Below are 72,089 nucleotides of genomic sequence, written 5' to 3' on the forward strand. Positions count from 1 at the left end.
ATCAACCAATTCAGCAGCATCGCCATGGACAGCACCGGGTAACGTCACACGTAAGAAGGTACATCTTAAGCAGCTTCCTAAGGTATGGTTCGGGGAACACACTTAGGAACATAAACAACTTTGGTAAGATATATCTTTCGAGTGTTCTTAGCGCGCTAAGAGTGAGCGTTATCGGGGAACCGGGCCCTGATTCTTTTGACCTGTTGTGATGGTTCTGGCCCGAGCCTTTTTATGAGCAGGTCTAACTTGCCCAATTATTTTCTGGGCAGTCATCGAATGTCAGTAATCCAGTACTAACTAACTCTCATCGTATCAGATGTTTCGTTAGGTCAGTAGTCTCTAAAGGTCTCATTGGATAGTCTCTTCAAGAGGATTCATGAGACTTTGCATATATGCTGAGGAGCACTGTAGCCTCCACTGTCTCTTATGCTTACTTTTGGTGTTGAGACATCGACTGTGTTACATTGTGGGAGAGGAATAAACTCTTGGAGTGAACTGTGGACATGTAGAATCTGGAAACTGCTGTGATGCATGAGACGTAGATTGCATGTGAACCTGTTCCAACTTATCTTCCGTCAGAGAATGATTCTCCACATACTCACTGGTTCTTTGTGCTGAATCTTGAATCGCTAATACTGAGAAGTCCTGAAGTGGATCCTCCGGTTCGACCGCGGCTTCATCGGCCGATGCTGCAACCGCTGCCCTTTGTTTTTGTAGCACATGCAAATTAGCTTGCTTTTCAGCATCCTTATCTGGATCATCTTGCTTCCATGCAAAGTGCAATCTTTCACTTTTTGATCACAGAATTGTGCAGCATATGATGGTAAATACAGCTCTTGTTAATATTTCCCGATGCGTTGATGCCTTTTTACTTTGCTGTCCTTGCAACTGCATCACTTAGAAGAAACTAGACAGCTGGCTAACAAACACACATGAAGCAGTTTATCCTTTCCAGAATGTTTACTTGTGTGATCCTTTTTCTTTTGTAAAACTGAAATACAATAAACAAGAAATTAAATTACAACTTGTACATTAATTCGTTTGATATAAATATAAACGTGTGCACTACAATCTGCACGTGCGTATACAAGTGATAGAAAACTTCCTAGCATTTTCATATCAAACTTATTTTCAAGAGGTAATATTATGTTACCACATAACACTTTTAAAGATCGTTTACAAATAGTAAATAAACGTACAGTCATATCTTTCTCCAAGGCAAAGACTGTTTGTGCGTCAAATTGAAATTGATGCTGCACGTTGAACTGTTGCCGATATAATAAATCAACACTGCGTATGTAGGCTACAGAAAAATGACAAACTGCAATACTGAAAATGGCCACTAGGTGATAATATACCATGATTAGATAATGGACAGAACAAATTACCTTGAACAAAACTGAAAATCATTAAGAAGACATTTGTTTCAAATATAGTCAATTCTCATTTGCTACTTAAATCTAAAACATAATAAAAAAAAAAAAAAACATCAAATATTGGATCAAAGTAATCAACTCTTCCTCGTGATCTCGTCACGGATCAGACAAATCTCCACGTGCATCTTGAAGAGCGGATGTTTAGTAAAGTGCTGAGGCCAGTGTTTGTGCATTTATTGTTCAGAGGAAGTGAGAACGCCAGCGTACTGAAATGCTTTAAACGTTCTGACGGCTATAGAGCATTACAGCTAGAGCCACCAAACTCGGGTCAGACTGATTTACACAGTTATATTTAACACATCTGTAATATTGCTGTGGAAATAATCAAGGTTATTCATGGTCTGTTGTAGTTGTTTATGCTTTTACACTTTTAAATGTCCTTTTAATGTTGGATAGATGAAGGCAACAGCGCCCGAGATCCGCCCACAAAGTTACTTGCGTTTGTGCTTGATACTTGCGTTTCAGATCGTTAAAATAGGGCCCTAAGAGTGTGACTGTTAAACTTGTGCACTTTTCCACTGTTAATGCTCATATAAGAAGAGAAATGTCAATCATACAGCATCATAGAGAGCATGTTATTACACTATATGTGTTCATCAGTCAGAGAAACTCAACAATAACACAATTATGAAGAAGAAAACAACAGTAAAAATTATGCATCAAGCATATGATGATAACGGCCTGATTTACAGAAGTCGCCAAAAAAACAAAAAAAGAAATAAGAATGTTTTACTGACGTTCCCATTAACCCTCTGGGGACCAAAAACGCGCCCGCGCGTTTTGCTCGTTTTTTTTTTTAGCAATGTAAATTAAGTTCATAATGCTCTGTTAATTTTGATCTTTCATTTTCGTGTAATACATCAATCGATCCTGTTCAGTTTCTATTTTTTTTCTGTATACTCACAATAAAAATAAAGTGTTTTGCTTTTTGCCAAATAAAGAAAAATTAACATGATGCGATTTCTGCCTTCTTTCTGTCCGTGAACACCAATTTGAAATGAGTTCGAAAATGATCTGTAACTCCGCGAAAATTCAGTCAAACAGGCAAACAGACCCACGGGCATAAAGCTTGAGATCGCATCTTTTAAATGAAGTAATTTTTATAAAAAACAAATATTCCCAGCTTGTGAAATCTGTATTAAAAGAGAACGATTCCAGTTGAGCTCATTAGAGCTCATTCAAATGTAATGTGACCACTCCCCGGAGAGCGCGCGCTATTCAAACGCACATTCTGAGAACCATTTCAGTCCTGTGAAACGCCCACATCAACTGTAAACAAAGCGCGTCGCGAGTGAGGCATAATATAGCCTACATAACAAACAGTGAGCAATAGATCCCGCTGAGGAGTGAGGTAGGCTGTTATCTTTTCTCAAGTGTTAATGTGGAATAACGTTATGGAATAACGTTAGTGTAGGCCTATGTAAACCGCAAAAAGATGAATCGCATTTCTGTAGATGAATGAAGGGTACATATTTGTAAAGATATGTACCCTTTAGGTTCTCAGAATTTGCGTTTGAATACCGCGAATGAATGTTTGCCTGTTTGACCTAAATATGAATCGCCTGTCTGTGTGTGAAAGAATAAACCGCTTTAATTAACTAAAATGCTTGGCTATACTGAGATGAGTAAAAATCGACTGAAATATGTTGAAATAAAATGTCTGTATAAGCAACATATTAAACTGCAAATTAACATTTATATGCCCTAATATTTTATAAAAACAACGTTACAGTCAGGCGAAATATGAAAGACAACATTTTGTTGACTAGATTTGGGTACAGTTTTTACTGTAGAATATACTGCCACATCATATATATATATATATATATATATATATATATACTATTTTTGTCAAAAATAAAGTCATAAACTAAGATGTTAGATGTTCCAATGTTGGCTATATTCAAACTAATGAATACATATGATAAAATGTAGGCCTATAATCTTTTTTTTTTTTACAAAGAAAGAGTACACTTGAAATATTGCTGAAATTGTAATTATTGTTGTAATTGTAACCTTTTTAATAAAATAGCAAAACATATTTACAAGATAGATGTAAGCAAAATCTTAAATGGTCAATATAAGTCTTCTTCTAAGGGACCGTTCGGTATTTATGGAAAGGACCACCGGAGGAAAATAGGGGAGGGTCATGTCTTTTTATTCTTTGTTGAGGGGAGGGTCATCCAGCTTTTTTTAGTCTAGGGGGAGGGCCACCCAACTTTTGTATTCATGAAAACAGCAACATTTCAAAGTGGCTTGTTTGCTGCATATCTTTTACATGTAGCTCCATGTAGCTCTCGCGGTATCAGCCCCCCTTCGATATCAGATGGGTCTGACCCAACAAAAATCCAGTTTGGCGCTGTTTGACAGTGCGCGCGCACTTCAGTACGCGCTCAGAAAAACGTGCATCATGTCAGAACAGAACGCCAATTAAATGTTTACCCAAAGCTTTAAAGCACGAGCAAATAATGAACTTTTGTGATTGCGAATAAGTGCACAGTGTCCTGTGAGTGTAACTCTACCGCTGCATTAACATGTGATGTGAATGTACGTCGAGTTTTACAGTATTGGGACTGAGGCGCCAGAACTGCAGCTGATAGAATGTGCGCTGTAGCGCGATAATACCATATTTTGTTTCCACAATAATGTTAGAGAGTAAATATACTGGAATTGCCACCATAACAGTGGAATGTGATGTGTAAGATGTAGGGCTACCACATCTTAAAATTACTAATTAGTATTATTTGAAGTTAACATAATAAAATACGTAGACCTACACCATAAAACTAGTTGAGGATAAATTCGTTAAAATTGGGCAATTCCAGCGTTATGGACGTGACATTTGCAGTCAAAACTTGAAATATAAATTCTCAGAAAATGCATTTAATACCAATATATTGAAACGTCTGTTAATATATCCATACTTCCTTAATGAAGGAGTCAAGACATTAGAAAAATATCAGTCTACACATGCGTTTTATATTTAATATGAGGGAAATACACATGTGACGTGACACAAAAAAATCTTTAACTTTTAGGTAGCAAAATATTTTTTTGTAATTCTATGAATTACACTGCGCAAACCAAAAGATATAGCCTATACTTACCGGATGAAGAAGGGTCGGCCTCCTCAGAACATAAAATATTCGTTTTATTTTATTTATCGTGTTCGCATTTATGCGAAAAACATTTTTTTTATAAAAAAAAAAACAATGTTAAGGGCGTGACAGTTCTCCATTACGGACATGACTGCTCTGAAAGTGACTTTAAAAAAATCACAGAGACCTCAAACAAAAAGCACACAGCCTGTCTTTAAAGTGAATTTCGTTTTTTAGTAATTGTATCTTAATTTTAATCAATGTTTCATCAACCATAAATAATAAGTAAATATAGTAGAAAATAGATATTAATGACACGGAGGCGTAAGGTATATAGGCTACTTGCCTCACAGACCTGAGACATATATAGAAAGCTTGAAATGTCTACTTTTAAACATAACAATGCAAAACGAAAGAAAACAGACTGCTCTCTTATGTAATCCGTATGAAATGTGCATTTCTCTCTGTCGCGTTCTGCGAAGATCACAACGCATCGTCAACTTTATCTTTGCAGTCGACACAGAAAACACTTGTTTATTTATAAACAATTAAAATGTCTCCTTGCTATATTTAACATATTCATAATCATTACTTTTGCTGGTTCTTTGTGACAGCTTTTAGATGCTTTATTGGCAGCGCCACCCACATGTTGAATGCGTCACACGCATCAGCACCGAAAACATGATTTTTTTCTAATCTAAAATCAAAAATCGTGGTACGAACCGAATTTGGTCTATCGTTACAGCCCTAGTAAGATGAGAAAGCAAGAGTTTATGGTTGTAAAAAAACAACAATGGCTATCTGAACATCTTTGCCAAGCGCAAACCAGTACAGAAGTAGGCTAATCAATAAATTATCGTGGAGGGTCATGCCTTTTTTCACAATCATTTTGGAGGGTCATAGAAAAATGTATTGCTGGCGAAGGGAGGGTCATGTATTTTTTTACTACAGATCTCAAAACTCCTCCGGTGGCCCCTTAAATAAAAAACGAACAGTCCCTAAATATATCTTTTGTCCTTGCATTGTGGCTCAGTCAGTGTTACACCTGAATGAATGGCTCATTACGCATAATGGGTGGGACATTGTATTCTCAGGTGTAAACCACTCCTCGTTCACGCCCCCCTCGCATATTGGCTTTCCAAGCAAAACCTGTCTTATACAATTTAAATCAATGTATTGTTTTATGTGAACGATAAAGCAAGACTATTTTCACATCATTTTGAAGCCAGAACTCGAAGCGACAACATCCATTAGTCAAAAGTCTTGTTGGCACATATTTAGTATGAGTTTTGTGGTCTTATTTCAGCAACTTTCATTTTTATTTTTTTCAATAACCACGCATAAACATTATTCTCTTAAAAATACAAACATCTACATACATGTTACTTACATATTATGGTAGCCCTGTTTGTGCTATATAGAGTGAATTTACACCTTTGCCATTAACATGTTTATAAATAACTGAAAAAAGCACAAATGTCAGAGCATGTCAGAACACCTCCAGGGCCCAGAAAACCCCTCAGACACCAGAGGGTGAAAAGATGAAAATATTATTTCTGAATGTTTGTAGAACTTTTCTTATGTGAAGGTCAGCAAAACATTGAGAGATTATTTCATATTCTTTTTCTTCAATCATTATTGGAACGTTACTTATGAATGTTGAATATTCTGAAACAAGTAGCAAAATATTACAAACGTTAAACGTCCAGCTAAAACATTACAGAATAAAAGCTCCATTAATGAATTATAAATAATATTTAGTGCTGATGTTCTGAGGACATTATTAAACACCAGATAACTCTGAACAAATGTGTAATGTTACTGGAGGAGCGTTTGATCATAACTTTGAGAGAATCTTTCCAGAACGTTCCCTGTTAGTATAAAATACTGGTTAAAACTTTGATCATAAACTGACACTTGACTGCTGTTCCTCTGTGGGGTTTAATCGTGTAATACACAGGCGTAACTATCGGTAAGCAGGGTAAGCGGTTGCTTACGGGCCCGGACCAATCAGGGGCCCGCCCGCGTTACTGGAAGATATTGATTGACAGCCGGGTCCCCCTATTGCATTTTACTACTTTTAGTCTGATCGCATTTGTTTTTGTTCTTTTTTGCGAATTGATTTAAATAAATAATGACAACAACATATTTTACTGATAATTAAATAAATGTTTGAAACGAACAATGATGAATTTGGTGTAATTTGTTTCGAATTGGGATTGGGGAATCCCCGGGTGAACATGCCCATTGCGTGCAAAACAGTAAAAAACGTTGAACTTGAGACAGATATGCAGTCGTCAAATTTTAAACACAAAAGTGGCTTTCAAAAGCGCAAACGAAAAGAGGAATTTGATAAATTAATTAATAAATTACCAAAAATAGGAAGCTTCTTTAAAAAGATGACACAACCAAGAGAGTGAAGCGAGTAAAGCACCTGAAGCGACCGTTGGTAGTAGCAGCTCCGTGGTTAAATGCAGCTATAATGTAAGTGAGCATCTTTTTTTATGTATTTGGAACTAGGCCTATGTGTATATAGCAGTGACAGTAACAGTAACAATGTGTTATTATGGTGCGCCATCACCAGCAGCTTTTTTTTTTTTTTTTTGGTGCGCGTAGCATCATCACGTGTTGTAGTGGGGGGACCGCCTTGATAATCCTGCTTAAGGGCCCGGTGTTGGCTCGTTATGCCACTGGTGTAACAGATATTAATAATGACAGAAAATAATACAATATACATTCAGTTTAAGAGCAGAATTCACTGAAGAATTACTAATATAAAATCACTGCTATAGAGAAAACAAGAGTTTGTCTTCAGTGACAACATGAAGACTATAAACAGATCATAACTACAGTCTCACATAATCATCATAAATATATTAATACTGTGAGCTGATCAGTTAAAGTGTGAGATCAGTCAAACTTACTACCATATAATTCACTATATTCTCTTCTAATGTCGACCTCTTAAAATAAAATATTACATTACACACATGAGTTTATAATAAACAACTCATATGGTAAATGTTCCTCATTACCCATCAGTGCATGTTATTATAAAGAAGCACAATGTTTATCTTCATAATCTTTCATCATAAAGTAATAACTTGATAACCTGAAACAACTTTTCTTTTCTGTTTACTGTAATGCATAAAATACTCTAAACTCTTTATGTGGATATCAGTTTATCAGTTATTAGAGTATTAATAAACCCTCTGGTTAATACCTAGAATATCAAAATCAGCTGCTGGCGGTAGACCCTTCTCCTATTTAGAAATTTCCATTAACTTTGGAACAGTCTTCCTAACATTGTCCGGGAAGCAGACTGCGCTCATGCTCAGAAATGAGGATGCAATAATGCTAGTAAAATGGATTTATTGGAAGTTCACAGAAAAGTCAGATTTAAACAAACACACAAGACAGTGGCGCAGACAGAAACGAGAACAGGAAACAACACCGGGAAACTCCACAGCGATCTGACAACACAAGACAGCATTCACTAAACATGCAAAGAGCCGTAGATAGGGATCAGCTGATGAACAGCGGTAACGGCAGGACTCACACACACACACACACACACACACACACACACACACACACACACACACACACACGAGACAAGGAAGAGACAGTGAATTCATGAACCGTGACACAGACACACTCTGTCAGTTCAAAGCTAGACTCACACAGTACACACACACACACACACACACACACACACACACACACACACACACACATACACAAACGAGACAAGGAAGAGACAGTGAATTACGTCATTCTCCGTCTCTTCGAAACAGCTGAATCACCAGCGATAATAAACACTCAGCTTAAATTACAATCATTTCTTGTGGCATTACAGGATCTTGTAAACCCCAAAGTAAAGCCACAAGTAATTATAATAAAACAATGACATAAAAAAGAAAACAAAAGCTTGTGTTCGCGACGAACAGAGGAAGTTCTCCACCCCAGAGAGGATCTGTATTTATAGTGGTGATATTTACCAGTGCATGCTGGGAAGGTTTGTTAAAGGGAGGAAAGGTCTGACCCCGGTGTGCTTTTGTTTGGTGTGGAAGGCCCAATCGGAGAGAGAGAAAGACGTGATGTGGAGGTCTGATAACAGGACCACACAAACAGGAGACCGAACTGTACAACACACTGGGAAAGCAATGGTCTGTGACGCATTACAAATAAAACACACAACTGTGGCAGCAAGTGAAGCGTCGTGCTCAAACACACACTCCGAACAAGCGGAGGTCTGTCGCAATCACTGGACGGGGGGCAATTATTTGAGGGCTGGAACACATTAGGGAATATTAGGAGGCATTTTATCACTGAGGGTCTAATAGGGCCGGGTGGATGTGTGTCGTTGAGGACCACTGGAGTGATGGATGAAGTCTGAGCACAATCATTCCCAGCTGTTATACTTGTGATTTCATAATATTTGAAAAACTTGTGAAAAGATAAATCTCAGTTAGTCAAGCAGCGAACAGCGTATAGTGGAGCTCTCATCTACTGGCTAAAATGAGCATTTTTACTTTTAAAACTACATTTTCCAAAAGATGGGCAGAAATTTTACACTAAACCATGCCAAATTATCCATGTTATCCCCATATTAGGAATGTGAGTCTTTTATAAAGTGAATTTTACATAAAAAGCTGTTTTTGTATAAAAACCTATTTAAAAAAACAAACAAACATTTATTTTTTATATATATATATAAATTTAAAATATATCATAAATCCTCCAAAAACTGCACAAATGTGGAGTAAAAACATTAATAATCAGTAAAATTACATTTGTTTAAATAAAAACTATTATTTTGTTACAAAATTACATGTTGTGTCTCTGGAGACCCAAGATCATGAGTTTAGATATTTTTGATGAACTCCAAGAGCTTTCTGTTCCTCCATTGGTAGCCTACGCAACTAATACATTCAAGCCCCAGAAAGGCCACCTGCATCGCTTCATAAAATTGGTTAAACCACTGGAGTCACATGGATTACTTCAATGATGTCTTTCCTATCGTTCTGGGCCTTGAATGTGTTAGTTGAATTGCTCCCAATGGAAGGACAGAAAGCTCTCAGAATTTCATAAAAAATATCTTAATTTGAGTTCTGAAGATGAACAAAGGTCTTATAGGTGTGAAATGACATGAGGGTGAGTAATTAACAAAATAATTTTCATTTTTGGGTGAACTAACACTTTAAGTAAAATTGTCCAATGTGTTGAGGTTGTCTAAGCTGAAATCCGTTATAGAAGCACATTACATGCCAAACGAGATGTTGCAGGATTTGTAGTTCACCCAAAAAATGAAACAGTCAATGGGGCCCCATTGACTTCCATAGTATGAAAAAAATTGAAAATTGAAAAAAAAAGAATGGAAGTTAATGGGGCCCCATCAACTGTTTCATTTTCAATTCTCAAAATATCTTCTTTTTTGTTCAAGTAAAGAAAGAAACTCAAACAGATTTGGAACAACTTGAGGACGAGTAAATGACAGAATTTTAAGTTCTAGGTGAACTATCCCTTTAAGTCTAGAGGTCAAATTTGAGCTTGACATTGGGAGTATAAATTTAATAAATTTACGTCTGTCTTTTCTAATATTGATTCTTCATTATGTTCACCGGAACCGGCTACATCTCTGTGCAGATCTTGGGAACTTCTTGACTGGACGTGTCTTCAGTGAGAAGAGAATCTTCAGCAATGTTAAAATGGAGGGATCTGAAATTGCCGAGCAGTTCGGGTGGAGGATGGTGTTTTAAAAAAAAAAGTTAAATAAATGCAAGGGTATTGTGTGAAAAGTGAAAAAAAACAAGAAAAAAAAACAAGTCTAGCTTTGTTGTAGATGAGAAAATATATTTTATGTACTGTAACATTTTAGTGTAATTGCATTTTTAATTCTTTCAAATCTTTTTAAAGAAGTGATATTCTGTTAATTTTGCTAAGTCTTTATTGTATTGTGATGTATTTACACAAAGAAATACTTTACTGTAAGTTGGAACGAAAGTATTCAAACGTTCTGTATTTGATATGTATTTACAGAAATTATTAAATTGATGCCTTTTGGATTCAATTGTTGAATGTGCATGTTATTCAATAGAAAAATAGCCTTTAATTGTTCTCGTAGGAACAAATTTGACACATTTAAGGTACAAAGGGGCTTGTCACTGGGGTGGTACCTTAAAGGATAAATTTTGTACCAACAAGTTTTAAAAAACAAAAGGTACATTTTGGTTGCCCATGGTACAAATCATGTCCTTTAAGGTACAAACTGGAATGGAACAAATTTGTTCCTCTATATTAAGGTACAGTTTTGTACCAGTAAAAGGTACCGCCTCAGTGACAAGGGTTTGTACCGTCTTTGGTACAAAATTGTACCTTTTTATGTGAGAGTGCAGCATGTCTGATCTGATCTTGTTGTTTTCTCAGATATTGAAACCAGTTCTGCTGCGTCATATTTTTGTGCAATGGTGCGTAATTCTAAACACATTTTACCATATTTTAATTATTCTCAGGTTAGGTAAAGTAAGTCAAATCTGTCCTGAATAATAAGCATTTGAATTTGCATATATTTAGATCACAGAAGACTTCTCCGTGCTCAGTTCAGCTCAATCTTTTGTTATACAGAGACTTTTGGCAGAAGAGCTTCTTAATTTTAATTATATATTTTTTTTTGTTAAATACAGGTTAACTAGTTTACATAAAAGGTACTAATATATAAAATACAAATAAAAGTAAATCAAAACCAAATAATTTACATGCTTTTATCTTCCTGAGACGCAATGCCAAGGCATCTCACACCGAAGAGGCGAATCAGTGTCTGATGGACATAATCTCTCCAGCTCTTTTAAAGTCCATCAACTTTCTGACATCTTCTTCTGGACCTTTTCTTCATCGCTGTATCTTCTGTTTCTCGTCCGCAACACGTCGACGGTAATGATTGATTTCTTCTTCTTTCTTTGGCAAAGCTCATTCTAGTACATTTTCAATTCATCTCTACTCTGCCATTTGCTTAATAAATGCTTACAACATTCAGTGTGCTGTTTTTCTTTATAAACCATTTTCTCAATAAATGATTTTACAACAACAACTTCTGGTGTCTTGCTTTATAAAAACTCTTCCATTATATAAGGTTATTATAGTTGACTCCAATACATAATTGCTTCATACACAAAAAGGCATATTTATAATAGAGAAATGTGTGTTCTGACACCGTTCATGCCGGAGGCGTTCCCCTAGTGTCTCGTTCCCCTTCTCAGGGAACCATGATTACATTCGTAACCCGAGACGTTTCTCTTACATACCTGTCATCGTGCGTTGATTCGCACTCTCCAGTGACGACACCAGCTGATTAAATATGTAGAGCACCGAGAAGAAGACTAATAACGTGCAGACGAACAACACAAGAAGATTCCTCTGTGTTTTCTAACTAAAAGAGCAGCCATGGAGATGTAAATCAGGCGTGCTCATGAATATTAATGAGGTGCTTCGAAAACTTCCTGGAGCCTTCAGTCACGTGACCACGTTTTGTCCAGTAAAGGGTTGCGGAGCCGACCAATGAAAAGTTCCCAGCATGCTCCTCTCATGAATATGATTAAATACTCGCTAACTCTGCATTATATGTTAATATCTACACACTGCTATCATTACATATAGAGAAACTAACTTATATCACTGATGACAATATGCAGCAAATGTTAAAAGAAAAGCAGAGACTTTAGTTTGTAACCAGCGCACAGAAAGCCTGTAGCTTGAATAGGAACAAATCAATGTCCATACACTCACTGATCCTTCTGGTTTTGACACTATGATGATTGGTCTGATCGTGTGTGTGTGTGTGTGTGTGTGTGTGTGTGTGTGTGTGTGTGTGTGTGTGTGTGTGTGTGTGTGTGTGTGTGTGTGTGTGTGTGTGTGTGTGTGTGTGTGTGTGTGTGTGTGTGTGTGTGTGTGTGTGTGTGTGTGTGTGTGTGTGTGTGTGTGTGTGTGTGTGTGTGTGTGTGTGTGTGTGTGTGTGTGTGTGAGAGTGTGAGAGTGAGTGAGTGAGTGAGTGAGAGAAGTAAGTGTGTGTGTGTGTGTGTGTGTGTGTGTGTGTGTGTGTGTGTGTGTGTGTGTGAGAAATGTGCGAGAAATGAGCAGCCTCTGTTACGACTGAGCACATCGACCTTCTGATCCACAGAACCAGATATTACAGAGGACACGATACAATGGTTGGATTACATTAGCATGAAACATGAAAAATGCAAAGTTCAAAATATAATTCTCATAGTTAAATTCATTTGGTATGGATGATTGTAAACTCAGGCAATGGGAGAAAAGAAGTTTAATTATACACTGTTAATGCTCATAAGAAGAGAAATGTCAATCATACAGCATCATAGAGAGCCTGTTATTACACTATATGTGTTCATCAGAGAAATGTCATGTTGAAGGAGGAATGAAAGCTGACAGACACAAGCAGAAGCTCAGCATTCACTTTATTCAACTATATCGTCTTCTTCCACACAGATCTTACATCAGATGAACATGTGAACACATCAGCGCCACCTAGTGGACATGAGTATTATAGCAATACAATGGAGAGAGAACACAGCAAGAAAGTTCAACAATAACACAATTATGAAGAATAAAACAACAGTACAAATACAAACAAACCAGCATTCAGTAAATCACATGTGCAGTAAAGCATATGATGATAATGGCCTGATTTTGAGACTATTTCTAATGTTTTGAGAACATCATAAAAAAACAGATAACATTGAACGAACATCTATTAATGTTACTGGAAGAACGTTTGTTCATAACTTTGAGAGAAACAAAGTTTGCTGGGTATAAAACACTGATTAAAACTTTTATCATAAACTGACACTTGTCTGGTGCTCCTGTGGGGTTTAATCGTGTAAGATATACAAAATGGATAAAAATATATTATTTATAAAATAATATAGTCTATGTAGTTTAGTTGAAGCAAGTCTTCCTAATATAAAAGCAGTTCTATAGAGAAAACAAGAATTCTGTCACGTTTAAGACTATGGGCCCTATCTTACACCCGGCACAATGCAGCGCCTCGCGCGACCAAGTGTTTTCTGCTAGTTTCAGTCCGACGCAGTTTTCATTTTCACGTCCATTTCACCCCATTTGTTCATCCATGGTCGTGCTGGTCTGAGAACGAGGTGTGTGTTCTGGCGCATTGCTATTTTGAGGCAACAGAAATAGATGCAATATTTTTTTTGTTATTTAAAGAGCGCGTTAGTAATGTGCGCCTATAGGCGGGTCCACAACGCATGTACACTCTGCTTATTACACACACACACACACACTCTCTGCTTATTACACACACAGGGATGCACAGATTTTTGCAAAATCGTACATATTTTACGAATTGGCCAATTCGTATGAATTCATACGAATGACCTACCCCTGACCCCGCCCCTAAACCTACCCATCACGTGGGTTTAGATAAATCGTACAAATTCGTACGAGTGAGGTCGTACGAATTAGTACGAATTAGCCAACTTTTTATCATTCGTACGAATTGGTCGTGAGATAGCGTTGGTGAATCCGGCTTGTCCCGTAGATGGTCTCCTTGCGCACTTTGACCTCGCGTGCGAGCAGATCCGTTTCCCCGCTAGAGACACGCTCAGTTTTTCCGCTTGCAAACTCCGTCATGTAAATAGCGAATCCGCCACGGCACGAGCGCAACTGGCATTTAAAGGGAATGGGAGACGAGACTCTTATTGGTTTAATGCATGTAAATCTCAAAACACACCTATTACTCATGAGAATAGGGACAACCCTTTTAGACCAGCGCCGGGAGCACCGACCATTTCTCCCAATTTACTACCATAACATTCACTATCATATTCTCTTCTGATGTCGGCCTCTGGAAGTGAAATATTCCAGTAAATGTATGATGGAGCTCATATGATCAACAGTAAACACTCACACTGACTGATATAAACACACATATGATCAACAGTAAACACACACACTGACCTGATATAAACACACATATGATCAACAGTAAACACACACACTGACCTGATATAAACACACATGGGATCGACAGTAAACACACACACTGACCTGATATAAACACACATATGATCGACAGTAAACACACACACTGACCTGATATAAACACACATGTGATCGACAGTAAACACACACACTGACCTGATATAAACACACATGTGATCGACAGTAAACACACACACTGACCTGATATAAACACACATGTGATCAACAGTAAACACTCACACTGACCTGATATAAACACACATGTGATCAACAGTAAACACACACACTGACCTGATATAAACACACATGGGATCGACAGTAAACACACACACTGACCTGATATAAACACACATGTGATCGACAGTAAACACACACACTGACCTGATATAAACACACATGTGATCGACAGTAAACACACACACTGACCTGATATAAACACACATGGGATCGACAGTAAACACACACACTGACCTGATATAAACACACATATGATCGACAGTAAACACACACACTGACCTGATATAAACACACATGTGATCGACAGTAAACACACACACTGACCTGATATAAACACACATGTGATCAACAGTAAACACACACACTGACCTGATATAAACACACATGTGATCAACAGTAAACACACACACTGACCTGATATAAACACACATGGGATCGACAGTAAACACACACACTGACCTGATATAAACACACATGGGATCGACAGTAAACACACACACTGACCTGATATAAACACACATATGATCGACAGTAAACACACACACTGACCTGATATAAACACACATGTGATCGACAGTAAACACACACACTGACCTGATATAAACACACATGTGATCGACAGTAAACACACACACTGACCTGATATAAACACACATGTGATCGACAGTAAACACACACACTGACCTGATATAAACACACATGTGATCGACAGTAAACACACACACTGACCTGATATAAACACACATGTGATCGACAGTAAACACACACTGACCTGATATAAACACACATGTGATCGACAGTAAACACACACACTGACCTGATATAAACACACATGGGATCGACAGTAAACACACACACTGACCTGATATAAACACACATATGATCGACAGTAAACACACACACTGACCTGATATAAACACACATGTGATCGACAGTAAACACACACACTGACCTGATATAAACACACATGTGATCGACAGTAAACACACACACTGACCTGATATAAACACACATGTGATCGACAGTAAACACTCACACTGACCTGATATAAACACACATATGATCAACAGTAAACACACACACTGACCTGATATAAACACACATGTGATCGACAGTAAACACACACACTGACCTGATATAAACACACATGTGATCGACAGTAAACACACACACTGACCTGATATAAACACACATGTGATCGACAGTAAACACACACACTGACCTGATATAAACACACATGTGATCGACAGTAAACACACACACTGACCTGATATAAACACACATGTGATCGACAGTAAACACACACACTGACCTGATATAAACACACGTGATCGACAGTAAACACACACACTGACCTGATATAAACACACATGTGATCGACAGTAAACACACACACTGACCTGATATAAACACACATGTGATCGACAGTAAACACACACACTGACCTGATATAAACACACATGTGATCGACAGTAAACACACACACTGACCTGATATAAACACACATGTGATCGACAGTAAACACACACACTGACCTGATATAAACACACATGTGATCGACAGTAAACACTCACACTGACCTGATATAAACACACATGTGATCGACAGTAAACACTCACACTGACCTGATATAAACACACATGTGATCGACAGTAAACACACACACTGACCTGATATAAACACACATGGGATCGACAGTAAACACACACACTGACCTGATATAAACACACATGTGATCGACAGTAAACACACACACTGACCTGATATAAACACACATGTGATCGACAGTAAACACACACACTGACCTGATATAAACACACATGTGATCGACAGTAAACACACACACTGACCTGATATAAACACACATGTGATCGACAGTAAACACACACACTGACCTGATATAAACACACATGTGATCGACAGTAAACACACACACTGACCTGATATAAACACACATGTGATCGACAGTAAACACACACACTGACCTGATATAAACACACATGTGATCAACAGTAAACACACACACTGACCTGATATAAACACACATGTGATCAACAGTAAACACACACACTGACCTGATATAAACACACATATGATCGACAGTAAACACACACACTGACCTGATATAAACACACATGGGATCGACAGTAAACACACACACTGACCTGATATAAACACACATATGATCGACAGTAAACACACACACTGACCTGATATAAACACACATGTGATCGACAGTAAACACACACACTGACCTGATATAAACACACATGTGATCGACAGTAAACACACACACTGACCTGATATAAACACACATGTGATCGACAGTAAACACACACACTGACCTGATATAAACACACATGTGATCGACAGTAAACACTCACACTGACCTGATATAAACACACATATGATCAACAGTAAACACACACACTGACCTGATATAAACACACATGTGATCGACAGTAAACACACACACTGACCTGATATAAACACACATGTGATCGACAGTAAACACACACACTGACCTGATATAAACACACATGTGATCGACAGTAAACACACACACTGACCTGATATAAACACACATGTGATCGACAGTAAACACACACACTGACCTGATATAAACACACATGTGATCGACAGTAAACACACACACTGACCTGATATAAACACACATGTGATCGACAGTAAACACACACACTGACCTGATATAAACACACGTGATCGACAGTAAACACACACACTGACCTGATATAAACACACATGTGATCGACAGTAAACACACACACTGACCTGATATAAACACACATGTGATCGACAGTAAACACACACACTGACCTGATATAAACACACATGTGATCGACAGTAAACACACACACTGACCTGATATAAACACACATGTGATCGACAGTAAACACACACACTGACCTGATATAAACACACATGTGATCGACAGTAAACACTCACACTGACCTGATATAAACACACATGTGATCGACAGTAAACACTCACACTGACCTGATATAAACACACATGTGATCGACAGTAAACACACACACTGACCTGATATAAACACACATGGGATCGACAGTAAACACACACACTGACCTGATATAAACACACATGTGATCGACAGTAAACACACACACTGACCTGATATAAACACACATGTGATCGACAGTAAACACACACACTGACCTGATATAAACACACATGTGATCGACAGTAAACACACACACTGACCTGATATAAACACACATGTGATCGACAGTAAACACACACACTGACCTGATATAAACACACATGTGATCGACAGTAAACACACACACTGACCTGATATAAACACACATGTGATCGACAGTAAACACACACACTGACCTGATATAAACACACATGTGATCGACAGTAAACACACACACTGACCTGATATAAACACACATGTGATCAACAGTAAACACACACACTGACCTGATATAAACACACATATGATCGACAGTAAACACACACACTGACCTGATATAAACACACATATGATCGACAGTAAACACACACACTGACCTGATATAAACACACATGTGATCGACAGTAAACACACACACTGACCTGATATAAACACACATGTGATCAACAGTAAACACACACACTGACCTGATATAAACACACATATGATCAACAGTAAACACACACACTGACCTGATATAAACACACATATGATCAACAGTAAACACACACACTGACCTGATATAAACACACATATGATCAACAGTAAACACACACACTGACCTGATATAAACACACATGTGATTGATGTGATGATTATAAGAGGCTGAACTACACAACATTATTCAACATTATTCAACATTATTCAACATTATTCAACATTATTCAACATTATTCAACATTATTCAACATTATTCAACATTATTCACTGGGTTCCAGCTGAGGCTGATTCATGTCAAGTAATAAATTATCCATAGATTGGGACCTGGGAATTACTTTATCTTCATCTTCATCTTCAGATGATATATGATATTTGAGATCTGATGTGGAGCAGAACAAAACATCCGTCAGAAACTGAATAATATCGTGTCATAAATCTGTCAATCTGTACCTTTAACTTTAATTGTATGAAGGATCAATAATTCAACATGTTTGACACTCATCATAATAAAGTTCACATGTATATTATGTAGAGGATATGTGGGATAATTGTTCATTTCTGTGCATTGTTGTATAGACACAAACTGTGAAGTTTTCATCACAAGCTAAACTTGTGCACTTTTCCACTGTTAATGCTCATAAGAAGAGAAATGTCAATCAATCATACAGCATCATAGAGAGCTTGTTATTACACTATATGTGTTCATCAGTCAGAGAAACTCAACAATAACACAATTATGAAGAATAAAACTCATGAAACAGTAAAAATGCAATATGATTTTGAGAAGTCGCCATAAAAACTTCATCAAAGAAATGCACTAAGAATGTTTTACTTGCGTTCCCATTAAGATATGAAACATTAAAAACATTAAGAGAACGTTCCATATTATCGTTCTTCAAACATTATGGGAACGTTACTTATGAATATTGAATATTCTGAAACAAGTAGCAAAAATAAAATAAAAAAACGTTAGATGAACATCCACCTGAAACGTTTCAGAATAAAAGCTCCATTAATGATGTATAAATAATATTTAGTGCTGATGTTCTGAGGACATTATTAAACACCAGATAACTCTGAACAAATGTGTAATGTGATTTAAATAATGACAGAAAATATTACAAACTGTGAGACGATGTGGAGATTATGATTGTTTGCCTCAGATCTGTCTATCAGTGCCTTTATAAATGTGTGTAATGCAAAACCACTGATGGAGAAAACAAGCATTTGTGGACTTTACACTCAGAAGAGAAACTGACCTGCATCAAAACTAATCAGAAAATCCACTGTGGGTCTCAAAAGAGGAACAAGAAGTGAACGTGACTCTTCCCATTCAGAGCTACTCGAGGATGACGGTGAGAAGACTGAAATGAAAAGCTCAGTTAGTTTAAGATTATAAATAAATGCTTTGATAATTTCATATACTAGTGTAATGCATACGTCCACTGGATGCTGTCTCTGCTGCTGTAACTTCATCCTCATGTTTAATGCCGAAACCCAGTGTGTGATCATCCTCCAGTGGCTTGAGATCAGAGTCGTCAAGTTTAGAGTTTTTAACTGTGAAGAAACAGCGAACACAATAATCAAAAGTATTTTACACTCATCATAATAAAGTTTCAAGTTATATTGCCACAAAATGAAGCACAAAACTCAGAAAAAAGAAAAATAAATGTCAACAAGAAAAGGTCTGATGTGTGTAAACGCTGTAAACATGTTATTATAAAAATGTTCGTAATGCAAATCCACTGATAGAGAAAACAAGCGTTTGTGGGATTGTGAAGCTGACCTGTCGACTCGTGAACAGGAGAAGAGTCTCTCGGGCGTTTCCATCTAATGGGGACTGAAGTGAAAAGGTCAATTAGTTTAAGACTATAAATAAATGCTTTTAATCATGTCAAATACTAGTGTAAATAATGCATACTTCTACGGTGCACTGCTATAATATGATCCTCATGTTTAATGCCGTAGAAACCCAGTGTGCGATCATCCTCCAGTGTGTTGAAGCGGTAGCAAAGAATAGTGTCTCGAAACATGAGGAACAGAGAACACACACACACACACACACACACACAAAATATCTGAACTGATGCACACAGTGATGATAGTTTCACTTCCTCCGTTTAAACTCGCCGGTGTGTGTGTGTGTGTGTGTGTGTGTGTGTGTGTGTGTGTGTGTGTGTGTGTGAGTGTCCAAACTCTCTTGTCTTTGAAGTGCTTTATTCTTGCACACACAGACATCAGAGTTTTGACATCAGATGCTCCTCAACAGATATTCTACTGACTATAAGGAACTTGGCAACTACAAGTCAACTTATTCTCCTAGCCCGAACCCTAACACCTACATGTAACCCTAACCAGGGATGTAGTGGAGGCTAAACGCACGAAAACGCCGTTTGCGCACCTCCCAAAATTCGGAAATAGCGTTTACCCGCCTCCAATATGCGTTTATCCACCTCTCAAATTTCACGTTATTTGAGCGGACTTTGCTTTTCCAGTGCGTGATCGCCAATCGGTACATGATTCGAGCATTTGGGCCGTTAACGACAGAACTGAGCAGAGAGCGCCCACACACACACACACACACGGAACAAAGAGAACGGCACAGACACGGAGCGGAAAAGTTTCCTTCTGTTACGACAGCAATCTGAGAGGCCGACAGATACACCGATGCACAAGCAGTTAATGGGGGATCACAAGACCATTGTCCACCTGAGTAGCCTCTGTAAGCTTAAATTGTGTGATTTAATTAAAGTTGACAAGATGGCGCCTGTGATTCATTCGGCATGCCGTTGGTCTCTGTTTGTCTTTTATGTTTTAGTCCTGTTTTTAGCATTATTGGTACAGCGAGTCAGCTCTCTCCAAGTGTATGAAAGTGATTTTCTACTATGTCTTCGAGAGTCGGCGGTGGAAGCTTACAGAGGCTACTCAGGTGGACAATGGCCTTGTGATCCCCCATTAACTGCTTGTGCATCGGTGTATCTGTGCGGCCTCTCAGATTGCTGTCATAACAGAAGGAAACAAAATAGGAGAAGCGGCAAGCGCGGGGTGTGGTGGTTGTAACAGTCTCCCTATCCACTCTTAGTGAGACATGCTACAAGATCATTTTGAGGGAGGGACTCACAGACCAAACCCTTTTTTAAATATATCCAAAGATAATTGTAGTTGCAGAAACTTGATGGCGTGTCTAATTAAAACACGGGGCAAATACCAGTCCTTTGCTCTCTTTTATTTTAAGTTCAGGATGATTAAGTCTTGAGTAACTCACATGACATGAAGTTTATGGATTCACATGATGTAAATGGACAAGTGTTAACGGATGGACAGGATGAACTGGATGGTCTTAAGTCACTACAATACAATAAAGGAAATCAAACTCATATAGTTCATCAGTAAACATATCAAATAATAAATCCAAATAATGATTAAATATCCAATCCAATCAATTCAAATAAACAAATTCAAACAATACAATTGGCAAAACAAACTTACTTAACGCATCCTAAGGAAAGGACTCAAAGAACATGGTTGAGCTCATTCAAACACCCACACCTCGCCAGTGCAAGAGGAGCAAAGGAAGGAAGTGAGGTCTACTTATAGACCTTGACCAGGGGGTGTATGGGTAATGTAGTCCACTAGATTTAGTAGTGTAGTTTGCCTGGAATTGTGTGGGATATGTAGTACAAATATGTATATATATGGGAAAAAAGGTAAATAATTAAAGAAAAGGGCCGAATTCACAACATATGGGTCTCCCCCCCGTCAGGTGTGTGTGTGTCCTGGTCATATACTGGCTGGATATTCTTTATCCTCTGACATATTCCCTTGAAGGTATATTTAATACCAGGCCTGAGCTAAGCTGCTGATGTAGCCAGGGTTTCTGCCCTAGGACTAGAGTCTTGACGACCGCTAGGACGGGGAACTATGACTCTGGATCAGTGGAGGAGTGGGCATTTGTTCCCCATTAGTGTCCTAGAATCACAGTGTGAGTTCCCATTGGAAAGGGAACATCTCGGGTTACACTGTAATCATGGTTCCCTGAGAAAGGGAATGAGACACTGCGACTCGCTTCATGCTTCCGGCATTCCTGCCAACGACTCCTTCAGACACGGAAGAGAATGACGTGTTCTACAAGCACTGTATTTATACTCTGGTCGAACCAGTCGTGACATCATAGGCCAATGTTATTGTCGTGTTCTGGCACCGTTCATGCCGGAGTCGATCCCCATTAGCGTCCTAGTGTCTCGTTCCCCTTCTCAGGGAACCGTGATTACATTCGTAACCCGAGACGTTTCTCTTACATACCTGTCATCGTGCGTTGATTCACGCTCTCCAGTGACGACACCAGCTGATTAAATATGTAGAGCACTGAGAAGAAGACTAATAACGTGCAGACGAACAACATATGAAGATACCGCAGTGTTTTATAACTAAAAGAGCAGCCATGGAGATGTAAATCAGGCTTGCTCATGAATATTAATGAGGTGCTTCGAAAACTTCCTGGAGCCTTCAGTCACATGACCACGTTTTGTCCAGTAAAGGGTTGAGGAGCCGACCAATGAAAAGTTCCCAGCATGCTCCTCTCATGAATATGATTAAATACTTGCTAACTCTGCATTATATGTTAATATAAACACACCACAGTCATTACATATAGAGAAACTAACTTATATTACTGATATATGACAATATGCAGCAAATGTTAAAAGAAAAGCATAGACTTTAGTTTGTAACCAGTGCACAGAAAGCCTGTAGCTTCAATAGGAACAAATCAATGTCCTTACACTCACTGATCCTTCTGGTTCTGACAATGTGATGATTGGTCTGATCACGTGTGTGCGTGAAATGTGCAGCCTCTGTTACGACTGAGCACATCGACCTTCTGATCCAACAACCAGATAATAAAGAGAACATGATAGGGTGGATGGATTACATCAACATGAAAAAGCAATGTTCAAAATATAGCTCAATTGATTATATTTGTTATGGATGACTTAGCTCTGGCAATGGGAGAGTAAGCTTTATGATGCTTTGAATCATTGAATCACTTGCTTCATGAACTGATTCAGTGATTCTCAGCGCCACTCTGGTGACTCCTGCTGGTCAGAACTGTGTAATTACAAGCAGAAACACGCATGAAAACACCTTTTACACAATCAATTTAATGCATTTAACTTTGTCTAGCTTTATAATATGTGTTATTTTATTAAATTGTAGGGTTTGTTTCGTTCGTTTTATAGACAGCTTGATTAATCAGAACAATAAGAGACTTTTAAATACAACTCTTTATTTTTATTATATAAATCTGTCACAAAAAGTGTAACATTTTTACACACATCAATCATTGGTGAGCTATATGCTAAAGTATATTTGAAGTAATGAGTTTAGGATAGAGGCAGCAGAGCCAGGGGTTGTTCTGTAGGCAAACGCCAGAGACTTGAAGTTGATGTGAGCGGCAACTGGCAACCAGTGCAATTCTGTGATCATTCAGTATTAAGATTAATAATAATAAAGCTCATTTATGTCACTTTTTGTAGACAAACTGTGGCTTCAAACCTTTCATCACAAACAAAACCTATGCACCTTTCCACTGTTAATGTTCATAAGAAGAGAAATGTCAATCATACAGCATCATAGAGAGCCTGTTATTACACTATATGTGTTCATCAGAGAAATGTCATGTTGAAGGAGGAATGAAAGCTGACAGACACAAGCAGAAGCTCAGCATTCACTTTACTCAACTATATCGTCTTCTTCCACACAGCTCTTACATCAGTTGAACATGTAAACACATCAGCGCCACCTAGTGGACATGAATATTATAGCAATGCAATGGAGAGAGTTCAACAATAACACAATTATGAAGAATAAAACAACAGTACATATACAAACAAACCAGCATTCAGTAAATCACATGTGCAGTAAAGCATATGATGATAACGGCCTGATATTGAGACTATTTCTAATGTTTTGAGAACATCATAAAAAACAGATAACATTGAACGAACGGTCTATTAGTGTTACTGGAAGAACGTTTGTTCATAACTTTGAGAGAAACTTGTTTGCTGGGTATAAAACACTGGTTAAAACTTTTATCATATAACTGACACTTGTCTGGTGCTCCTGTGGGGTTTAATCGTGTAAGATATACAAAATGGATTAAAAAATATATTATTTATAAAATAATATAGTCTATGTAGTTTAGTTGAAGCAAGTCTTCCTAATATAAAAGCAGTTCAATAGAGAAAACAAGAATTTGGTCACTTTTAAGGCTATGGGCCCTATCTTACACCCGGCACAATGCAGCGCCTCGCGCGACCAAGTGTTTTCTGCTAGTTTCAGTCCGACGCAGTTTTCATTCTCACGTCCTGCGCCGCGCTGTTTAAAGGAACACGCCACCGTTTAAATAGGGCTTATTCACCGTCTCCCCACATTTAGATAGGTGGGCAATGCATTTTTGTCTCAGTGATAACACGCAACACCTTAATACTAATACCAGCTAATATTCACGCTGGTATGTTGACGGAAGTTGGGGGATTTTTTTTTATCACTTTTACTCACGACATGCTATCCGGCAACAAAGGATTCCATTCATTATGCTAAGCTAAGCTAGCGGCGGCGCTGCCAGACTAAGACAATGCATTCACTGAGACAAAAATAGCAAATGCATTTGTGCCCATTTGTTCATGAGCTGCTGGTCTGAGAACGAGGTGTGTGTTCTGGAGCATTGTTGGCGCGTTGCTATTTTGAGGCAACAGAAATAGATGCAATATTTTTTTTGTTATTTAAAGAGCGCGTTAGTAATGTGCGCCTATAGGCGGGTCCACAACACGCGTACACTCTGCTTATTACACACACACACTCTCTGCTTATTACACACACACACACTCTCTCTGCTTATTACACACACAGGGACGCACAGTGGCACACAAACATGCCAAATATTAGAAATATAAGAATTATAATGTAAAAGATTATTACTGTGTACATAAAGATATGGTGAATCCGGCTTGTCCCGTAGATGTTCTTTGACCTCGTGCACGAGCAGATCCGTTTCCCCGCTAGAGACACATGACAGAGTTGCAAACTCTGTCATGTAAATAGCGAATCCGCCACGGCACGAGCGCAACTGGCATTTAAAGGGAATGGGAGACGAGACTCTTATTGGTTTAATGCATGTAAATCTCAAAACACACCCATTACTCATGAGAACAGGGACGACCCTTTTAGACCAGCGCCGGGAGCACCGACCATTTATCCCAATTTACTACCATAACATTCACTATCATATTCTCTTCTGATGTCGGCCTCTGACAGTGAAATATTTCAGTGAGTGTATGATGGAGCTCATATGATCAACAGTAAACACTCACACTGACCTGATATAAACACACATGTGATCAACAGTAAACACACACACTGACCTGATATAAACACACATGGGATCAACAGTAAACACACACACTGACCTGATATAAACACACATATGATCGACAGTAAACACACACACTGACCTGATATAAACACACATATGATCGACAGTAAACACACACACTGACCTGATATAAACACACATATGATGGACAGTAAACACACACACTGACCTGATATAAACACACATGTGATCGACAGTAAACACACACACTGACCTGATATAAACACACATGTGATCGACAGTAAACACTCACACTGACCTGATATAAACACACATGTGATCGACAGTAAACACACACACTGACCTGATATAAACACACATGTGATCGACAGTAAACACACACACTGACCTGATATAAACACACATGTGATCGACAGTAAACACACACACTGACCTGATATAAACACACATGTGATCGACAGTAAACACACACACTGACCTGATATAAACACACATGTGATCGACAGTAAACACTCACACTGACCTGATATAAACACACATGTGATCGACAGTAAACACACACACTGACCTGATATAAACACACATGTGATCGACAGTAAACACACACACTGACCTGATATAAACACACATGTGATCGACAGTAAACACACACACTGACCTGATATAAACACACATGTGATCGACAGTAAACACACACACTGACCTGATATAAACACACATGTGATTGATGTGATGATTATAAGAGGCTGAACTACACAGCATTATTCAGCATTATTCAGCATTATTCAACATTATTCAACATTATTCAACATTATTCAACATTATTCAACATTATTCAACATTATTCAACATTATTCAACATTATTCAACATTATTCAACATTATTCAACATTATTCAACATTATTCAACATTATTCACTGGGTTCCAGCTGAGGCTGATTCATGTCAAGTAATAAATTATCCATAGATTGGGACCTGGGAATTACTTTATCTTCATCTTCATCTTCAGATGATATATGATATTTGAGATCTGATGTGGAGCAGAACAAAACATCCGTCAGAAACTGAATAATATCGTGTCATAAATCTGTCAATCTGTACCTTTAACTTTAATTGTATGAAGGATCAATAATTCAACATGTTTGACACTCATCATAATAAAGTTCACATGTATATTATGTAGAGGATATGTGGGATAATTGTTCATTTCTGTGCATTGTTGTATAGACACAAACTGTGAAGTTTTCATCACAAACTAAACTTGTGCACTTTTCCACTGTTAATGCTCATAAGAAGAGAAATGTCAATCATACAGCATCATAGAGAGCATGTTATTACACTATATGTGTTCATCAGTCAGAGGAACTCAACAATAACACAATTATGAAGAAGAAAACTCATGAAACAGTAAAAATGCAATATGATTTTGAGAAGTCGCCATAAAAACTTCATCAAAGAAATGCACTAAGAATGTTTTACTTGCGTTCCCATTAAGATATGAAACATTAAAAACATTAAGAGAACATTCCATATTATCGTTCTTCAAACATTATGGGAATGTTACTTATGAATATTGAATATTCTGAAAGAAGTAGCAAAAATAAAATAAAAAAACGTTAGATGAACATCCACCTGAAACGTTTCAGAATAAAAGCTCCATTAATGATGTATAAATAATATTTAGTGCTGATGTTCTGAGGACATTATTAAACACCAGATAACTCTGAACAAATGTGTAATGTGATTTAAATAATGACAGAAAATAATACAAACTGTGAGACGATGTGGAGATTATGATTGTTTGCCTCAGATCTGTCTATCAGTGCCTTTATAAATGTGTGTAATGCAAAACCACTGATGGAGAAAACAAGCATTTGTGGACTTTACACTCAGAAGAGAAACTGACCTGCATCAAAACTAATCAGAAAATCCACTGTGGGTCTCAAAAGAGGAACAAGAAGTGAACGTGACTCTTCCCATTCAGAGCTACTCGAGGATGACGGTGAGAAGACTGAAATGAAAAGCTCAGTTAGTTTAAGATTATAAATAAATGCTTTGATAATTTCATATACTAGTGTAATGCATACGTCCACTGGATGCTGTCTCTGCTGCTGTAACTTCATCCTCATGTTTAATGCCGAAACCCAGTGTGTGATCATCCTCCAGTGTCTTCAGATCAGAGTCGTCAAGTTTAGAGTTTTTAACTGTGAAGAAACAGCGAACACAATAATCAAAAGTATTTTACACTCATCATAATAAAGTTTCAAGTTATATTGCCACAAAATGAAGCACAAAACTCAGAAAAAAGAAATGTCAACAAAAAAAGGTCTGATGTGTGTAAACGCTGTACTCATGTTATTATAAAAATGTTCGTAATGTAAATCCACTGATAGAGAAAACAAGCATTTGTGGGATTGTGAAGCTGACCTGTCGACTCGTGAACAGGAGAAGAGTCTCTCGGGCGTTTCTCTCTAACGGAGACTGAAGTGAAAAGGTCAGTTAGTTTAAGATTATAAATAAATGCTTTTAATCATGTCAAATACTAGTGTAAATAATGAATACTTCTACGGTGTACTGCTATAATATGATCTTCATGTTTAATGCCGTAGAAACCCAGTGTGTGATCATCCTCCAGTGTGTTGAAGCGGTAGCAAAGAATAGTGTCTTCAACTGTGAAGAAACATGAGGAACAGCGAACACACACACACACACACACACACACACACACACACACACACACACACACACACACACACACACACGATATCAACTGTTTCCCTCATTAATATGTGCTTTCTGAATTGTTATTTATTTGCTAACTTCTCAATCTCAGGCTTCTCCATAAATAAGAGTTGAATCTACATTTAAATACAGATTTTCTTTATTAACATCACAATCTCCTTCACATATGTTAGCTAATGTACACAGAAGACTGAAGTGTTGGACTTACGTTGGTCTTCAGGAATGAGTTTTCTCTTTAACTCCTGCACTGTGGTGTTCCTGAACTCCTCTTCAGAATTCGCCACAGAAACTCTTGTTCCCAGGTCTCCGTTGACCAAATGTGTAAAGTTGATCTGGAAACTCATGTTGAATGTGCTCGAACTTTAACTATATTCCCTCAGGATCTAGTAATAACTGAACTGATGCACACAGTGATGATAGTTTCACTTTCTCCGTTTAAACTCGCCGGTGTGTGTGTGTGTGTGTGTGTGTGTGTGTAAGTGTCCAAACCCTCTTGTCTTTGAAGTGCTTTATTCTTGCACACACAGACATCAGAGTTTTGACATCAGATGCTCCTCAACAGATATTCTACTGACTAGAAGGAACTTGGCAACTACAAGTCAACTTATTCTCCTAGCCCGAACCCTAACACCTAACCCTAACCAGTGATGTAGTGGAGGCTAAACGCACGTAAACGCCGTTTGCGCACCTCCCAAAATTCGGAAATAGCGTTTACCCGCCTTCATAGTGCGATTATCCACCTCTCAAATTTCACGTTATTTGAGCGGACTTTGCTTTTCCAGTGCGTGATCGCCGATCGGTACATGATTCGAGCATTTGGGCCGTTAACGACAGAACTGAGCAGAGAGCACCGACACACACACACACACACACGGAACAAAGAGAACGGCACAGACACGAAGCAGAAAAGTTTCCTTCTGTTACGACAGCAATCTGAGAGGCCGCACAGATACACCGATGCACAAGCAGTTAATGGGGGATCACAAGACCATTGTCCACCTGAGTAGCCTCTGTAAGCTTAAATTGTGTGATTTAATTAAAGTTGACAAGATGGCGCCTGTGATTCATTCGGCATGCCGTCGGTCTCTGTTTGTCTTTTATGTTTTAGTCCTGTTTTTAGCATTATTGGTACAGCGAGTCAGCTCTCTCCAAGTGTAGGAGCGTGATTTTCTACTATGTCTTCGAGAGTCGGCGGTGGAAGCTTACAGAGGCTACTCAGGTGGACAATGGCCTTGTGATCCCCCATTAACTGCTTGTGCATCGGTGTATCTGTGCGGCCTCTCAGATTGCTGTCATAACAGAAGGAAACGAAATAGGAGAAGCGGCAAGCGCGGGGTGTGGTGGTTGTAACAGTCTCCCTATCCACTCTTAGTGAGACATGCTACAAGATCATTTTGAGGGAGGGACTCACAGACCAAACCCTTTTTTAAATATATCCAAAGATAATTGTAGTTGCAGAAACTTGATGGCGTGTCTAATTCTAATTGTTAATTAATTAGACAATTAGTCTAATTGTTGCCTTTGGCTTGCTCAGTTGGGGATATTCTGGGGATATCTAATTTGATTTTATCAATAAATTCCACTAGAAACAAACCTTGTTGTATTATTTTAATTTAATACTGTGAAGCTGCTTTGATGCGATCTGTATTGTGAAAAGCGCTATACAAATATACTTGACTTGACTTGACTAATTAAAACATGGGGCAAATACCAGTCCTTTGCTCTCTTTTATTTTAAGTTCAGGATGATTAAGTCTTGAGTAACTCACATGACATGAAGTTCATGGATTCACATGATGTAAATGGACAGGTGTTAATGGATGGACAGGATGAACTGGATGGTCTTAAGTCACTACAATACAATAAAGGAAATCAAACTCATATAGTTCATCAGTAAACATATCAAATAATGAATCCAAATAATGATTAAATATCCAATCCAATCAATTCAAATAAACAAATTCAAACAATACAATTGGCAAAACAAACTTACTTAACGCATCCTAAGGAAAGGACTCAAAGAACATGGTTGAGCTCATTCAAACACCCACACCTCGCCAGTGCAAGAGGAACACAGGAAGGAAGTGAGGTCTACTTATAGACCTTGACCAGGGGGTGTATGGGTAATGTAGTCCACTAGATTTAGTAGTGTAGTTTGCCTGGAATTGTGGGATATGTAGTACAAATATGTATATATTGGAAAAAAAGGTAAATAATTAATGGGCTTGTTCGACTTGAACCGGCGCTGCACAGACCGATCGGTTTATGACATAAAATTACCGCGAGAGCAATTCAAAAGCATAAGGAGCCGTCTACTTTCTATTCACTCTCGCGGTCCTTTGATGTCATTCATCGATCGGTCTGTGCAGCGCCGGTTCAAGTCAAACAAGCCTAAAGAAAAGGGCCGAATTCACAACATATGGGTCTCCCCCCGTCAGGCGTGTGTGTGTCCTGGCTATATACTGGCTGGATATTCTTTATCCTCAGACATATTCCCTTGAAGGTATATTTAATACCAGGCCTGAGCTAAGCTGCTGATGTAGCCAGGGTTTCTGCCCTAGGGACTGGAGTCACGACGACCGCTAGGACGGGGAACTATGACTCTGGATCAGTGGCGGAGTGGGCATTTGTTCCCCATTAGTGTCCTAGAACACAGTGTGAGTTCCCATTGGAAAGGGAACATATCGGGTTACACTGTAATCATGGTTCCCTGAGAAAGGGAATGAGACACTGCGACTCGCTTCATGCTTCCGGCATTCCTGCCCACGACTCCTTCAGACACGGAAGAGAATGACGTGTTCTACAAGCACTGTATTTATACTCTGGTCGAACCAGTCGTGACATCATAGGCCAATGTTATTGTCGTGTTCTGACACCGTTCATGCCGGAGTCGTTCCCCATTAGCGTCCTAGTGTCTCGTTCCCCTTCTCAGGGAACGTGATTACATTCGTAACCCGAGACGTTTTGTTTACATACCTGTCATCGTGAGTTGATTCGCGCTCTCCGGTGACGACACCAGCTGATTAAATATGTAATCCAATTCACACAAAATTAATATGGAAACTCCTTGAAAAAAGTTCTTAGAATTCAGAATCTGAAGGATATTTATCCCAATGGCAGTGATTATTTTGTTTTAAAGTAACTCAAGAGAATGGTTGCATTATAGCATTCTAAACTTAGTCGTAATTGTTTCAGTTTGAGAGGGTGTCCAGGGTTTACTCTGCGTCTGATATAGTGGAAACGTCTTATGCAAATAAATTATTAAAGAATGATTATAAAGGACAAAAATCATTATCAGTAATTTAACCCTTACACCAAAGAGTTACAAGACTGAATATATTGTAGCTATTTCTTGGTTGATTTCAAACATCCTCCTTTACTGTTTACTTTTTAAAGATCACACAATCTGGCCGAATATGTTGTTGAGATCAGATGTATATTTATTTAGAGTGCACAAGCTTAATTTTGCAATCCACATCAGCTGGAAAACATTGATTCTTGCTTCATTTTTACTTTACAGTATAATTCAGTAACATACAAAACAAAAAGGGCAATGAAAATGAACGGCCGTAGAATTTCACAAGACACAAAGAGAATCCAAACTCCAGTGAAAGTTGTTCATTTACAAAGACCGTTCATCCAGTTCACCCAGAACCAGAAAACAGGGAAACAAGTTTGACTGAACATTCAGAGCTAATAAAAAAATAAAAAAGTGAATACATTAAAAATTAAAAAAAAATTAAATACTATGGAAACTACAGTATTTAATCACATATTTGACTTAATTTTACTCCCTATCTTCTGCAAATGAAAATCTTTGTATGAAACACTAGTCCTAAAAGCATGAGCAGATCCACAGTGGAAAATCTCAGAATGTGTAAGCATTCGCTTTCTATAATTCAGCACACACTGCTTGCAATGACCACACACTTTCTGTGTGATTTTATACACTTTTAAAGATTTCAGTTTAAAGAGTGTCAATAAATTGATAATACCAAGTTCAAGTATAATTTCAACTGATCTGTAACTCTTTGTTAATTTCGTCTTTGGCACTTTTAATTTCATCCAGAATCTCCTGAAGTTGATCAGCGGTTTCTTTCATCTGATGAATAAATTTCAAAGTTTCTGATTTAAATTCTTCTGCTTTTTTATTTTCTTTGTTATTCATTTCAGAGAGCTCTTTTTTATCACAATAAATACTGTACACGTCAAGAGCAAGAAATAGAGCTGAGATTTTGCCAGCTACTTTCCCAACCACCTTAAGAGTTTTAGCAGCTTTTGCAGCTGTTTTCCCAATTTTAGAAGTTTGCAGTATAGTTAAACGTTTAGTAATGCTGTTAACGGTTTTCACGGATATTACAGGTGTCTTTATTGCCTTATTTACCACAGAAAACGCTCGCCCTGCCTTCTGAAGCTTTTTTACGGTTTTAGAAATTTTATTCAGCTGATCAATCATTGGCTTGATTGTATTCTGGAAATCGTTGAGGATCTTCTCAATAGTTGCACGTAGTTCTCCCTGCTGCCACATGTTAGAGATGTTCGCTTGTGCACCTGTTAGTCCTCCAGCTATTCCGACTACAACACCAGAAACAACTAAAGAAATACCAAATGTGAAATATGCTCCCGCTATAGCCGTGACTCCTCCAACGACTCCAACACATGATCCCCATAAACTGCGCCTCGTAGTGGCTTCGTGCATGGCTTCAAGATCACCAGTGATGCCTTTCAGTTCCTTTATTTTGCTATTGAGCGTTGAATGGTTTTCGTCATATTCGGAGTTCAGTTCCTTAATGCTTCCTTGCAGTTCATTTAGATCCTTAAGAGCTTTGAGTTTCCTGAAACATCAAAACTTTTGTTTAGAAGTAGACAGCACTATTTTTATATTTGCTTAATCTGTTTTATGATTTTACCATGTATCACCACAAAGAACAAATATGCTATTGATCATTATGTAAATGTATAATTGATAATAATCCATTAATTATAAAGTAAGATCAAGTCAAAGCTTTGAACAGAAATACTCACTGCAATGACATCGACATCTCGTCCGGCTGATTTATTTCACCTGTGTAGGCAAGGCAAGTTTATTTATATAGCACATTTCATACACAATGGCAATTCAAAGTGCTTTACAGAAGAAATTAAAATAATAAAAAGAAATAAGAATAATTAAAACAGTTTAGAAAAATAAAATAAAATACAGTACAGTACAAACAGTCGGACGAGCATTGGCACAGTGCTCATTCAGTAAATGCATAGCTAAACAGATGTGTTTTGAGTCTGGATTTGAATGTGACTACAGTAGGAGCACATCTGATCTCCTCTGGAAGCTGGTTCCAGCTGCGGCTGGCATAATAGCTAAAAGCGGACTCGCCATGTTTAGAGTGAACCCTTGGTATTTCTAGCTGATATGATCCTAATGATCTGAGTGATCTGTTGGGTTTATATTCAGTGAGCATATCTGCAATGTATTGAGGTCCTAGGCCATTGAATGATTTATATACCAGTAATAATACTTTAAAGCAGGAGTCGGCAAATAACTTTGGCCGCGGGCCAATATTTTTTTTAGCCAGTAGATGGCGGGCCAGCTACACGGAGTAGGGATACAAATTAAACCGCTTAAAATACATTCTGTATTCACCCGCTTTATATCCCGACCTGACGGGTCCGCAAAATTTAGATCTCATTTCCAGAATCTCACATTCAAATGTCTCTAACGGAAAGAGAGAGATTAAGTAGCCTATAACAATTATAGGCTAAATGCTATACAAAAATTGTGTTCGTGTCAATATAAATATTATTTTAACATTGTACTGACAGCAGAGAAAAAAATGTCACAGAAAAAAATAATGAAATATAAATAACAAATAAATATCAAATCACTCAAGCAACATAAATGAAAACCATATTGCCCAACTGACAAATGAAGAAGGCTATTTTCTGCCAAACTATTTCAAACATCCTTGCAAAAAAAAAAAAAAAAAAAGAATGTTGCTGACTGACAATGGTTTCAGTACCAAACAGCTCCTCAGAGCTAGGTGTAGCCTAGCCTGCAGGTGGTCAGAATGAAGTGCGGATGCGCTGTCAAAACATGTCGGGAGTCAGCTATTGTCAGTCAGATCGCCCGCTCTGTCCAAACTAGGTAGCCTACACCAGAGTTCTGACCGCTACCGTCTTTATACTTTAAAATAGAGTCCTGCACGGGTTCGGGTACCCGACGGATCACCCGCAAATTTAGCTCAAACGGGTGAAAAATATAGATTTCCTATGCAGATAATGACTTGGGACTATATTAGGGGGAAGCACAGGCGAGGCACTGCTACTTGGGCACAGAGATATCACGCCCTAGTAGCAGTGCTTCGCCTGTGCTTCCCCCTAATATAGTCCTTAATATATAAGTCAGTATCTGCCTAGGAAATCGCCTAGTGTTAATCTGCATCGCTATTTATACTTGTTGTGAATACACAGGCCACAAGAAGTAATTAGGTGTCTTTTTAAATTTTTTTTATATTACTTTTACTCAGGACATGCTAGCTAGCAACAAAGGATTCCATTCATTATGCTAAGCTAAGCTAGCGCCGAGCCTGTCAAACTAAAACAATACATGCACTGAGACAAAAATGCATTTGCCCACCTATCTAAATGTAGGAAAGACGGTGAATAAGCCCTATTTCAAAAAACGGTGGAGTGTTCCTTTAAAATCAATCCTAAATTTAACTGGGAGCCAGTGTAAAGACCTGAGAACTGGTGTGATGTGTTCATGTGTTCTGGTTCTGCTCAGCGTTCTGTATGAGCTGCAACTGTTTTATGTTTTTTTGGGAAGGCCAGTGAGGAGTCCATTACAATAATCCACCCTGCTGGTGATGAAAGCATGAACAAGTTTCTCTAAGTCTTGTCTGGAAACAAAGCATCTAATTCTTGCAATATTTCTCAGATGATAGTATGCTGATTTAGTTATTGCTTTGACATGACTACTGAAACTAAGTAACCTAAGAAATCTAACCAAGATTCCTGACTTGATGTTTAGTTGTTTGACCCCTAGAGTGAAGGTATGCGTTCACCTTGAGAACTTCATCTTTGTTTCCAAACGCAATGACTTCAGTTTTGTCTTTGTTTAACTGAAGAAAGTTTTGACACATCCAACTGTTGACTTCATCAATGCATTGGCACAGGGAGTCAATGGGGCTGTAGTCGTTAGGCGATAGGGCTAAGTAGAGCTGTGTGTCGTCTGCATAGCTGTGGTAAGAGATTTGGTTCTTTCTCATTATTTGGCTCATTGGGAGCATATACAGGTTGAACAGGAGTGGCGCAAGAATTGAGCCTTGAGGGACTCCGCATGTCATGGATGTCCACTCAGACTTATGGTCTCCTATACTCACATAATAACCTCTCCCATCTAAGTCGAGTAGTACCAGCACTGATAATTTGCCTGAATCAGTATTTAAGCGAATATCATTTATTATCTTTATGAGCGCTGTCTCTGTGCTGTGGTGCGGTCGGAAACCAGTATTTCAAATACTTTGAAAATTGTCAAAGTATCCATTCGAGCATAATAATTTGTTCAGCTGATTGAAGACAACTTTTTCAATGATCTTGCCTATGAAAGGAAGATTTGAGATCGGTCTATAGTTGCTTAATATGGTCTTATCCAGATTGCTCTTTTTCAGGAGGGGCTTGACAACTGCAGTTTTCAGGGAGTTTGGAAAACTCCCAGAGAGGAGTGAAGCATTTACCACTTCTAGAAGATCTGCTTCTAAACTGTTTAACACACTTTTGAAGAAAGATGTGGGAAGTGTGTCAAGAGCGCAGGTTGATGTTTTAAGGTGCTGTACGGTTTCTTCCAAAATGTTGCCATCAATTTCTTTAAAGTCAGACATAGTAACTACTTTCTCAGGTGGTCTGATCTGTCTGACCCCAGGGCAACTCAAGGATGTGCTGATCACCTTTCTGATATTATTGATTTTCTCAGAGAAGAAAGAAGCAAACTCACTGCACTTGCTGTCTGAGAGCATTTCACTGGGAATCTGGCTTGGGGGGTTTGTCAGTCTCTCTACAGTAGCAAAAAGAGTGTGTGTGTTGTTTAAATTGCTGTTTATAATATTTGAGAAGAAAGTCTGTCTAGCTTTGCCTAGTTCCATATTAAAAGCATGGATGCTGTCTTTGTAGATGTTATAATGGACTACAAGTTTAGTCTTCCGCCACATGCGCTCTGCTTTTCAATCAAGGAGAAAATCAACAGAGTCTGCAGATATGCTTGGTGTTAAGGATATAGCCTTCATAAATAATACACTAGTGTTCTCATTTAAGCATCTCTTCTTAACAGACACAGATCTAGCTTCAGTGGCAGGAGAGATCAATGTATCAAAGAAAATACAGAAATGATCGGGACATTGCTACATCCTTTCACTTTATTTATTTATTTTAGGACAGTGCACATTAATCAACATTACTGTAAATGTGCCAGTGTTAGCCAGCAGGCTAATTTTCAACTGTAGTCCATTGGCAAGATGTTATACTAGGCACATGATGGCTAAAAAAGAACATATTAAATCACACAGCAATTGATATACAACAATAAAACATAATGCCATAGCACTGGCTCCATTAAAACATAAAATCATAAAACATATAACCATACAGCTCAAAAGCCAGTCCTTAAGATGGTGTGTGAATGTATGGTGTGAGGTGGAATTTCTAATGTCCACTGGCAATTGGTTCCATAGTTTAGAGGCTCTCACAGAAAAGCATAATTGGCCAAAGGAACTGGACCTAAGAGGGACTACACAGTCCCCTCTTAAGGCAGACCTCGTGGTTCTGCTGCTAAATGACTTCTGCTGTATAAAAGTGCTGAGTGGTGGGGGAGCCTTCCCATTAATAATCTTAAAGATTAGGCATGCATCACTGTGTTTTAAAATATTTTCCCAACTGAGTAGGTTATATTTGTTAAGAATATTACAGTGGTGGTAAAGTTTGGGTTTTTTGTCCAATACTTTAAGTGCTTGTTTGTAAAGTGATAAAATAGGCCTTAGTGTTGTGCTACATACCTGGGTCCAGCTTGTCATACAATATGTTAGGTGAGGAATTATCATAGTATTCATGTATAGCTTTGCTACAGGTGTTGTCAAACAGTTCCTTATATACCTAAAGTTCGCTAGGTTATATTTGGTTATTTGCACTACCTTTCTCACTTGATGTTTAAATGATAGAGTAGAGTCAAGAATAATGCCTAGATATTTAAACTGTGTAACTGTTTGAATGACCTCCCCAGACACACAGACATTGGGTTCACAATGAGATACAGTGTTGCTTTTGCTAAAAAACATACAGACTATCTTCTTAACATTGAGATACAGCTGTGAGCCAGTAAGCCATTTACGTACATGTACCATTGTATCGCTGAGCTTGGCAGCAGCTTGAGCTTTAGTTTTCGCATGAACATATATGACTGTATCATCAGCATACATCTACACCTCACATCCAGTGCACACTAATGGCAGGTCATTTATGTACTGTAGATGCTGAACAGAATAGGGCCCAGGACAGATCCCTGGGGTACACCCAGTTCCTCAGGGGTGGTGATGTCTCACCATTAACTCTCACATACTGAACTCTATTTGACAGGTAAGATCTCATCCAGTCAGTAACACTGGTTGAGAAATTAAAATAAGACATTTTGTGGATTAGTATTTCATGGTTGACAGTGTCAAAAGCTTTTTTCAGATCTAAGAAAATTGCTCCAACTATGCCTCCTTTGTCCAATTTTGACTCGCCAACGAACTGCCCTAGATTGACCAGCTCTTAATAAGAAACTACATAAAACAGCCCTATGATCGGATAAAGCTATTGGGGTCATTTCAGTACTGCAAATATCATTGAAAAGAGTTTTGGATGAAAAGATGTAGTCTATTCTTGAAAATGATTTATGACGAGATGAAAAAAAAGAAAATTCTCTGGAAGAAGGATTCATCATTCGCCATGTATCAGTCACTCCATAGTCAGTAGACAATTTCTTCAATGCAATAGACGACAGTCGCTGATCTCTGCTTTCTGTTACCCCTGTTCTATCAATATTGTGAAGCCATACAGCATTAAAGTCACCCCCTATTAACAACTGGTACTCTGGAAGATCTGTTAATGTAGAAGCCAATGAATTATAAAAGTGCTGGTCGAAGCAATTTTGAGCGTAAACGCTCATCAATGCAATTTTAATACCATTGTAAGCTATTTTACAAAAAGTAAATGTGACTCTTCAAGTAAATGTGACTCTTGAATAAAAGCAAAGTGGATATTCTTTCTAAAAACAAACTTCATAATGCGTATGCGCTTCTGGGGAGAATTAAGGCCTCGTGCATTCCATGACATTTCATTGATACTATACTCATATTTATTCATGTTGTAGTTTTGCATATAAATATAAAGGAACCAGACAAGAACAATATTTGGTAAGGAACAAAGTCTTGGTAAGTTATGTCAATGCCTCTTAAGTCAGTCTTACCCTTCAAAGTTTTTCCCCAAACCAATGCTTTCAGTCCTTCAGGGAAGCAACAAACTTTTCAGCCTCGCTCACCTCCTGGAAAGTATAAATATCTTTACCCCGCGAGAGCTTGATTGTAGCTGGGTAAAGAAGAAAAGCCTCGAATCCATGGGAACGAGCCTAATACATAATATTATAGCACAGCTTCCGACGCCTTGTTGTAGCCTCGCTGTAGTCTGCAGTAAACGTCAACAGGTCGCCATCCACCTCAGGAGGGCTTTTCCTCGCCTCGCCAAGCAGGCGGTCTCGATCCGTGAAGCGGAGGCAATTAATCATAAGTGGACGAGGACGTGCCTTTACAGAACCATGCGTGGGCGGTTTCCCAAGGCGATGACACCTCATCAGCTCAGGCAGAGAGGGTTCGAGGACAGGGAACCACACCGCAATCTTCTCCATCAGGTAGGCGCGGGCGTTCGCCCCTTCAGCTCCTTCTTTGAGGTTGAATACGAGCAGGTTATCCCGGCGTGCTCTGTCCTCCATCTCAATTAGTTTGGCTTCGTAAGTTTGTAGGTTCTTCAAGCATAAGGCGGATGATTTTTCCACATTGGCAGTACGCTCCCGAAGGTTCACTGATTCAGTGCGAATGATCCTTATCTCTTCTGTATGCCGCGAAAGAGTTGCGTGCATATTGTCAATTCGTTTCTCAAGTCTATTGAAACGAGCTTCTGATTTCTCGTCGGCATCATGGAAGTATTTCGCCATGGTCACCTCCATTACTTTCACCAGAGCCGCATTTTGCACACCGAGCTCTCCCTGAAGTTCATCCATCACGCTTCTCTGAGCAGCAATGGTTTGTCTTGTTTTTCGCATTTACTCCTAGCTGTGCTTTGTAAAGTTAAAGTTCATTCATAAAGAGTGGAGAACTGTGACCGCACAGACAATTAATTATCTTAAGTTTGCGGAAGGTGGACCCGAGGTATACTATGCTGCCGCCATGACACCGGAAGTCAAAACAAAACACAAACAGCCTTTAACCGTGAGTCGCTCAAGCCGTGGAGCACCCCATACCACCTCGGTCATAAGTGACTTTTAATGGCTTGGTGGGTAACGTCAGGCTTTTAGTGATGATGCTACAGTACCTCAGCAAAGAGATAGCTCGCAAGCGTCTCTTCAGCCCGAGGCATCATCACATAACCTTGGTGCTTAACACCCATAACTTTTCTGTAGTCTGATGTTTGTGGATTAAACACACGAGATGATAACTACAGTCTCACATAATCATCATAAATATATTAATACTGTGAGCTGATCAGTTAAAGTGTGATTTCATTCAAACTTACTACCATATAATTCACTATATTCTCTTCTGATGTCGACCTCTTAAAATAAAATATTTTATTACACAAATGAATTTATAATAAACACCTCATGGAAATATGAAAAATATAGTAAATGTTCCTCTTATTGATATCGATGTTATTATAAACAATGCCCTGTTATATTGCCATAAAATGAAGCACAAAACTGATGTGTCAAAAAATGTCAAAAAAAGGTCTGATGTGTGTAAACGCTGTAAACATGTTATTGTATAAATGTTTGTAATGCAAAACCACTGATAGAGAAAACAAGCATTTGTGGGATTGTGAAACTGACCTGTCGACTCGTGAACAGGAGAAGAGTCTCTCTGGCGTTTCCCTCTAACAGAGACTGAAGTGAAAAGGTCAGTTAGTTTAAGACTATAAATAAATGCTTTTAATCATGTCAAATACTAGTGTAAATAATGCATACTTCTACAGCGCTCTGCGATAATACGATCCTCATGTTTAATGCCGTAGAAACCCAGTGTGTGATCATCCTCCAGTGTGTGGTGGCGGTAGTGAAGAATAGTGTCTTCAACTGTGAAGAAACATGAGGAACAGAGAACACACACACACACACACACACACACACACACACACACACGTATCAGAGAGTGATGGTGTCCTCATTAAGATGTGCTTTCTGAATTGTTATTTATTTGCTAACTTCTCAATCTCAGGCTTCTCCGTTAATAAGAGCTGAATCTACATTTAAATACAGATTTTCTGTGTTAACATCACAATCTACTTCACATATGTTAGCTAATGCACACAGAAGACTGAAGTGTTGGACTTACGTTGGTCTTCAGGAATGAGTTTTCTCTTTAACTCCTGCACTGTGGTGTTCCTGAACTCCTCTTCTGAATTCGCCACAGAAACTGTTCTCCTCTCCAGTCCGTGTCTCATATTTATAAAGTAGATCTGGAAACTCATGTTGAATGTGCTCGAACTTTAACTATATTCCCTCAGGATCTAGTAGTAACTGCACTGATGCTCACAGTGATGATAGTTTCACTTTCTCTATTTAAACTCGCCGGTGTGTGTGTGTGTGTGTGTGTGTGTGTGTGTGTGTGTGTGTGTGTGTGTGTGAGAGAGAGAGATAGAGAGAGAGAGAGAGAGAGAGAGAGAGAGAGAGAGAGAGAGAGAGAGAGAGAGAGTGTGTCCAAACCCTCTTGTCTTTGAAGTGCTTTATTCTTATACAGACATCAGATTTTTCTGCTGTGAAAGGAAACGTTGCCTCGACCGCTTCTAAGAAATGGTCAGGATGTCGATGTGACGTCTTCAGCTCATACATGACACACAGTAATTTTCCACTAAACTATTGTCTGTTGTCACATTTAAAGTGGTCTCATTTCTGATACAGACGTTCTGAACCAAGTGTTTTGAAGGTGTTATGGCAATTAATTTTACTTCATGTAATGTATGTGCTTGCATGACAACAGACAATAGATTAGTGGAAAATTACTGTGTGTCATGTATGAGCTGAAGACGTCACATCGACATCCTGACCGTTTCTTAGAAGCGGTCGAGGCAACGTTTCCTTTCACAGCAGAAAACTCTGATGTCTGTATAAGAATAAAGCACTTCAAAGACAAGAGGGTTTGGACACACTCTCTCTCTCTCTCTCTCTCTCTCTCTATTTTTTTTTTTTTCATTTTTTTTTTCAAGCATACAATGAAAAAGTGTACAGTATGTACAACATGAGACAATAATCAAAAGAACACTGATGATCAAACAAATAAAATTTACCGCTGCTGGAAAAGGAGTGGGATGAAGTTTAACACTTGTTAATTCCCACGCCCTCTTTCAAACTCTTAATACATTAGTTTACTTCCTTTGGTATTATCCACTTTTTTTTTTTTTTACAAAACACAAGCACATAAATCTTCATACATTTATACAATATGTTAGCAACAAAATTTCTGACTTAACCAACTCATTTTCCTTCATTTTTATAACGTTCAAAAATAATTTCTTTAAATCTTTTCCTGAATTGTTTTATATTTGGACATTCCTTAAGCTTTTCATTTAAGTTGAGCATTAAACAACTAAATTGAAGAACATGTGTTAGCCAAACTAAGGATTAAGAGTTCAGTTGATAACTCAATATATCATGACATTTCTATTTTGAATGTTTTATTTTCATTAATGTCTTTGTTTTGTGGTATTTTCTTTTATTAGTAATTGTTATAATCTGTATGATTTGATTTTCTTTCTTTGTTTATATAATTTGTAATTAATGTAAGCGCTCGGGTCTCCTGTGGCCAATGGTAAAAAGGGTACTTTGCCCACCTCTCTTTTTGGGGGTATTGTGTTTAACACTTGAGTGTGAGTTTCTTATTCCCTTTCTAGTGTGCAACACCAGTGTGAGTGGTTGGTTGTAGTGAGCGATTACTGTTTGAGGAGGGGCAGGATTCTTTTTCCCTGTTAGTGTCTTTTGACGACCCAAGTGCTGCCCGCAGTCTTTAAATCTTTTCTTTTCTTTATTTTAAGTACCTTTTTTTGGTATGTGTCGGTAATGTAAGAGGTAAATGTATTGAAGGTACTTATTAGTGACTGTCATGTGCAATAAAACAAAAAATTTTTTAATTTGCAGAGCTGTCTCAGTCCTCTCTGGAAAGAACGAACCTGGGGTTTAGATTTTCTGAGTACTAGTATATCCTGGGGTGAAAGTCCCTAGGTGGCGTAGTTGGCTTAAGACTTTGAGTATCTTCATGTGAGCTTTTGCTTATCTTAGTTCTCATCTTGCTCTACGCCTTACCATTGTGCCACAATACATTTCAGCCGAGGCGATTCTCAAACAAGCCTTATTTCTCATTCTTGTGCGGTTGATGAGCGGCGAGTCAAACACTGATATCCTCCTCAGTGCTGGAGCTTCTGCAAGAACGCTTATACCAACAGCAACCTTCCGATCCCTCTCTTGAATCCCACACGGCGATGATGCAGCCGGAGACCCGGGGCTGTACGAGGAAGAGTTCTGCCAGAATGTAGTGTGGCATAGCATCCCTTTGTGGTAGACTTGCAATTATTACAAATTAAAGCAAACTATAAACTTGCTGATTTGGTGATTGAGTTTATTAGATATGAGAAGCGCAAGTACCATAATTATAAGCATATTTTTACATATGGCTCAAAAGATCAGGAAACACAGGTTCAGCAGTCGTGATTCCCAGTCAGGGATATGAGATATGCTAGAGGACTGCAAATTATTTGAGTGTACATACTGTTGAAATGTATGCCATTCTGATAGCATTAGAGTGGGTTGAACAAAGTAAACTGGATAAGGCTCTTATTTATAGTGATTCTGTCTTTGCTTTGAGTAGCCTCAAGTTAGGTATGACCAGAAATCGTCATGAATTACTTTATGAAATAATGAATATCCATTCAAGAATGAAGCAAAATTATACTGAGGTTGTATTAATTTGGATCCCTGCACATAAAGGAATAATGGGAAATGAAAGAGTTGACAAATTAGCCAAACAAGCTTTGAAAAAGGAAATTATAGACACGAACATCAGGCTTTCAAGATCAGAAGGTAAGAGTATTTGGGAAAAAGTTATCAAAGAATTGCAGAAACAATGGGATCAAGAATCAAAAGGAAGACATTTGTTTTCGATTAAAAAAAAAATGTTGGTGTTGTGGAAAGCAAAAGGGAAACAGAAGAGAGGAAACAATCATGAATAGATTAAGAATAGGACACAGTCAATTAAATAGCACACTGTATATAATTGGTAAAAATCCAACTGGATTCTGTGAGGAGTGTCAGACCCCAGACACAGTGGAGCATGAGATTGTTAAGTGCAGAGAATATGAAACAGAGAGAGGTCATGATTAAAAAAGGACATACTGGAATGTAGTGGAAGAAAAGGAAGGGAATATCTGATCTGCTTTTTAATAAATCCAAGACTAACGACGATGATTTGACTTATTGCTTTGTGTACTGTAGGAGTTGGAGGTGGATTGAGCTGATGTCACTGCAAGCCGTTTGTCTGCTGTCTGTTAGCGTCACATAAACTCAGCTAATCCGCCTCGCTGCACATTTTCGTTTATCCGGGAGAGACGCTGCCAAGATGGCGACGGCCGGCCGGCTCCGCCCACTTTGAGCTTCAAAAATGCTCTTCAGATAGCCTGGCAAGCCAGACCTACATCAAGATGTTAGGTCTGGAAACTCACTATAGACACGCTCACTCCGAGGGGCGGGATAAACGGCTGTCTTTCAAATTCCCTCTGCACGCAATAGGACAGCGCTTCAACCAACCAGAGCGTTTTCCTAACAGCGGAGCTTAGTTAAAGGATTCAACTTTTGCCATATTTGGCCGGCAAAACGACGAACACATCTTCCTTTTTTTAAGAATGACTTAAGTGCCGTTCTTTGCTCTTTTCTCAAAGAAAAGCTGAACTCCAAGTCCTCCAGAGTCGCGGCCAAAGCCGATTCGAAAGACTGTTCTCCAGCAGCAGCCGTCATTCTTTGTTTTCAAGTAGCAGGAAACTGTCGCAACTCTGTCGTCATTATGTTAAGCCCGCCCCGCCTTCTCTATACACGATGTGATTGGCCTGACCCAATTTAGGTTTTTGCAGCTCGAAAGTCTATGGAGAGTTTCTAGACTACCCTGGCTGCAAAATACATTTTGCTGCCGCTAGGGTGCGTCTAGATTTCTAGGCTACTCTTCAGAAACACTACGGGTGACATCACACACACTACGCCCGTATGTTTATCACAGTCTATCACTCATATCCTCTGATCCTGCTCTGGCCTCAAGCCTAGAAGAGCAGAGGACGATGTGGTTTCTGAATCCTGCCACTGTACGCAAGTTGCTGGAGGTTGTCTTGAGCCTCCTCGGTGAGATGTCAAGTCAAGTCAAGTCAAGTCAAGTCAAGTCAAGTCAAGTTTATTTATATAGCACTTTTCACAACATAGATTGTATCAAAGCAGCTTCACAGTATTAAATTAAAACAATACATCAATGTTTGTTTCTAGTGGAACGTCCACGTTTGGTAATGCTGATCAATAGTATTGTTGATTGATTAATTAAATTAAATATCCCCAAATATCCCCAACTGAGCAAGCCAAAGGCAACAGTGGCAAGGGACTGAAAAACTCTATCAGGTGACCTAATGGAGAAAAAAAAAAACCTTGGGAGAACCCAGGCTCAGTCGAGGGCCAGTTCTCCTCTGGCGTTTATGAACTAGAGGTCGGATTTAACTGTAAGATTAAAATATTATATGAATGCCTGGCTGAAGAGATGCGTCTTTAATCTAGTTTTAAACTGGGAGAGCGAGTCTGAGCAACGAACAGTATCAGGAAGGCTATTCCAGAGTTTTGGAGCTAAATGTGAAAATGCTCTCCCTCCTTTGGTGGATCTGGATATCCTAGGAATGACCAAAAGCCTCGAATTTAGTGACCTTAAAGAGCGCGATGGATTATAGGGCGATAGAAGATCGGTTAAATAGACTGGAGCTAAGCCGTTTAGGGCTTTATAAGTCAGTAGCAATACCTTGTAATTAATACGGAACTTTATAGGTAACCAATGCAGTGATGATAAAATTGGTGTTATATGATCATATTTTCTTGATCTTAGTAAGAACTCTAGCGGAGGCATTCTGGACTAACTGTAGCTTGTTTATTGAGGATGCAGGACAACCGGCTAATAAAGCATTACAGTAATCTAGTCTCGAGGTCATGAATGCATGAACTAACTTTTCTGCATCAGAAACAGATAGCATATTACGTAGCTTAGCAATGTTTCTAAGGTGGAAAAAGGCGGTTTTTGTAACATATGAAATATGATTTTTGAAAGACAGGTTGAAATCTAGTATAACACCCAGGTCTTTTACTGTAGAGGATAAAGTTAAAAGATAAAATGTTAAAGTTGTATTGTGAGAGGTTTTGTGGGTGGTTTTTTGAACCGATGATTAGTACCTCTGTCTTGTCTGGATTTAATAAAAGAAAATTGCGCGTCATCCAATCTTTTACATCTTTAAAGGTCCCATTCCATGGATTATTTTTATTATTTTATAATGTTTCCAGGGGTGCCCTTATAATGTTAGTATGTTTTTTAGATCAAAAATTGTTATAATTTAGAAATAAAAGGCATATTTCCTAGCCTGATTTCATTCCCTGGTTTGAACACTCTGTTTGAAGGGGCGTGTCTGCTGAGAGACTTCAGTGTAAACGCCCTCTGCTGTGATTGGCTGAAATGCTTGCATATGAAATATCTGGCATTACATGTGGAACTATCTGGAAAACTTTTACTATTACAGCTATTATACGTTTTTACTATTACAGCTATCTGGATTAACGAATCGTGAGAAGTTTTTTAAGTATTTAGATCTATTACCATCACATAAAAGGTTGCAGTGACGAGCACTGAGCAGATGACAGTCTGTTGATCGCATGAAAGATCTTATCATTGCAACGCAGTTTCTGCACTATCACTAATGATTTCACCAATGCAAACATGATAAATACAGTAAGAGCTTTGTTGTGCAGTGTAACAGCGTCATTGATTTCATAACGAGTTTTGGCAAGTGTCCAGATAAACTCGCGCTGTGTGATTGATAGCTTGGGCGATTGGAAAGGGATTGTTCTTTGATCGCTTTCTGTATATTAATCACAGTTTAAGTAAGATTATTTTCATCCTACTAAGAGAAACGAACGATGTGAAGAGTGATCGCTACTTCCATATTAAATCACTACTTACCGCTTGCTGGAATATAGTTGAAATAGTCCCCTTCGTCAGTATGAAACGCTGAGAGAAGTCTGCTTGATATTATTCCAGGTTAGAAAAACAGTCCGTGGTGAAATGGACAGAGCAAACTAACAACTTCGAATTAAACTTTTGCGGTATCCGATTATAGATAAACATCAACCACGTCTGTTGACATTTCGCCATCAATACGCCTGTGTTCCTGTGGGCGGAGGTTACGGTTCTAGTGACATCATTAAAGCAGGATGTAGAGGGGTGTAGTCCAATCCAGCCGTTTTTTTGTAGTCAACTTCTGTTAAATAAAATATCTCGCTTGGCATTGAACTTTGAGCTTTATAATTTTACAGATATTATTTATACTCTAACAACAACATTACACACTAACTAAAGTTTGAAACATGGGATCACATAGAACGGGACCTTTAACACACTCTGTCAATTTGGATAATTTGAGTGTCATCAGCATAACAATGGAAACTAATTCCATGTTTCCTTATAATATTTCCAAGTGGCAGCATATACAGTATATTGAGAATAACAGAGGGCCTAACACAGATCCCTGCGGCACTCCATAGTTTACTGACGTTATCTTCGATTTTTCCACCATTTAAACAGACAAAATGGTATCGGTCAGATAGGTATGATCTGAACCAGCTTAATGCTTGTCCTTGAACACCAGTATAATTTTGTAGTCGATCTAAGAGTATTGTGTGATCTATAGTATCGAACGCAGCACTAAGATCAAGGCAAGGCAAGGCAAGGCAAGTTTATTTATATAGCACATTTCATACACAATGGCAATTCAAAGTGCTTTACATAGAAGAAATTAAAATAATAAAAAGAAATAAGAATAATTAAAACAGTTTAGAAAAATAAAAAATAAAATACAGTACAAACAGTCGGACGAACATTGGCACAGTGCTCATTCAGTAAATGCATAGTTAAACAGATGTGTTTTGAGTCTGGATTTGAATGTGACTACAGTAGGAGCACATCTGATCTCCTCTGGAAGCTGGTTCCAGCTGCGGCTGGCATAATAGCTAAAAGCGGACTCGCCATGCTTAGAGTGAACCCTTGGTATTTCTAGCTGATATGATCCTAATGATCTGAGTGATCTGTTGGGTTTATATTCAGTGAGCATATCTGCAATGTATTGAGGTCCTAGGCCATTGAATGATTTATATACCAGTAATAATACTTTAAAATCAATCCTAAATTTAACTGGGAGCCAGTGTAAAGACCTGAGGACTGGTGTGATGTGTTCATATTTTCTGGTTCTGCTCAGAATCCTGGCGGCAGCGTTCTGTATGAGCTGCAACTGTCTTATGGTCTTTTTGGGAAGGCCAGTGAGGAGTCCATTACAATAATCCACCCTGCTGGTGATGAAAGCATGAACAAGTTTCTCTAAGTCTTGTCTGGAAACAAAGCATCTTATTCTTGCAATATTTTTCAGATGATAGTATGCTGATTTAGTTATTGCTTTGACATGACTACTGAAACTAAGGTCTGACTCTAGTGTCACACCAAGATTCCTGACTTGATGTTTAGTTGTTTGACCCCTAGAGTGAAGGTATGCGTTCACCTTGAGAACTTCATCTTTGTTTCCAAACGCAATGACTTCAGTTTTGTCTTTGTTTAACTGAAGAAAGTTTTGACACATTCAACTGTTGACTTCATCAATGCATTGGCACAGGGAGTCAATGGGACTGTAGTCGTTAGGCGATAGGGCTAAGTAGATCTGTGTGTCGTCTGCATAGCTGTGGTAAGAGATTTGGTTCTTTCTCATTATTTGGCTCATTGGGAGCATATACAGGTTGAACAGGAGTGGCGCAAGAATTGAGCCTTGAGGGACTCCGCATGTCATGGATGTCCACTCAGACTTATGGTCTCCTATACTCACATAATAACCTCTCCCATCTAAGTATGACCTGAACCATTTTAGGACTATCCCAGAAATCCCCACCCAGTTTTCCAGCCTGTCCAGAAGTATGTTGTGATCGACAGTGTCAAATGCAGCACTGAGGTCGAGTACCACCAGCACTGATAATTTGCCTGAGTCAGTATTTAAGCGAATATCGTTTATTATCTTTATGAGCGCTGTCTCTGTGCTGTGGTGCGGTCGGAAACCAGATTGAAAATTGTCAAAGTATCCATTCGAGCTTAAGGATTTGTTCAGCTGATTGAAGACAACTTTTTCAATGATCTTGCCTATGAAAGGAAGATTTGAGATCGGCCTATAGTTGCTTAATATGGTCTTATCCAGATTGCTCTTTTTCAGGAGGGGCTTGACAACTGCAGTTTTCAGGGAGTTTGGAAAACTCCCAGAGAGAAGTGAGGCATTTACCACTTCTAGAAGATCTGCTTCTAGACTGTTTAACACACTTTTGAAAAATGATGTGGGAAGTGTGTCAAGTGAACAGGTAAAACAGGTTTTAAGGTGCTGTACGGTTTCTTCCAAAATTTTGCCATCAATTTCTTTAAAGTCAGACATAGTAACTACTTTCTCAGGTGGTCTGATCTGTCTGACCCCAGTGCAACTCAAGGATGTGCTGATCACCTTTCTGATATTATTGATTTTCTCAGAGAAGAAAGAAGCAAACTCACTGCACTTGTTGTCTGAGAGCATTTCACTGGGAATCTGGCTTGGGGGGTTTGTCAGTCTCTCTACAGTAGCAAAAAGAGTGCGTGTCTTGTTTAAATTACTGTTTATAATATTTGAGAAGAAAGTCTGTCTAGCTTTGCCTAGTTCCATATTGAAAGCATGAAGGCTGTCTTTGTAGATGTTATAATGGACTACAAGTTTTGTCTTCCGCCACATGCGCTCTGCTTTTCTGCATTGTCTTTTCATATTTTGCACTGCTGTTGAGTTTCTCCAAGGTGCCTTTTGTCTGCCACTCTTCTTCCTGACTTTAACAGGAGCAATATCATCAATTACACCTTTAACTTTTGAGTTAAAAGAATCAAGGAGAAAATCAACAGAGTCTGCAGATATGCTTGGTGTTAAAGATATAGCCTTCATAAATAGGACACCAGTGTTCTCATTTAAGCATCTCTTCTTTCAACGGTGCACGCAAGTTAGAAAACAATCATTTATAAGACCAGACGCCTGGTTATTTATTTATATATACCGTTATATCTATATTTGAAAAATCAAATGTGTTGTGTAGTGTTTTGTTCTCTTTTATTTTCACATATAAATGTAAAAAGTAAATAAATATGACAAGCAAGTGTTTTTATTATCTTTTTTTTAAATTCAAATAACGCAATAAACGTGAAAAATACATACATACAATTGTTACATACAATTCATACAGCCAAAAAAAGGAAATATTAAAGATGGGTAGGTAATGTTTATGACAAATTGTCTGAGCTCTCTGGCGCGTGATAATTATGTCAGCGTCCAAATTCTTTGCTGATGTAGTGCACTCAACTGCCATTCACTATGTAGGGATTAGTGAACGAGTGAGCGGTTTCAGACACAGCTAAGGAAGTATCAGCAAAAGATTAATAGATTTCTAGCCCTTGCATTAGCTTTACTACTAGATATATTTATGGAGATAGAAAATAATAAGGCGCCCTGTACAGCTATGATCAGCTGTTCGGCCGAGCATTCAATGTTGTTACGCTGCAAGCTGATGGTTCGTTGCTGCCGCGCTCTATCACTCGCACACCACGGCCAGGGCTCAGCGGAAGACAGAAACTGCACTAACGTTAGCAAACACACTTTGCAGTTCCTCCGGAAATGCATTTTTTATAGTTATTATTATTATTCCCGGGAGATAAATTTTGGCCAGGTCCTGCGCCTAGGCCCTTTGAGACAGAGACACCGTTCCAACTTTAAAACGTCCGGTCAGTACCGGTGTAAGTTGCTCGCAAAGATGACATCACGAGTCCATGTCGTTCGTCCACCATATTGGATTGAACAGAAAGCGAAACAAAATTTTCACAGGTCACAAATTTGGTGCGAACTTCACGAAACTGGACGTACATGATCCTTGGACCAAGCCTCACAAAAGTTACTAGAAGGATTTTTGATTTTCGGAAGCGTTTGCCCGTCACAGCCAAACGAAATCGGCAGCGTAGTCGCCAAACAGGAAGTAGTTCATATTTCACGAACGCTGTCACGTATTGAAACCAAACTTTGTACATGAACTCGGGACTCCAATGTGAGGAAGCACAAGATCTGAATTTCTTTTTTCTTTTTTAAATTTCAGGCTAATTGACAAACCCATTTACCTATGTCTATGCAAGAGTTTCACCTCACACTTTTAATGTTAATGCATTTAGACAGTAGTTGGCACTGTTGTATTACATTTCACAGAGCTGCCAAGTCAGTGTATAGACTGCATTTATAAATGCAGGGCCTGAATTTCCTTTTTTAAACTGGGAGGGAATTCCCCGCTTACATGGGTCACATGGGGGGGGGGGGGTCTAAAGATTATGGGGGGGGGGGAGAATAACTTTTGATGCATCGGTCTAATTTAATCATCTTCATTTATTAATATCTACAGATTTGTATGCATGAATTGTGCATTTCCAGTTCTCAAAACAGTTAATAACAAAACAAAAAAAACTTTATACAAAATACATCATGATCATGCTCTTCTTCGCTAACCGAACAATTCATTGTCTGTGGCTATGTTTGTGCGCGCGGGAAATATGCTGCGCATAACAATAGAAAACAAGGAGAAATGCGCAGTCACATGCTCAAACAATCAACAATGTCCCGTGGCGTCTGTCGTTGCTATGCAACCATGAACTGCGTTCTCCAAGATGACAAGGAAGTATCAGCAAAAGATGAATTGATTCCTAGCCCTTGCATTAGCTTTACTACTAGATATATTTATGGAGATGGAAAATATAGCTGCATTGGTCTGATGAAATAAAGGCCACGCTTCATACAGATGTCTTTGTAGTTTATTTTGTATCTCTCTCTTCAGTAAACACCGTAGACACCGTGAAAACTACAAGAAATAAAAAACATATAATCAAAATATGCATTTCTTAGTCCTTCATAAAGGCCACGAGCCAATGTCCGTTGAAATACACGTGAATGTTGCAACAGAAATACAAGTACAATGAACATCATGAATAGCACATCACATTAAACAACACTATAAACATTCTGAAATAAAGGCAAATTACCGTGTGCGCCTCTCAAACCATGCAGATCAGGCAATTCCTTCTCAGACTACATCGCTTCTCTGCATCCATATTCACTCTGACCCAAATAATGACGCAGACCCGCTCCAAACTGAACTGGGTCATGTGACACATCACGTTTTCTACGTAATATTACTTAAAGAACCCTTGACTTTAAACACCTCAAAGGGCATACATTAGAAATATAGACTTCTAAACATCACAACTGTTTTAAATTGAAAGAACTCAAATTGACATTAATTTATAACAAAAACATAAATACACATCTCAACAAAAAACATGTCCTTTGACAGTTACACTCCCACCAAATTACTATCATTTATGATGAACTTGTAAACTTGCAAAAGTTTGAATAAATTTAGTAATTTCACAAACCAAATTTCAGAACCAAATAGAATGTTCTCTGACTCTTGGCATCAAATCTAATATTTAAACTCTTAATACTTCAAACTCTCAACTTGTGTAGGAGTAAAGAGATTAGTTCCATTGCATAAGATTTAATTGTTTTCTACAAGTACCACTAATTTGTGAATAGGACGTTCAAGAATGGATGGATTAGTAAGTCGCTGACCCTCTTTCCCTAACTTTCTATTTCCTATTTGTATTGTGGTTTTTCGCACCAGGCCATCTTCATCTTCACAAACATCAATCACTCTTCCAAGTTTCCATTCATTGCGCGGAACCCCTTCCTCCTTGACGATGACGATATCCCCAATCTTCACATTGCGTCTTGGAATATGCCACCGTTGTCTGACAGTGATGTTTGTCAGAAATTCCTTCCTCCATCTACTCCAAAATTGCTCTGTCAGATATTGTACTCTGCGCCACCTTTTTCTTCCGTACAGGTCTTCTTGCACAAATTTCCCTGGTGGAGGCAGAGGAACAGAGGTTTTCATGGTGAGTAAATGGTTTGGGGTAAGTGGCTCTAGCCCCTTGGGATCATTGATTGTATCTGTGGTGAGTGGGCGGCTATTAATGATTGACATGGCTTCATAGAAGAAAGTTCTCAAGGAAGCATCATCCAATCTTCCAGAGCTCTGTGAAAGAACGCAGCTTAGAACACTCCTAACTGTTCTGATCTGCCTTTCCCAAACCCCTCCCATGTGACTGGCATCAGGTACGTTCATTATGAAATCACATTGCTTCTGGGATAGGTAAGCAGTCAATCTGTCCTTGTCCAATTCTTTCAAAGCTTTTGTCAGCTCATTTTTCGCTCCAACAAAATTTGTCCCTTGATCCGATCTGATCTCTGATCTTACAGCTCCACGGATAGCTATAAAACACCGCAAGGCATTTATGAAGGCATCAGTTGTGAGATCTTCCAGCATCTCTATGTGGATTGCTCTTGAGGAGAAACAGGTGATTATGAGACCATATCTCTTATGCTCTTTACGACCTTGCTTGATGATAAATGGTCCGAAACAATCCATCCCACAATAAGAAAATGGTGGAGAGGGATCAACACGGCGAGCTGGTAGATCCGCCATCTTTTGTATCTCTGTTGGCCTGCGATTTCGCCTACACGTAACACATTGCTTAATGTGATTTGCCACAACTTTGCTGCCACCAACAACCCAATAACCGTTCGCTCTCAATTCATTGAGGGTCTGTCCTCTGCCTTGGTGCTGAGTTTTTTCATGGCAGTAATCCAAGATAAGACGTGTGACTACACTATCTCTCGGGAGGATTGCTGGGTGTTTCGAGTCAAGAGGTAAGGAAGCTTTCATCAATCGCCCTCCCACCCTCAGAACACCATCATGCAGTACTGGGTCAAGTTGGAACAATGGATGACAATGTGGCAATTTGCCATGACTCAGTTTTTGCATCTCATCTTTAAAGGCATCCTTTTGTGCCAATCTTACAAGCACGATACTGGCCTTTCTCATGTCTCCAAAAAATTCTCATCTTCTACTACCTTTGTTTGTAGTACTTGTGTCGTTCTGATTTCAGGATCACCAACAAGCAGCTCTGGAGTTGTCTTTGGTGTGATAATATCCTTTTCCCAAAGAAACTTGGGTCCCGTTAGCCAATTTGAGTGAATCAGATCTGACACCTTGAGGCCCCTGGAGGCATGATCCGCTGGATTTTGATCCGAATTTATATAATGCCACTGTGCAGGGTCAGTTGTTTCACGAATTCTTTGAACTCGATTTGCCACAAACACGTGAAACCTACGTGCTTCATTGTTAATGTAGCCTAAGACTACATTCGAGTCTGTCCAGAAATATTCTTGATCAATTTTGAGCTCAAGCTCCTCCTTTAACATGCTACTGACCGCTGAAGAGATCACCGCAGCTGTCAACTCAAGCCTTGGTATGGTCACGACTTTTGTGGGTGCAACCCTTGCCTTGCCAATAGCAAAGGAGCAGTGCACTTTGTCCTCACTCAACACTCGGATATATGAGCACTGACCATAGCCATGACTACTTGCATCTGAAAAGTGATGGAGTTCGATCCTCTGAACAGTCCCTAGATGTTCAGGAGCAAAACATCTCATAATCTGGAGATTTTGCAGGTTCTTCAGCTCGTTCAGCCAGCTTGTCCATTGTGGCATTAACTCTTCAGGCAGCGGTTCATCCCATCCAATACCCTTTTGGCACATCTCCTGCAGTATCTTTTTACCTAATAGGAGGAAGGGAGCCAGGAAGCCTAGTGGATCAAACACAGAAGCCACAGTGGAGAGGATTCCTCGCCGTGTTGCTGGTTTTTCATCCAGGGCAACTTTAAAGGAAAAGGTGTCACTATTTACACTCCACTTTACTCCCAGCACAGTCTGAACTGGAAGTTCATCAGAACCAAGGTCCACATCCTGAACTTCGCTGGCTCTTTCGCTGACAGGAATTGACTCCAAAACCGTTCTGTTGTTGGACATGAACTTGTGTAGACGCAATTTCCCTTTTGCACACACATTTCGGGCTTCCTGGATTAGTTTGATAGCTGCGTCCACATTTTCTACACTAATAAGCCCATCATCAACATAGAAATTCTTTTTGATGAAACTGGCTGCTGCAGGATACTCTCTTTCATTTTGACATGCAAGGTACTTCATTCCATAATTTGCGCAGCCAGGTGAGGATGCTGCCCCGAAAAGATGGACTTTCATGCGATACTCCTTTGGCTCTAAATTTGTATCGCCATTTTCCCACCACAGGAACCGCAAGTAATCTCTGTCTTCCTGGCTCACATGGAATCTGTGAAACATTCTTTCTACATCACAAATAACTGTGACTGGATGTTTGCGAAACCTGCAGAGTACCCCTGTAAGCCCATTAGTGAGATCAGGTCCAGTTAGCAAGTGATCATTTAAAGCGGTGCCATCATACTTGGCAGAGCAGTCGAACACAACTCTAATCTTCTCTGGCTTTCTAGGGTGGTACACTCCTTGGTGAGGAATATACCAGACGTTTGCTGCCTTGGGTTGATGTTCAGCTCTCTCCGCATCACCATCATTGAAGACACTTTCCATAAACTTAACATAGTCACTCTTGAATTTGGGGTTTTTCTCAAATTTTCCTTTCAAACGTTTCAGCCGCACAAGAGCCAGCCGCTTATTTTCTGGTAATTGTGGGCGTGTCTTGAAGGGAAGTGGCATCTCCAGGTGTCCCTCTGTATTCTGTTGAATTTTTTCATTCAGTAATTGCATGAACTGTATATCGTCTTGCGATATGCTCTTTTCCTTTGGGTTTGTATCTTTAAAGTCTGATTCAAGGGCTCTGATGACAGCAACAGGAGTCAGTATTGGAAGTTCCTTAACAGATACACGATGACACAGACCAGTGACTTCTGTCGACTTTACAACCTGTGGTGAACTACCAACAATACTCCAACCCAGGTCAGTCCTGATGGCATACGGCTCATTATCACCTCCTGTGATGACTTGTCGAGGTGCTAAAGCTCTCGAACAGTCGTAACCAATCAGAAGTCCAACCTTACAATCCAACAGCTCTGGTATTTCCTGTGCTATTTTATTCAGATGTATCCACCTTCTTGCGGTTTCAGAGGTAGGAATGTGGGAACGTTCAAGTGGGATGAAATCTCTGGTATAGGAAGGTGGCAAATTAATTAGGCCATGAGAGGAAAACCCTCTAACTCTGAGCCCACTTACTCTTTCACTTTGAACGACAGAATCCTTTCCCATCATTGTAGTAAGCTTTAACTTGACAGGCTCTGAAACTACCCCCATCTTCTCACAAACCTCTTGGTCTACAAAGGTGTTGCTACTCTGGGTATCTTGTAGGGCATAAACTAAGGTCTCTCTTTCAGGATTGTCAATTGAAGAAATCCATACAGGCACTATCATTGATGTGCTCCTACCGTTACTACTGTCTACACAACAGGAAAGGGAAGATGTGTTTTCTTCTGTTTGCATAACATGAGAAAGTGCTGCAGAAGACGGACGGTCTTCATGAAGTGGTGTTGGATGATGTTTCTTGCATATACTACAAGTAGCTTTACTCTTGCAATCCCTTGAATTGTGTCCTTTCCTAAGACAGCCAAAGCACAGGTTATTGTCAAATATGAACTTTCTCTTGTACTCCACCGACTTACTGGCAAACGTTTGACATCTGTGTATGGAGTGACTTTCCCCACAACATCTGCAAGTGACTAGGTATGAACATACAGGCTCTGCGCTTACTTTACTGGGTCTGTTTGGAACCACTGAGTTGCTTCTCTCAACACTGTATGTTTTCGGCACTGTTCTTGGTTTGTCTGATGCTTTCACATTTGTGATGAATGCATTAGCCTTTGAGCGTTTAACTTCTCTAGATGGCCGTTCTTCAGAGAGTTTCAAGGCGTGAAAGGATGTTACAGGGTTGCACGCTATTTCTGCTTCTTGTGCCAGAAATTCAGCAAACTCCTTGAAATTAGGGTATTCTTCTGTTTGTCTCAACTGTATTGTAACATGGCGATTCCAACGAGACGTCACCCAATCAGGGAGTTTTTGTAGCATTTTTCTGTTCTCTTCACAGTCATTTAACACCTGAAGCCCTTTGATGTGTGGCATGGCATTGCTGCAAGCAGTCAGAAAGTCACTTAACTCTCTCAGTTTAACTGATTCTCTTGAACCAATCTTTGGCCAGTTATTCAGTTTTTCTCTAAAAGCACGCTGAATTACAAATGAATGGCCGTACCGAGAATTCAAAGCTTCCCATGCTTGATCATAGGCTTTATCGTCCTTTCTGTAAAAGCTTCCTTCCAATACAGATCGTGCCTCACCACTGACATATTTTTGTAGATAGAACAACTTATCAGCTGAATTTGTGCATCGCTGTTCTATCAATGCCTTGAAACTTGTTCTCCACTCTAAGAACTTCAGTGGGTCCCCTGAGAAAACTGAGGGCTCAGGTGCAGGAAGTCTGCTGAGAACCATTGTGTCATGTAGGGCTTGTACTACTGAGGCTTCCCTATCAGAATGGGTTATTTGTTCCTCTTTAATTTCCTTAAAAGATACTGGAGGACAATTAGCTACCTCACTGCGTGCTATTCTATCTTCGTTATTAGATTCACCCGAGTCAGCTTCAGAATATGCTTTGAGCTTTGCAGCTATTACTTGAAGATCACGCTCATTTTCCAATCTTTTAAGTTCTTGCTTTTGAGCAGCAATAGCCTCCTCCATCTTTATCTCTGCCTGCTTTGCAGCCAACTGTGCGGCAAACTCTGCTCTTTTTGCGGAGATGCTTTGGTGTTCTGATGAGCAGCTTGAACGGTGACTACGAATTGTAGACTTGGAGCTTGTAGCTGAAAATATTGACTTAGCATACTCTTTGTCAAGCACCATACGAATTCTTGCATCTTCTGCACTAGCATCAAATTCCTCCTGCCCCACTTCACTCATACGTACTTTCATCAGCCCCATCAAATCTGTTGTTACTGCTGTACAGGAATCAATTTTTCTTCTAATCTCAGTTGAAGGTACTGATTGAGATCGTATAAGTTCGTACACATTTTTCACTTGAGTTTCCAGCCCTTCAACACTGTCCATCATGTCACCCAAGTCTTGGTCAGAGCACTCATCCTTTAGTTTGGTACGAGTAGTTCTTACTTGTTCTTTCCAGCTTTCATACAACTTGATGAATTTACTCTCCTTCTGAGAAACTTCTTGCTGCTTAAGCTCTTGCATTTTTGGAGTTAATTTTCTCTCTCGTGAAGATTTCCTGGGTTCATCTCTTTTTGAAGTGGAAGCAGTAGGTTTTGGTATTTGAAGTATTTTAGCATGAATATCAGCTATGAGTGACTCTAAACTTTCCCTTTCAGCATCATCAGTTTGAAATTGTAACTGTTCAGTTAAGCTAGTCAACTCTGCCTAAAGGGACTCAGTTTGTTCACTTGATTCATCATATTGTGATTTTTCTCCACGAACCGACATTGCAAAAGTTTTTAGCAAAGTACTTTAGTGTTACTTAACTACTACTCTCAGATCAAAAAAACCTTGTAACTACTACGTCAATTATAAGGCATAAACCAATTAGACTGTAAAATCAAACAATATGAATACAAATAATTTGTCTTTAATTTTTTCTTCTTCTCTTGATGTCCATAAAGATATAAAAACAGCACAGTCTAACCTGCAGTTAATTGCAGAGCAGCACTCTTCTGCTTGTAACAGTAATGAAGTAAACAAACACTGTTCTCTGAAGCCTGCAGAAAGGATACTCGCGAAGCTGTAGTCTACGCGGTTAAATGTCGCCCTCTACTGGTCGGGTCGCGGTACTTCCCTGACGGTGATAACTGCGTGCAGGCAAGCCTCGTCTCTGACGCATTCTCTCTCCACGCGATAGTCCCGCGATCGTGCTTTCTCTTCGTATCCGACGTCTCTTCTATACGCGATGCGCCCGCGATCTCGTTACCTCTTCTCATCCAGCCGATGCCGTTCCACTCTTTAAGCTGTCGACTGTAATGGCGTCACGTTTTCACTATAGCTGCATTGGTCTGATGAAATAAAGGCCACGCTTCATACAGATGTCTTTGTAGTTTATTTTGTATCTCTCTCTTCAGTAAACACCGTAGACACCGTGAAAACTACAAGAAATAAAAAACATATAATCAAAATATGCATTTCTTAGTCCTTCATAAAGGCCACGAGCCAATGTCCGTTGAAATACACGTGAATGTTGCAACAGAAATACAAGTACAATGAACATCATGAATAGCACATCACATTAAACAACACTAAAAATTCTGAAATAAAGGCAAATTACCGTGTGCGCCTCTCAAACCATGCAGATCAGGCAATTCCTTCTCAGACTACATCGCTTCTCTGCATCCATATTCACTCTGACCCAAATAATGACGCAGACCCGCTCCAAACTGAACTGGGTCATGTGACACATCACGTTTTCTACGTAATATTACTTAAAGAACCCTTGACTTTAAACACCTCAAAGGGCATACATTAGAAATATAGACTTCTAAACATCACAACTGTTTTAAATTGAAAGAACTCAAATTGACATTAATTTATAACAAAAACATAAATACACATCTCAACAAAAAACATGTCCTTTGACAGTTACAGAAAATAATAAGGCGCCCTGTACAGCTATGATCAGCTGTTCGGCTGAACATTCAGTGTTGTTACGCTGCAAGCTGATGGTTCGTTGCTGCCGCGCTCTACCACTCGCACACCATAAAGAGCAAAATGGTTTTTAATGTTTCAATTTCGTGATTAAAATGACATAATTTGGAAGCGGATAATTTCTTCACAAACAGCTCATTATGACTCAATGTTAGAATGCTGCACCTCGACAGTGTGAATAAGATCAGCGCAACGCAGACCACTGCACTGACAGCGTGAAACATATGATCTGTCTACGGCCAGGGCTCAGCGGAAGACAGAGAATGCCGGTCCAGCACTGATTGAGGAATTAAATTCGAAAATAAAAGACAGTTTGACATCTTTTTTCTCGCATCTGTGAATTTATTTTTTATTAATTTGCTCTGAGATGAAGCGAATATATTTGTGCGGGAATTTCTCGCACTATAAAAGCTAACCTTGCGGGAATGGTTTAAATTATGCGCAATCCCCACATTCCCGCACTGAAATTCAAGCCCTGAAATGGCAGCGGGATGTGTAACTCTAGCATATGGCGCATATGTCATATAAAGTTAGGCAAGGCCAAACAGCATTATCCATGTTGTTGCGATTGCATCGCTAGAGTAAGCTAATAGTGAAACGTTTTTCATTTAATTACAATATGAGGACTGACGGTAGGCTATAAAAATCAGCGTTTCTGTGTAGGTGATGACAACCATCTTGACAGCAGCAATCAAAGCATCGCTAATTACGGTAGACCTTAATTTGAGATAGTAAATTTGTTCCTAATCAAAGGGAACACTCAACCACAGAACAGCTGGGTGAGTTTTGTATTGGCTTATTGGATACAGTAAATGAAGACTGTCAACTTCTTTTCAATACTATTTCATCACCCAAAACACTCCCACTCTCTGCTGTATATTCATAGCCAATTATTTCAAAACCAACAACCAAGCCACATAAACAATGCCATTGGCACTAGTCTACATTGCAGACATGTCTCTTAATGCACATAACTTTTTACCTTTTTGCACAATCTTGAAAAAAGTACTATTGTTGAAATTCTCAGATCAAGCAAACTTCAACGCACCCTTACCCACTACCTGCTCACGTTAGTGAACCGTACCCGAGCAAGTTCCTCCGGAAATGCATTCTAGTTGAAGCTGAAATCCATTTAATGCATTTAACTTTGTCTAGCTTTATAATATGTTATTTTATTAAACTGTAGGGTTTGTTTCGTTCGCTTTATAGACAGCTTGATTAATCAGAACAATAAGAGACTTTTAAATACAACTCTTTCTTTTTATTATATAAATCTGTCACAAAATGTGTAACATTTTTACACACATCAATCATTGGTGAGCTATATGCTTAAATTATATTTGTCTAAAGTATTAGACATTTGTATTAATTTACATTTATTAATTTAGCAGACACTTTTATCCAAAAGCGACTTACAAATGAGAACAACAGAAGCAGTGAAACTAACAGTAGGACAACAGTATGCAAGTGCTGTGACCCTTCTCAGTTTAATCTAACGCAGTGCATGTACCTTTTTTTATTTTTTTATAAATATATATAGAATAGAAGAAAGTGTATTAATTGGATCAAGTGTTGCCGAAAGAGAAGCGTCTTCAGCGGTTTCTTGAAAGTGTCCACGGACTCCTCAGCTCTGGTTGAGTTAGATCATTCCTCCAGCAGGAACAGTCCAGCTGAAGGTCCGAGAAAGAGATTTAGCGCCTCTCTGAGATGATGCTCCACAAGACAGTTTCTGGATGGCACATGAGTCTGGAGTAATGAGTTTAGGTAAGAGGCAGCAGAGCCAGGGGTTGTTCTGTAGGCAAACGCCAGAGACTTGAATTTGATGCGAGCGGCAACTGGCAACCAGTGTAATTCTGTGAATATTCAGTGTAACTGCCTCACATTTTTTAGTTAAGTTTGTTACTGTTTTTTTATTCCTACCTGAGAATAATAGGGGATTGTATAGGCGGAACTAATTAGCGCCGATCTTGTTTTCCGCACGTAATTAGAAGCAACACAATCCCTGAAGTGAAGCGCTAAAAACATAGCATGGCAAGAGCTCTCCAAGTTAAGTAAATATTAAGAATATAAACATATCTGGATGTATGTTATCTAAGAAGAAAGAAGACAAGGAAGAAGACTTTAAGTTTAGCCCCTCTTAAGTAGAAAGCAGCCTACGAGGTATGTTTCTTTTGTATCCGGTTTCTGTGATATATTTCATGTGTATAGCTTGTGTTAACTAAGTGTGTAACTATAGTGGCATAATCTGAATTCAAGACATACATGCATTTTCTTTATAGTATTCTTTTATTTTTGCTCTTTTTTCACCCAGTTCTCACGGGTGGACATGATATGCTGTAGAAATAAAACCCCGTTTTTTAAACAAGACCTCGTGCTTCGCGTTGACTACTAGAGGGAGCTACAGTGAGAACTCAACGGCGTCAGAGAGCGCGAATCGTGGTTGGGCCAAGACATCTCCACATTGCAGCGTGCGCCGTCATTCCAGCCATCACATCAGCGCAAGAAGACGCAGTGTCCACGTGATCAGGTTCCCTAACGCAAATTAAGCTGCAACCTAGAGACATTGAGCGTTTTGCACAAAGGACTGAGACATTTCTTTGCATTTCAAATAACAAGTTAATGTTGTTTTGTTTACTTACCTTTTCAAATATAAGTTCATTGATATTGCTACTGTGTTGATTTACTGATGAGTATGCAGTAAATATTACTAAGAACTATTAGTACTAAGAGTAAGGCAGAATTGGTAATATTTAGGCATTTAAAGGTGAATGGTTATTACTTAATATGTACATGTACAAGTTTAACTAAGTCCATTTATTCATTTATTTATTTTGTTTGTTTGTTTTTTAAATTTTACTTGTGGTGATCTAAGTTTAAATAAGGCCATATATAGCTATAACAAGTTATCAGGCAAGACCATAGCTATATAGATTGCAAAGTAAGTGTTACCGGATACATGCACTGGCTCCCTATTAAACATCGCATCAATTTTAAAATATTGCTGATTACTTACAAAGCACTAAATGGTTTAGCTCCGCAGTACTTGAGCGAGCTCTTAACGCATTATACTCCTTCACGTCTATTGCGATCTCAAAATTCCGGCCAGTTGATAATACCTAGAATATCAAAATCAACTGCTGGCGGTAGATCCTTTTCCTATTTAGCACCAAAACTTTGGAACAGCCTTCCTACCATTGTCCGGGAAGCAGACACACTCTGTCAGTTCAAATCTAGATTAAAGACACATCTATTTGACATAGCGTTCACATAATACATTATAGACTTCTATAATTCAATATTAGGCTGCATAGATTAGGTCAGCTGGAACCGGGAACACTTCCCATAAATCCTGATGTACTTGTTACATCATGAGAAGAATGGCATCTACGCTAATTTTAGTGTCTTTGTTTATCCCAAGGTTTTCCCGCAGCCTGCCGGATCCAGGCCGTTTCCAGATCTGATGAAGGACCTTCGCCTGGACCCGGTGTCAACGCAGTGCTGAAGTGCCAACTAGTCTCTCCCTATGGAGGATCCCTTTCCCACTCTACAGATAACGCGTCGTCGGGAAAACTCAATTTGCGTATCTACCCCGAATTGATAAAATAAAATAAAATTCTGAATCAAAACTATAAGGAAACACCAGTAATTTGTTTAGGTTTGGTTTGTAGGGAATTCCAAACCTGCACACATATATTCAAACGCACATAACTATAGAACCCGTTCTTAATGCGCATCTGAACGCCATCAGCGTTTCTCACAGGTTCGCGTTTAAAGTCTGTGTAGAGAGAATGGTGTCGTCTTGGCGGCCCTAATTTAAAAACAAATGATCGTTGCGACGGAAGCGAATCAATCAAAACTAACTTTAGCTGGAAAATAACTTTATTAAAGAACCGCTATAAAGCCAAAACAATCTTACGTTAAATTATACATTTATCTCTGTAAAGCTGCTTTGAGACAATCTACATTGTTAAAAGCGCTATATAAATGAAAATGACTTGACTTGACTTGACTTGTTATCTAACTGTTATACTAGTCTTTGAGTATAGTTTTATTTTAGAATAATCAAGTTAAATTAGCTGCAGAGAGTAATTTTTGTCCAAAAGAGTGCAAGTAGTTAAAGGCTGAGTATTCATATATCAGATTAAAATAACTACTCAATTGAGTTTAGGCTACGTTGAACCCAACTTAAGGTTATTGTAAACAAAGTAATTACTCAACTAAGGCAAGTTTAGATTTAAACCAAACTAAAGTAAATTAAGTAAATGTCAGAGTTTGAGTATTTTCTTGAGAGTGACAAAGAGGGTGCAGGTGAAGACGCGCAACAGCACTGCGCAGGCATGCAACCACAAGCTGCTGAAGGCACAGGAGATGATAACCACACTTCCTCACAAGAGCCTCAAAGAAGCCAAAGAGTCCGCAAGTTTACGGAAAAGGGCCAAGAATTGCATGATGAGCAAGTAAGAAAATTTGCACACCGTTTCAGTGTGAGCTACGAGAGGTGGAAGGCTATCACTAAAGACGCCAAACAAACGCTGCGTGGACAATGCTCAAACAACCTGCTGCGTGACCACATCACCAAGATAAGCAACGCCTCAGATAATCTGAAAGTTGCCTATGAAGATTTAAGGCACATTGACATTCCCGACCAAGACATACGTCGCAGAGTAGACACCTGTGAAGCAGTAACAAGAACAATCATCCAAACTGCAACGACACTTCTAGACACAAGAGGGGATGAAGAACAAAGGGTGAAAACAATAGAGTCTATAATTAAAGCAGCGGCCTCAGACAGGGTAAGCGTCAACTCTCACCGCACCAAGTCGTCTGCTCATTCTCGAGCTAGCTCAAGAATAACATCCCGTTCAAGCCAGTCTTCTGCAAGACAAGATGCTGCTGCTGAAGTTGCTGCCAATGAAGCCACTTTAAAGGTACTGCTAGAGCAAGAACGTCATATCGAAGAACTTGAAAGACTCGAAACTGAAGCAGCCAATTTACGAGCCAAACAAGAGGCTGAAAATGCAGAAAGACAAAGGGTGCTGGAAGCCAAGCGCAGACAACTAGAAAGACTGGAGACAATTAAGAAGCTAAAGGCTGCTAAGGCGAGACAGCAAGTATATGATCAAAGTGAATGCTCAGATGAAGAAATATTTGAGCTGCTCCATCAATGTGTCCCTCTGAAGGAGAATGAGGAAGTCAAGCATGAAAGTAGCCTATCGCAGCATCGCTCCCCACCTCCACCTCTGACACAATCAAGACAAGAAGACAATACTGCAGCTCTTGTCAGAGCATTCGCAGAGTCCATCAGTGCGAGTCGTCTTCCCGTACCTGAACCAACAACGTTCAACGGCGACCCACTCAGATTCAATGACTGGAAAGTCTCCTTTCAGACACTTATTGACAGGAAAAACATACCAGCTGAAGAAAAAATATACTATCTGCGAAAGTATGTGGGTGGACCAGCCAAAAGGGCCATTGAAAGCTACTTCCTGCTTGGCACAGAGTCAGCCTATTGTGCAGCATGGACCATCCTAGAAGAGAGATACAGCAATCCATTCCTTATTGCCAAGGCCTTCAGAGATAAGCTCGATACATGGCCCAAGATAAGCTCCAAGGGGAGTGTGGAGCTTCAAGAACTCGCTGACTTCCTTCGCAGCTGTGAGGCGGCCATGTTTCAGATCAGAGGTCTTGAAGTACTCAACGACTGCCACGAAAACCAAAAAATACTCTCTAAACTTCCAGACTGGCTGACCTTAAGATGGAATAGGAAGGTGATAGAAGTGGAAGAACAAAGTCACACGTTCCCAAGCTTTAGCCAGTTTGTCAAGTTTCTCACACGTGAAGCTAAAATTGCCTGCAACCCAATGACATCCCTCCACGCTTTAAAACCAAGTGAAAGTGAGAAGATCAAGGTTTCAAAGACCAGAGGTCATGGAGCAAAGGTATTGGCAACTAACTCAGACGACAAAGCTGTTACCACAAGCTGTGTCTTCTGTGAAAAGGCAGGTCACAGTTTACACAAGTGTCGCAAATTTATGGATGAGACGATTTCAGAGCGAGTCAAGTTTGTTCAAGAGAAGAAATTGTGTTTCGGCTGTCTGAAGTTTGGCCATTGCTCAAAGGACTGTGAAAACAGAAAGATCTGCGATATGTGTGAAAGGAGACATCCATCTTGCCTCCATGATAATCGCACCAGGGAAGAAAGGATGTCAACGTGGCCTAGTGGAGCAGGGGACAGTTACAGGTCAAGGGAAAGGAAAATGGATCGGCCACAAGATAAAGCAGCAAGATCGTCACGTGAGGCAACATCTAATAGAGTTATACAGAATGTTAAAGACACTCATACATCCACAATCATTCCAGTGTGGTTGTCAGTCACAAGTGAGCCAGATCGTGAAGTTCTTGTATATGCACTCCTCGATACACAGAGCGACACGACATTCATCCTGGAAGAAACGGCAAAGGCTCTCCACACAAGGAATGAACCAGTTCAGCTTAAGCTCTCCACAATGGCTTCAAGAAACACAGTTGTGTCCTGCCGGAAACTGACTGGACTGCAAGTGAGAGGATTCTACTCAGACAAGATAATTCCTCTGCCAGTGGCCTACTCGAGAGAATTCATCCCTGCAAACAGAGATCATATTCCCACACCAGAGACTGCAAAGGCATGGCCACACCTTGAACATATTGCAGATGAGATTGCTCCTCAGCAAAGCTGTGACGTGGGCCTGCTAATCGGCTACAACTGTCCTCAAGCTCTTGTCCCAAGGCAAGTGGTGCCTGGTAAAGAAAATCAGCCCTTTGCACAGAGAACAGACCTGGGCTGGAGTGTAGTCGGCTATGGCAACCCATGTCTCGACTATGGAGATGAAATTGGAATAAGTCACCAAGTCATCGTGAAACAAGTGATGCCTGGTCTCCAGTCCCCTTCAAACCTCACAAGCGAAGTGCACTATGTCTGTAGAACTCAGGTCAAGGAGGTAGTCTCACCCACAGACATCATCAAGGTGCTGGAATCTGACTTTGTCGAAAGGTCTTTGGAGGACAGGCACATCTCTCAAGAGGATCTCCGATTCCTGTCAAAGATGGAAATAGGCATCAGATGCAAGGACAATGGTCATTATGAGATGCCGCTGCCATTCAAAAATGAAAGGCCCAACTTACCAGATAACATGGTGTGCGCCATCCACCATCTCAGATGTTTAGAACGGAAGCTGAAAAGAAACAAACAGTATTACAAAGACTACAAGACCTTCATGGATGAGATCATAACACGTGGGGACGCAGAAAGGGTCCCAGAAGAAGACATCAACAAAGCTTCAGCATGGTACATCCCACACCATGGGGTGTATCATCCCCAAAAGCCTGGGAAGATACGTATTGTCTTCGATTGCTCTGCAAGATTTCAAGGAACATCCTTAAACGACCATCTCCTGACCGGTCCAGAGATGACAAACACCTTGGTGGGAGTTCTGTGTCGTTTCCGAAGAGGTCCAGTGGCAATCATGTGTGACATAGAACGCATGTTCCACCAGTTCCACGTTAAAGCAGAAGACCAGGATTACCTAATATTCCTGTGGTGGGAGAATGGAAATCTTGAAGCCAAACCATCCATCTATCGCATGAAGGTCCACTTGTTTGGTGCTGCTTCATCGCCTGGCTGCGCTAACTATGGACTCAAGCACCTCGCAGCCAAAGGACAAGGACACTTCAATGAAGCCACCATCAAGTTCATTCAGAAGAACTTCTACGTTGATGACGGCTTGTCGAGTTTAGAGTCTGAAACCCAAGCTATCCAGTTAGTGAAGGAGGCAAGAGAGCTCTGCAACACAGGCAAACTCCGGCTGCACAAGTTCATCTCCAACAGCAAGAAAGTCCTAGCCACAATTCCCAAGGAAGAATGTGCTGAAGCCGCCCAAGACCTGGACATGGCCCTGGGGGAACTACACGTGGAAAGAGCACTCGGCATACAGTGGTGCGTGGCTTCTGATGAGTTTCAGTTTCGAGTGATAGTCAAAGAAAATCCACATACCCGAAGAGGAGTCTTGTCCACGGTTGCTTCAGTATATGATCCACTTGGATTTGTGGCACCGTTCATCTTGGTAGGAAAGCAGATCCTGCAGCAGATGTGTCGTGACAAGCTCAGTTGGGACGACGTCTTACCTGATGATCTTCGACCCCTGTGGGAGTTTTGGCTCCAAGACCTGGAAAACTTGGCTAGTGTGAAGATCCAGAGATGCTACATTCCATCAAACTTTAAGGTTCAGAGTTACGAGCTCCATCATTTCTCTGACGCCAGCGTTTCAGGGTATGGCGAGTGTTCGTACCTCCGAGCAGTCAGTGCATCTGGGGAAGTCAAGAGTAGCCCCTGTTAAGGTTACCACCATACCAAGACTTGAGTTGTCAGCAGCAGTCGTAGCCGTCCGCACCAGTGACATGCTCAAAAGGGAACTGGAGATAGATGGCCTACAAGAATTCTTCTGGACAGATTCGAAGGTTGTCCTCGGATACATCAGTAATGAAGCCAGGAGATTTCATGTGTTCGTAGCAAACCGTGTGGAACGCATCAAGCAAAGTACAGAGTCTGCACAATGGAGGTATGTGGCTTCTGAAGAGAATCCAGCAGATCATGCCTCAAGAGGTCTTGCAGCAGGACAACTTGTAGCTTCTAACTGGTTCACAGGCCCAGACTTTCTTTGGCAGAAAGAGCTACCCAGCGGAGTAGTCAAGGTGGGAGAGATTGCAAGTAGTGATCCAGAGATCAAGAAGGCCCAGGCTCATGACACCCAGACAAAGGAAATAGGGTCACTGTTAGATCGCCTACAAAAGTTCTCTGACTGGTCAAGAATGGTGAAAGCTATAGCCAGACTAAAGCGGCGTGCAAAGGAAGCGAAAGGCCTCAAGCCAAGGTCCTGTGAAAGCACCAGTTTAGAGGAAAGGAGAGAAGCAGAGCTCAGCATAATCAAGATGGGCCAACAAGCATCCCTCTCTCAAGAAATACAGGACATCCAGTGTCATAAGAACACACAAATCAAAGACAAGGCCAACAAATTACACAAGTTATGTCCATTCCTGGATGACCAAGGTATCCTCAGAGTGGGAGGCCGCTTAACTCACGCTGCTCTACATCCACATGTGAAACATCCAGCTGTCCTCCCTAGAGACAGTCACGTGTCGGCATTACTCGTCAAGCACTATCATGAGAGAGTGCACCATCAAGGACGGGGAATGACCATGAATGAGCTCCGATCCAATGGCATATGGATCCTGGGATGCAGCAATGCAGTGTCATCCCATATTTACAAGTGCACAACAGAAGATGCACAGAACAACAAAGGATGGCAAATCTCCCGGAAGAGCGAATGGAAACAGCCCCTCCATTTACTTACTGTGGGATGGACTGCTTCGGGCCATTCTACGTCAAGGAAGGAAGGAAAGAGTTAAAGCGTTATGGACTGTTACTTACCTGCATGTGTTCCAGAGCAGTACACATTGAAATGCTCGATGATTTGACCACAGATGCCTTCATCAACGCTCTGCGTTCATTTATCGCTATTCGTGGAACAGTACGGCAAATAAGATGTGATCAAGGGACAAACTTTGTTGGCGCTAGGCGTGAGTTTATTGAAGCTTTAAAGGAGATGGACCAAGAGGAACTCAAAGAACTGAGATGTGAGTTCATCATGAACACCCCAGCTTCAAGTCATATGGGTGGCGTCTGGGAAGGACAAATTCGCACTATCAGAAGTGTCTTGACGTCCATTCTAGAACAGTCAGCCAGACAACTTGACTGCTCCTCACTACGAACATTCCTATATGAAGTCATGGCTGTTGTAAATAGCAGACCTCTGACCACTGATTATCTGAACGATCCATCCGGTCCAGAGCCCTTGACACCAAACCACATCCTGACCATGAAATCTACGATCATCTCTCCACCTCCTGGAAGGTTCGTCAGGGAAGATGTGTACCTCCGCAAGAGATGGCGCAGAGTTCAACTCTTAGCCAACAACTTTTGGACACGGTGGAAGAAGGAATACCTCCTCAATCTCCAACACAGACAGAAGTGGATCAAAGACCGCAGAAACGCTAAGGTCAACGATATTGTTATTCTGCAAGATGATGCTACACCACGAAACCAGTGGAAGTTAGCAAAGGTTATTGAAGTGTACCCAGGAATGGACGGAAGAGTGAGAAGACTCAAGTTGCTTATCAGCGATTCAACTCTGGATGGAAGAGGAAAGCGCATCTCTAAACCTGTTCATTTGGAGAGGCCCATCCATAAGACAGTTACATTGTTGGAAGCAGACTGAAAACTCCTGCATCCTCTAGTCACTCTTTAAACCAGTTCTTAAGTTGAGCCATAAGTAAATAGTTAGTACTTTTATATGCAGTATGTTTGTCTCTTTAAGCTGTTCTGAGAAATCACTTGTGATTTGGTGGGAGTGTAACTGCCTCACATTTTTTAGTTAAGTTTGTTACTGTTTTTTGATTCCTACCTGAGAATAATAGGGGATTGTATAGGCGGAACTAATTAGCGCCGATCTTGTTTTCCGCACGTAATTAGAAGCAACACAATCCCTGAAGTGAAGCGCTAAAAACATAGCATGGCAAGAGCTCTCCAAGTTAAGTAAATATTAAGAATATAAACATATCTGGATGTATGTTATCTAAGAAGAAAGAAGACAAGGAAGAAGACTTTAAGTTTAGCCCCTCTTAAGTAGAAAGCAGCCTACGAGGTATGTTTCTTTTGTATCCGGTTTCTGTGATATATTTCATGTGTATAGCTTGTGTTAACTAAGTGTGTAACTATAGTGGCATAATCTGAATTCAAGACATACATGCATTTTATTTATAGTATTCTTTTATTTTTGCTCTTTTTTCACCCAGTTCTCACGGGTGGACATGATATGCTGTAGAAATAAAACCCCGTTTTTTAAACAAGACCTCGTGCTTCGCGTTGACTGCTAGAGGGAGCTACATTCAGTATTAAGATTAATAATAATAATAAAGCTCATTTATGTCACTTTTTGTAGACAAACTGTGGCTTCAAACCTTTCATCACAAACAAAACCTGTGCACTTTTCCACTGTTAGTCATACAGCATCATAGAGAGCATGTTATTACACTATATGTGTTCATCAGTCAGAGAAATGTCATGTTGAAGCAGGAATGAAAGCTGACAGACACAAGCAGAAGCTCAGCATTCACTTTATTCAACTATACCGTCTTCTTCCACACAGCTCTTACATCAGTTGAACATGTAAACTCATCAGCGCCACCTAGTGGACATGAATATTATAGATTAGATTAGATTAGATTAGATTAGATTAGAATCAACCTTTGTTTGTCTCACAAGTGAGAAATTTCAGCATTATAGCAATGCACTGGAGAGAGAACACAACAAGAAAGTTCAACAATAACACAATGAAGCAAAATAACAGTACAAATGCAAACAAACCAACATTTAGTAAATCACATGTGCAGTAAAGCATATGATGATAACGGCCTGATATTGAGAATATTTCTAATGTTTTGAGAACATCATAAAAAAACAGATAACATTGAACTAACATCTATTAATGTTACTGGAAGAACGTCTGTTCATAACTTTGAGAGAAACTTGTTTGCTGGGTATAAAACACTGGTAAAACTTTTATCATAAACTGACACTTGTCTGGTGCTCCTGTGGGGTTTAATCGTGTAAGATATACAAAATGGATAAAAATATATTATTTATAAAATAATATAGTATATGTAGTTTAGTTAGCAAGTCTTTCTAAAATAAAAGCCGTTCTATAGAGAAAAACAAGCATTTGGTCACTTTTAAGACTATAAAGGGGTCCTATAAATAATTGTAAATACTGTTATTACACACTTCCATCAACTATACAGTCTCACATAATCATCATAAATATATTCATATTGTGATCTGATCAGTGTGATTGAGTGATTTAATTCAAATTTACTATTATATAATTCACTATCATATTCTCTTCTGATGTCGGCCTCTGACAGTGAAATATTTCAGTGAGTGTATGATGGAGCTCATATGATCAACAGTAAACACTCACACTGACCTGATATAAACACACATGTGATCAACAGTAAACACACACACTGACCTGATATAAACACACATATGATCAATAGTAAACACTCACACTGACCTGATATAAACACACATGTGATTGATGTGATGATTATGAGAGGCTGGACTACAATACACAA

General features: G+C 39.4%; 5 protein-coding genes across 10 annotated transcripts in view; all 5 read right to left on the minus strand.

Moving 5' to 3' along the window:
- Nucleotides 1-12,873: 12,873 nt before the first annotated feature.
- On the minus strand, nucleotides 12,874-22,247 carry LOC311283524 (uncharacterized protein). The gene is made up of 7 exons (XM_084397984.1): nucleotides 21,939-22,247; nucleotides 21,715-21,797; nucleotides 20,236-20,289; nucleotides 19,890-20,006; nucleotides 19,709-19,813; nucleotides 18,774-18,828; nucleotides 12,874-14,233 (listed from the first exon to the last, which is right to left on the minus strand). Exons 2-7 carry the CDS (start codon nucleotides 21,719-21,721, stop codon nucleotides 14,197-14,199), a joined length of 375 nt encoding a protein of 124 aa, XP_084254110.1. The 5' UTR covers nucleotides 21,722-21,797; nucleotides 21,939-22,247; the 3' UTR covers nucleotides 12,874-14,196.
- LOC311283473 (uncharacterized protein) lies at nucleotides 14,232-18,742 on the minus strand (the record flags this gene model as incomplete). Its single annotated transcript, XM_084397899.1, has 3 exons — nucleotides 14,232-14,572; nucleotides 14,618-15,427; nucleotides 18,718-18,742. The coding sequence occupies 3 exons, from the start codon at nucleotides 18,740-18,742 to the stop codon at nucleotides 14,460-14,462; spliced, it is 948 nt and encodes a 315-aa protein (XP_084254025.1). The 3' UTR covers nucleotides 14,232-14,459.
- A 4,506-nt stretch (nucleotides 22,248-26,753) lies between the features above and the next one.
- On the minus strand, nucleotides 26,754-28,989 carry LOC311282774 (uncharacterized protein; the record flags this gene model as incomplete). Its single annotated transcript, XM_084396782.1, has 6 exons — nucleotides 28,793-28,989; nucleotides 28,405-28,512; nucleotides 28,270-28,323; nucleotides 27,930-28,046; nucleotides 27,749-27,853; nucleotides 26,754-26,872 (listed from the first exon to the last, which is right to left on the minus strand). Exons 1-6 carry the CDS (start codon nucleotides 28,926-28,928, stop codon nucleotides 26,754-26,756), a joined length of 639 nt encoding a protein of 212 aa, XP_084252908.1. The 5' UTR covers nucleotides 28,929-28,989.
- Nucleotides 28,990-32,000: 3,011 nt separating this feature from the next.
- LOC311282985 (uncharacterized protein) lies at nucleotides 32,001-41,637 on the minus strand. Its single transcript, XM_084397117.1, has 5 exons — nucleotides 41,213-41,637; nucleotides 40,846-40,953; nucleotides 40,711-40,764; nucleotides 33,609-33,648; nucleotides 32,001-33,418 (listed from the first exon to the last, which is right to left on the minus strand). The coding sequence occupies exons 1-5, from the start codon at nucleotides 41,346-41,348 to the stop codon at nucleotides 32,596-32,598; spliced, it is 1,161 nt and encodes a 386-aa protein (XP_084253243.1). The 5' UTR covers nucleotides 41,349-41,637; the 3' UTR covers nucleotides 32,001-32,595.
- A 29,317-nt stretch (nucleotides 41,638-70,954) lies between these two features.
- The window catches only part of LOC311283589 (uncharacterized protein), a 9,087-nt gene continuing 7,952 nt past the window's right edge, over nucleotides 70,955-72,089 (minus strand). For 4 of the 6 annotated variants that reach the window (XM_084398100.1, XM_084398102.1, XM_084398104.1 and 1 more), the window contains one exon: nucleotides 70,955-72,089. This exon is cut by the window's right edge and continues 171 nt beyond it. Coding sequence is in view for 1 of the 6 variants with exons in the window: in XM_084398101.1 (XP_084254227.1) it covers nucleotides 71,105-71,140 (36 nt within the window). In the remaining 5 variants the exon portion in view is untranslated. The other 2 variants (XR_014626085.1, XM_084398101.1) reach the window with 2 other exon arrangements.

This window comes from Rutilus rutilus (genome assembly GCF_951802725.1).
Source record: "Rutilus rutilus genome assembly, chromosome: 23".
Lineage (NCBI taxonomy): Eukaryota > Metazoa > Chordata > Actinopteri > Cypriniformes > Leuciscidae > Rutilus > Rutilus rutilus.

Bases quoted from the DNA above. Each gene is read 5' to 3' on its own strand.
- LOC311283524 (XM_084397984.1), bottom strand. The intron at 19,814-19,889 runs GTATGCATTACA...TTTTCATTTCAG, and splicing joins AGAGACAGCATCCAGTGGAC to TCTTCTCACCGTCATCCTCG. The intron at 14,234-18,773 runs GTCCCAATCTAT...TTTAAATGCCAG, and splicing joins GAAGATAAAGTAATTCCCAG to TTGCGCTCGTGCCGTGGCGG.
- LOC311282985 (XM_084397117.1), bottom strand. From the start codon at position 41,348: ATGAGTTTCCAGATCTACTTTATAAATATGAGACACGGACTGGAGAGG. The intron at 40,954-41,212 runs GTAAGTCCAACA...GTTTCTTCACAG, and splicing joins ACTCATTCCTGAAGACCAAC to TTGAAGACACTATTCTTCAC. The intron at 33,649-40,710 runs GTCAGTTTCACA...TTGCCTACACAG, and splicing joins TCCTGTTCACGAGTCGACAG to GTGAAATAAATCAGCCGGAC.